General features: G+C 43.4%; 2 protein-coding genes across 2 annotated transcripts; one reads left to right on the forward strand and one right to left on the reverse strand.

The window, feature by feature from the left end:
- The first annotated feature begins 33332 nt into the window (after nucleotides 1-33332).
- LOC125379128 (uncharacterized PPE family protein PPE62-like) lies at nucleotides 33333-34385 on the forward strand. Its single transcript, XM_048395053.1, has one exon. The coding sequence runs from the start codon at nucleotides 33333-33335 to the stop codon at nucleotides 34383-34385; it is 1053 nt and encodes a 350-aa protein (XP_048251010.1).
- A 1845-nt stretch (nucleotides 34386-36230) lies between these two features.
- Nucleotides 36231-52967, reverse strand: LOC125379129 (the record flags this gene model as incomplete). The annotated part of the gene is made up of 7 exons (XM_048395054.1): nucleotides 36231-37666; nucleotides 38320-38462; nucleotides 39520-39582; nucleotides 43663-43740; nucleotides 45504-45553; nucleotides 47053-48059; nucleotides 52851-52967. Coding segments are annotated over 7 exons (1563 nt in total), but the record flags the coding sequence as incomplete, so codon positions are not given.
- Between the last annotated feature and the right edge of the window lie 2390 nt (nucleotides 52968-55357).

Below are 55357 nucleotides of genomic sequence, written 5' to 3' on the forward strand. Positions count from 1 at the left end.
GTCAACAACACACCTGTACGTTCACCTGATCTTGGTTTGTTCTTGTCATGTTTCAAGCAGTGACAAGGACGTACCTTGACTTAACACATTTTCAACATTTGCAAATCATTCCTATCTATACATTTCTCAAGAATAATCGGCGACTAGCCATAACGTCTTAACACACTGTTTGCCAAACGGTTTTGCCAACCTGGCCACCCGATTCGTTAGTCGCCTCTTGCCACAAGCAAAGTCGCCTTTTACCCCAGACTTGGGTTGCTGAAGACCAATTCTATCCTGGATCTTCACGGGTCGGGATCGGAGAGTAGTCACGCTCAGATTGATGGGAGTATAAGCATGGGCACTTTTAAAACTGAAATAAAGATTTCAATATGGGTCTGTGTGTCAGACACGGTAGGCATGGAGAACGATTCTGTCAGGTTAATCAACTCCCAGGAATCATTATGCACCTGGTGTATAAATCTCACACTATAGCACATGGCATTGTTACCATGTGCATTGTGCTTGTTTGGCAAAATCGGTTCGCAAACTCATAAACACACAGGAAGAGCCCCAAACACAGCTATGAGGTTGATCAGGCAACACTGTTTCAAAGTGATGCCTGGCGGTTCCTATACATCGCATATGTTATAATGGGGGCCTCGCTATTAGGACTAAAGTCGGAGATAAGCAGTTGTTATTTCACTTATAATGACACGTTTTTAAGTTTTGTTTTGATTTAGGGAGTTTATAACTGTGGTAAATGGTCTACTTAATTCATGTTCACTTGCAACAGTGAAACAATGTCTCTTATAGTTTCCCGGAGAAACTGCGTAGTCTCTGTGAATTTGATTAGAGGAATGACTGAAGCACTAAGATGATTCATTTAATTATTAAATGTTAATATACCCCGCACCCCACCCACCCCACACAAAATCCAGGGGAGCAACTGGTAGTGAATTGCCACTGTGTTAGCAATGAACAAAAATGATGCGGGCCTCTGAAACACGCCCGCCTTTCATACAGGCTGTGTCAACTGCATGCATGAAACTAATAGACTCATGAAACTCAGAGGCGCGTGGGCGCCAAATAGAGGAAATAGGGCACCTTAGGGCTTACAGTCAGTTTGGTACATTGTGATTGTACGTGGTTTAGTTTGCACATTAGATAATACTCCGGCTTATTAATGGCGTACTTATGATGATTTTTGCAATATTAGATTGATCATTATTAATTATAATGGATTTACTTTATAAAATTAAAATTCATATTCCACGTATTTTCAACACATTTTGGCCATAGAAGGTGATAACATTTGGTAAAATAAGGTCGTTATTAAAGGTATTTAGTTGAATTATAAATCCTATGTCTTTATAGTTTCGCCAAACCTGTATAGTTTGTAATAGGCCTAGAGTTACATTCTTCCTGAGGAGAGTCAATTGTTTCTCATCGTTGTAATGGTGCCGCCTTTAAAAGACAACTGTATGCCACAGTGAACAAACACCTTTCAATTTGTCCTCAGACACTTGAACATATGTCCATACGTGACGTTGTCATCCATAACGAAAACTCATGTGCGCCAAAGGGAGATAACTCTCCTGAGTTCTCGAGCACTAGCTCACTCGAGTAATGGATCTACCTGAATCGTACGATTATCGCGTACCCTATTTCAAACCTATGTATAAATACACTATGAAATAGTTTGATAAAGGAATACATTTGATACATTAAAATCCATGTGAGGAATCGATCTCACACACTTTGCAGAATGTCTGCTCCATAAAAAGTTCAAAATATGCTCCTATTGCGTAGGTGCTATGTATGCGGCTTGCCTTGAAATGGCGTAGAATTGTCTCGTTTGGTGAATTAAGAAGGGCGCAGAATAATAGACACAAAATATTCATGCTTGTAATATATTCTTAGAAGCCATAATGCAATTATTTAGGTAAGTATGTATATGATACACTTATTTCCGTGGGAAAGACCCTTTCAAGCGATACTACTATTGCCTGAGAGCATGTCTTTCCTTGAAATGGCGTAGAATTGTCTCGTTTGGTGAATTACGAAGGACGCGTAATAAAAGACACAAAATATTCATGCTTGGAATATACCCTAAGAAGCCATAATACTATTAGTTAGGTAAGTATGTATATGATACACTTATTTCCGGTGGAGAAAGACCCTTTCAAGCGATACTACCATTGGGCAGGATCACGGCTTGGCTGTAAATGGCGTAGAATTGTCTCGTTTGGTGAATTACGAAGGACGTGTAATAAAAGACACAAAATATTCATGCTTGGAATATATCCTAAGAAGCCATAATACTATTAGTTAGGTAAGATGTATATGATACACTTATTTCCGGTGGAGAAAGACCCTTTCAAGCGATACTACCATTGGGCAGGATCACGGCTTGGCTGTAAATGGCGTAGAATTGTCTCGTTTGGTGAATTACGAAGGACGCGTAATAAAAGACACAAAATATTCATGCTTGGGATATATCCTAAGAAGCCATAGTACTATTAGTTAGGTAAGTATGTATATGATACACTTATTTCCGGTGGAGAAAGACCCTTTCAAGCGATACTACCATTGGGCAGGATCACGGCTTGGCTGTAAATGGCGTAGAATTGTCTCGTTTGGTGAATTACGAAGGACGCGTAATAAAAGACACAAAATATTCATGCTTGGAATATATCCTAAGAAGCCATAATACTATTAGTTAGGTAAGTATGTATATGATACACTTATTTCCGTTGGAGAACGACCCTTTCAAGCGATACTATGATTGGACAGGATCACGGCTTGGCTGTAAATGGCGTAGAATTGTCTCGTTTGGTGAATTACGAAGGACGCGTAATTAAAGACACTAAATATTCATGCTTGGGATATATCCTAAGAAGCCATAATACTATTAGTTAGGTAAGTATGTATATGATACACTTATTTCCGGTGGAGAAAGACCCTTTCAAGCGATACTACCATTGGGAAGGATCACGGCTTGGCTGTAAATGGCGTAGAATTGTCTCGTTTGGTGAATAACGAAGGACGCGTAATAAAAGACACAAAATATTCATGCTTGGAATATATCCTAAGAAGCCATAATACTATTAGTTAGGTAAGTATGTATATGATACACTTATTTCCGGTGGAGAAAGACCCTTTCAAGCGATACTACCATTGGGAAGGATCACGGCTTGGCTGTAAATGGCGTAGAATTGTCTCGTTTGGTGAATTACGAAGGACGCGTAATAAAAGACACAAAATATTCATGCTTGGAATATATCCTAAGAAGCCATAATACTATTAGTTAGGTAAGTATGTATATGATACACTTATTTCCGGTGGAGAAAGACCCTTTCAAGCGATACTACCATTGGGCAGGATCACGGCTTGGCTGTAAATGGCGTAGAATTGTCTCGTTTGGTGAATTACGAAGGACGTGTAATAAAAGACACAAAATATTCATGCTTGGAATATATCCTAAGAAGCCATAATACTATTAGTTAGGTAAGTATGTATATGATACACTTATTTCCGGTGGAGAAAGACCCTTTCAAGCGATACTACCATTGGGAAGGATCACGGCTTGGCTGTAAATGGCGTAGAATTGTCTCGTTTGGTGAATTACGAAGGACGCGTAATAAAAGACACAAAATATTCATGCTTGGAATATATCCTAAGAAGCCATAATACTATTAGTTAGGTAAGTATGTATATGATACACTTATTTCCGGTGGAGAAAGACCCTTTCAAGCGATACTACCATTGGGCAGGATCACGGCTTGGCTGTAAATGGCGTAGAATTGTCTCGTTTGGTGAATTACGAAGGACGTGTAATAAAAGACACAAAATATTCATGCTTGGAATATATCCTAAGAAGCCATAATACTATTAGTTAGGTAAGTATGTATATGATACACTTATTTCCGGTGGAGAAAGACCCTTTCAAGCGATAATACGATAATACGATTCGGCAGGATCACGGCTTGGCTGTAAATGGCGTAGAATTGTCTCGTTTGGTGAATTACGAAGGACGCGTAATAAAAGACACAAAATATTCATGCTTGGAATATATCCTAAGAAGCCATAATACTATTAGTTAGGTAAGTATGTATATGATACACTTATTTCCGGTGGAGAAAGACCCTTTCAAGCGATACTACCATTGGGCAGGATCACGGCTTTCTTACATGTTCATGAATATGTTACAGACAAATGTACTTATGTTAACACTCTCCCTTGATTTCACACACAAAATACTGTTGATTTTACATTGAAATGGGTCGAACTTTCGCAGCTATAGACTCGGAGTGAAACACTAAATAAATCACAATGATTTAAGAATCTCATTTTCAAGGACATAATAATACGCCAGCCAGAAATATTTTACGTCTGTTTCCTAAGATTCACGGAAAGTGTTGAAATAGTTTCGATTTATAAATAAGATAAAACATCTTACGTCATGTAGTGGAGAATTGTGTCTGTTTGTTCCATGACCTTGCACCATCAGTTTGTCATATTGGAAACAGAACTCGTATGTACCTTGAATGCTCCACTGATAATATTTGTGTCATTTTTTGGAACTGGACTAATGTATTAACACACGTATAATGCCATTTAAAGAGTGGTCAAATGTAACATGTTATGTTTGGGGTTAACACTTTCTCAGTAAAGTACATATTCTAGTACTTTTGGGGGCTAAGTTCCATCGGGATCATTTGTTACATACTGTAATGTAGCTCTGATGGTTATCTTGCATTAAAAATCACTAACAAGCTTTTACTTTTGTTATGTAGTTATTTCCAAAAGGAACGCAAGATCAATGAATAATTAACAAATCTCATTGGAACACTAGGAAGCTCGCATCACAACAGCAGCCAAGGGTCGCTACCTTCAGGTCTTCAACACAGAACACTAACTGCAACGTCCACTGCAACACCAATTCTTGGTCTACGTCCCATACGTCCACGGCCATAACCATTAACGAGCAATATCCGAGCCGGAAGGCCCTACCACTGCAAACGCAAAGACGTCGGGGTTTTCTTTCCCTATGTGGTACTTGGAGGGAGAAGCAAAGAAACATTCATTACAACTGATTAATTGGTGAACATCCAGAAAGTGTCCGGCGTTGGTGTTTTTAAGCGTAGGATAGACGAAATAACCCCATGCCTTTTGCAAACAAAAATCACCTGGGAAGTGTACGTAATTTACGGAAGCCTTTTAGGGCCATTTGTTTTTATATTTTTTTCGATACTATCTTGAAATATCAAGATAAAGAAGTTGAAATTTCAAGATATAGAAGTTAAAATTTCAAGATATAAGTTGAAATTTCAAGATAGTAGTAATTTATATCAGGATCCCAGTGAGTATTTTAAACAGCTGTGAAAAACTACATTTTTCTTTTTCTGTTTAGCGTCAATACGTTTTAGTACACATTCTGTTGCCTGTTGAATGTCTGACCACGCCCGCATTCACGTCACGTGACGTTGTATATAATTTCTCTACATTATGAAGAACACTTTTCCATAAAAGTAAAGGTTTTGGTAACACAATTCCATTATTCCTTTAAAAGAAAATTATGGTATTAGTCACAGTCCGGCAAAACGAGTCTGTGAAACATTGGTCTTTTGATTGTAAACATTTCTCAAAACTTACTGGTTTTTATGCCAAGCTGAAATTTGACTTGATACTACTGACAGCTGAGTCACTGCCAAGTTTATAACATGCAAGCTAGATGGGAGATTTCAACCAGTCAGTCCCTGAACCATATTTTATTCCCTTCCGCCCGGCCCTTTCTGCAATGCAACAGCCCGAAATAGAGCAAATTTGGATTTTCCTCACATTCTCAATGAGGCTCCTTTTAAATTTAAATGGAGTTGTTTCTTTTAAAATTATTTATTCTCACAGACGAAGCGTAAGTCTAGCACCATGCAACACGACCTTGAACTTTCTTGAACAAAATGGCGGCCAGGAAGCGATTTTATTAATGATAACCACAATGTTTGGTGTTTTATAAGCAAAATATGATATGTCAAGGGATGCCTTATCAGCCCGTGGATACATAAGGTAGTATCTTTCCTTATTAATACTTTTTAAAAATATTTTGCATATATAGATAAAGTTGTAGCCACGGATATAGCAAGACTTGCATTCGGCTGCACCAACAGGCACTGCTGGGTGCGGCCGAGGCAAGACATGCTCCTTGGTGTCAATTCTCGCTCCTCCCAGGAAATGATGGAGCAATGTTCATTAATAGTATGACCGCTAATTGTAAATGAACAGCATTCTTGTATACACAGATGCGCCGTAAGTGTGTCCAGTGTGAATTTGGGCTGTTTTACCTTTTCTCGCATGATATCTCTCTAGTATTGTCAGCCTAAAGTTTGTTAAAAAGCTCTCTTTCGAAAGTATCGTTTTGTTTAAATGGCAAGCACGCAATCGTTAGGCATTACCTGTGCTTTTTGTTCAGATAATTTAATATATTTGAAGTGGCCACTGACTATGGTATTGAAATTGAATCTAGCATGTTTTGACCGTTAATTACTTTGCCTCAGTTGCGTGGATCAATGTTCATGGTATCAATCACTGGATTGTCTGGTCTAGACTCGATTAGCTGGAATGTTGCTGAGTGCGGCGTAAACAACAAACCAACCAACCAACCAACCAGTACATTTATGTGTAATCTACAGGCCACAGCAAGCAGTAATCTTGATTTTCTGTTTAGAAACACATTTTGACATTTTGAAGATTGAAAAAAATAGTCTAGTAACTTCATAAAAAAAATGGTAAAATATCTTTTAAAAACTTTCAGACTTAATTCCTCAGAGACCACTGGCTGAAATACTTTGCTATGATGTGTAATAAACAATGTGGATAATAACATCATTTTTATTTATTAAACTTTTTTTATGAATTGATTTTTACCTTAATTAAGTTAACTTTTCCAAACCTTGCTACAGGGCTGAGGAAGCTGCAGTGGTATGGTGCTCAAAGCTGTACATGCCAGTTGTTGTTGTTTGTTGTGTAACGCCACATTCAGCAGTATTCCAGCTATATGACAGCATATATGAAAATAATCAGGCTGGACCAGACAATCAGATGATTGAAATCATGACAATCAATTGATCTATGCAAGTAGGATGCAACAACATGCATCAACCAAGTCAGCGAGCCTGACAACCCAATCCGATTAGTCTACGACAAGCATGGATTGCTGAAGATCAATTGTAACCCAGATCTTCACTGATTGTTCATGCCAGTCAAATGTCTTTTTGAAAATTATAAACAACAACACTTTTTCTGAGATTGGGCCTGGCATGGGAAGATGATACCTTTTCATGCCAGTCAAATATAGGAAGTACCTTTCTCATAAGAAATGGCAAAAATCTTTTGCAGGGTTTGAAATTAACAGAAATCCTTGATATTATGAATTGTTCTTTTATATGTTTGAAAATAAGGGGGTCCCGGGGTCCTTCAGGTTTGTTGTTATAGTATTTAATTAAAGGAAGCCACTTAAATTTTGAACTTTTCACATTAGGGCTATGACAAGTACTCTTTGAGTCTCATGCTTAATTTCGAACCCTGTTTTAGGCCTCAGAAGATGTAGTTTCATTTGTTTGACATCTTCCACTCAGCATGCTCAGCTTCATCCGGAGAATTTCATTCAGGATCATGTTTATCATTGTTATCCAGTTTGAATTGAGTAATTTTGTTGCAGCTGAGGACCACTGCCACCAGCTGTTCGTCACACCATCACGACCACCCACAACAGAGAACTGGGCACAGAGTACACAGTCACTAATGTAGTGTCTTTAGGCTAAGCCAGGAGAGACACCATCACCACCACCCACAACAGAGAACTGGGCACAGAGTACACAGTCACTAATGTAGTGTCTTTAGGCTAAGCCAGGAGAGATACCATCACCACCACCCACAACAGAGAACTGGGCACAGAGTACACAGTCGCTAATATAGTGTCTTTAGGCTAAGCCAGGAGAGACACACAAACACAACCGGACACATCGATGTTAGGGACAAGACAAAGTTTTATTATTATGTTGAATAGAGACATGCACCTGACAGCCCCTGTTGAGTAGAAGAGTGCACCTGACAGCCCCTGTTGAGTAGAGACTTGCACCTGACAGCCCCTGTTGAGTAGAAGAGTGCACCTGACAGCCCCTGTTGAGTAGAGACTTGCACCTGACAGCCCCTGTTGAGTAGAGACATGCACCTGACAGCCTCTGTTGAGTAGAGACATGCACCTGACAGCCCCTGTTGAGTAGAGGAGTACACCTGACAGCCCCTGTTGAGTAGAGACAAGCACCTGACAGCCCCTGTTGAGTAGAAGAGTGCACCTGACAACCCCTGTTGAGTAGAAGAGTGCACCTGACAGCCCCTGTTGAGTAGAGACATGCACCTGACAGCCTCTGTTGAGTAGAGACATGCACCTGACAGCCCCTGTTGAGTAGAGGAGTACACCTGACAGCCCCTGTTGAGTAGAGACAAGCACCTGACAGCCCCTGTTGAGTAGAAGAGTGCACCTGACAACCCCTGTTGAGTAGAAGAGTGCACCTGACAGCCCCTGTTGAGTAGAGACTTGCACCTGACAGCCCCTGTTGAGTAGAGACATGCACCTGACAGCCTCTGTTGAGTAGAGACATGCACCTGACAGCCCCTGTTGAGTAGAGGAGTACACCTGACAGCCCCTGTTGAGTAGAGACAAGCACCTGACAGCCCCTGTTGAGTAGAAGAGTGCACCTGACAGCCCCTGTTGAGTAGAAGAGTGCACCTGACAACCCCTGTTGAGTAGAGACTTGCACCTGACAACCCCTGTTGAGTAGAGACATGCACCTGACAGCCTCTGTTGAGTAGAGACTTGCACCTGATAGCCCCTGTTGAGTAGAGACATGCACCTGACAGCCCCTGTTGAGTAGAAGAGTGCACCTGACAGCCCCTGTTGAGTAGAGACATGCACCTGATAGCCCCTGTTGAGTAGAGACATGCACCTGACAGCCCCTCTTGAGTAGAGACATGCACCTGACAGCCTCTGTTGAGTAGAAGAGTACACCTGACAACCCCTGTTGAGTAGAGACATGCACCTGACAGCCCCTGTTGAGTAGAGACAAGCACCTGACAGCCACTGTAGAGTAGAGGAGTACACCTGACAGCCCCTGTTGAGTAGAGACAAGCACCTGACAGCCTCTGTTGAGTAGAAGAGTACACCTGACAGCCCCTGTTAAGTAGAGACAAGCACCTGACAGCCACTGTAGAGTAGAGGAGTACACCTGACAGCCCCTGTTGAGTAGAGACAAGCACCTGACAGCCCCTGTTGAGTAGAGACATGCACCTGACAGCCCCTGTTGAGTAGAGACAAGCACCTGACAGCCTCTGTTGAGTAGAAGAGTACACCTGACAGCCCCTGTTGAGTAGAGACATGCACCTGACAGCCCCTGTTGAGTAGAAGAGTACACCTGACAACCCCTGTTGAGTAGAGACATGCACCTGACAGCCTCTGTTGAGTAGAGACTTGCACCTGACAGCCCCTGTTGAGTAGAGACAAGCACCTGACAGCCCCTGTTGAGTAGAAGAGTGCACCTGACAGCCCCTGTTGAATAGAGACATGCACCTGACAGCCTCTGTTGAGTAGAGACAAGCACCTGACAGCCTCTGTTGAGTAGAGGAGTGCACCTGACAGCCCCTGTTGAATAGAGACATGCACCTGACAGCCTCTGTTGAGTAGAGACATGCACCTGACAGCCTCTGTTGAGTAGAGACAAGCACCTGACAGCCTCTGTTGAGTAGAGGAGTGCACCTGACAGCCCCTGTTGAGTAGAGACAAGCACCTGACAGCCCCTGTTGAGTAGAGACAAGCACCTGACAGCCCCTGTTGAGTAGAGGAGTGCACCTGACAGCCCCTGTTGAGTAGAGACAAGCACCTGACAGCCCCTGTTGAGTAGAGACATGCACCTGACAGCCCCTGTTGAGTAGAGACAAGCACCTGACAGCCCCTGTTGAGTAGAAGAGTGCACCTGACAGCCCCTGTTGAATAGAGACATGCACCTGACAGCCTCTGTTGAGTAGAGACAAGCACCTGACAGCCTCTGTTGAGTAGAGGAGTGCACCTGACAGCCCCTGTTGAGTAGAGACAAGCACCTGACAGCCCCTGTTGAGTAGAGACAAGCACCTGACAGCCCCTGTTGAGTAGAGGAGTGCACCTGACAGCCCCTGTTGAGTAGAGACAAGCACCTGACAGCCCCTGTTGAGTAGAGACATGCACCTGACAGCCCCTGTTGAGTAGAGACAAGCACCTGACAGCCCCTGTTGAGTAGAAGAGTGCACCTGACAGCCCCTGTTGAATAGAGACATGCACCTGACAGCCCCTGTTGAGTAGAGACATGCACCTGACAACCCCTGTTGAGTAGAGACATGCACCTGACAGCCCCTGTTGAGTAGAGACAAGCACCTGACAGCCCCTGTTGAGTAGAGACATGCACCTGACAGCCCCTGTAGAGTAGAGGAGTGCACCTGACAGCCCCTGTTGAGTAGAGACATGCACCTGACAGCCCCTGTTGAGTAAAGACAAGCACCTGACAGCCCCTGTTGAGTAGAGACATGCACCTGACAGCCCCTGTTGAGTAGAGACAAGCACCTGACAGCCCCTGTTTAGTAGAGACAAGCACCTGACAGCCCCTGTTGAGTGGAGACATGCACCCGGCAGCCCCTGTTGAGTAGAGACATGCACCTGATAGCCCCTGTTGAGTAGAGACATGCACCTGACAACCCCTGTTGAGTAGAGACTTGCACCTGACAGCCCCTGTTGAGTAGAAGAGTACACCTGACAACCCCTGTTGAGTAGAGACATGCACCTGATAGCCCCTGTTGAGTAGAGACATGCACCTGACAGCCCCTGTTGAGTAGAGACAAGCACCTGACAGCCCCTGTTGAGTAGAGACAAGCACCTGACAGCCCCTGTTGAGTAGAGACAAGCACCTGACAGCCCCTGTTGAGTAGAGACATGCACCTGACAGCCCCTGTTGAGTAGAGACAAGCACCTGACAGCCCCTGTTGAGCAGAGACATGCACCTGACAGCCCCTGTTGAGTAGAGACATGCACCTGACAGCCCCTGTTGAGTAGAGACAAGCACCTGACAGCCCCTGTTGAGTAGAGACAAGCACCTGACAGCCCCTGTTGAGTGGAGACATGCACCCGGCAGCCCCTGTTGAGTAGAGACTTGCACCTGACAGCCCCTGTTGAGTAGAGACTTGCACCTGACAGCCCCTGTTGAGTAGAGACATGCACCTGACAGCCCCTGTTGAGTAGAGGAGTGCACCTGACAGCCTCTGTTGAGTAGAGGAGTGACAGCAACCATGTCTTGGCAATTAGTACCTACACATGGTCTTTCCTTAACATGAAATACTCCATCACATTTGTCTTGTTCACCTGTTCACTGATCTCACATGCCTTCACCTGTTCACTGATCTCACATGCCTTCTCTAGTTCACCTGTTCACTGATCTTACATGCCTTCACTTGTTTACCTGTTCACTGATCTCACATGCCTTCTCTTGTTCACCTGTTCACTGATCTCACATGCCTTTACTTGTTCACCTGTTCACTGATCTCACATGCCTTCACTTGTTCACCTGTTCACTGATCTCACATGCCTTCTCTTGTTCACCTGTTCACTGATCTCACATGCCTTCACTTGTTCACCTGTTCACTGATCTCACATGTCTTCTCTAGTTCACCTGTTCACATGCCTTCTCTTGTTCACCTGTTCACTGATCTCACATGCCTTCTCTTGTTCATCTGTTCACTGATCTCACATGCCTTCTCTTGTTCACCTGTTCACTGATCTCACATGCCTTTACTTGTTCACCTGTTCACTGATCTCACATGCCTTCACTTGTTCACCTGTTCACTGATCTCACATGCCTTCACTTGTTCACCTGTTCACTGATCTCACATGCCTTCACCTGTTCACTGATCTCACATGCCTTCACTTGTTCACCTGTTCACTGATCTCACATGCCTTCACTTGTTCACCTGTTCACTGATCTCACATGCCTTCACTTGTTCACCTGTTCACTGATCTCACATGCCTTCACTTGTTCACCTGTTCACTGATCTCACATGCCTTCTCTTGTTCACCTGTTCACTGATCTCACATGCCTTCACTTGTTCACCTGTTCACTGATCTCACATGTCTTCTCTAGTTCACCTGTTCACATGCCTTCTCTTGTTCACCTGTTCACTGATCTCACATGCCTTCTCTTGTTCATCTGTTCACTGATCTCACATGCCTTCTCTTGTTCACCTGTTCACTGATCTCACATGCCTTCACTTGTTCACCTGTTCACTGATCTCACATGCCTTCACTTGTTCACCTGTTTACTGATCTCACATGCCTTCTCTTGTTCATCTGTTCACTGATCTCACATGCCTTCTCTTGTTCACCTGTTCACTGATCTCACATGCCTTCACTTGTTCACCTGTTCACTGATCTCACATGCCTTCACTTGTTCACCTGTTCACTGATCTCACATGCCTTCATCTGTTCACTGATCTCACATGCCTTCACTTGTTCACCTGTTCACTGATCTCACATGCCTTCTCTTGTTCACCTGTTCACTGATCTCACATGCCTTCACTTGTTCACCTGTTCACTGATCTCACATGCCTTCACTTGTTCACCTGTTCACTGATCTCACATGCCTTCACCTGTTCACTGATCTCACATGCCTTCACTTGTTCACCTGTTCACTAATCTCACATGCCTTCACCTGTTCACTGATCTCACATGCCTTCACTTGTTCACCTGTTCACTGATCTCACTTGCCTTCACCTGTTCACTGATCTCACATGCCTTCTCTTGTTCACCTGTTCACTGATCTCACATGCCTTCACTTGTTCACCTGTTCACTGATCTCACATGCCTTCACCTGTTTACCTGCTCACTGATCTCACATGCCTTCTCTTGTTCACCTGTTCACTGATCTCACATGCCTTCACTTGCCTTCACCTGTTCACTGATCTCACATGCCTTCTCTTGTTCACCTGTTCACTGATCTCACATGCCTTCTCTTGCAAATATTTTTTTCAGTACTGATAATTTTGTGTATCATGAGGATGTCTTGATTATGCACAGTAAGTGTTGCAGAAAAGTCAGAAGTTGTCCAGGTCTAAACTTCAAATTCTTGTTTCAGTTCCGGTCTGCCTGGTGTCCACGGCCATGCCAAGCCAGGGCAATGGTTGGGTTCGTCTGTTAGAGTCTTAGGGTCAGGGAACCAGGGCAAGGGTGGGTCTCCCCTGTTAGGGTCTTCGGGTTAGGGAGCCAGGGCAAGGGTTGGGCTCCCCTGTTAGGGTCTTAGGGTCAGGGAACAAGGGCAAGGGTGGGGCTCCCCTGTTAGGGTCTTAGGGTTAGGGAGCCAGGGTAAGGGTTGGGCTCCCCTGTTAGGGTCTTAGGGTTAGGGAGCCAGGGCAATGGTTGGGCTCCCCTGTTAGGGTCTTAGGGTTAGGGAGCCAGGGCAAGGGTGGTGCTCCCCTATTAGGGTCTTAAGGTTAGGGGACTAGGGCAAGGGTGGTGCTCCTCTGTTAGGGTCTTAAGGTTAGGGGACCAGGGTAAGGTTGGGGCTCCATGTTTGGGTCTTAGAGTTAGGGAACCAGGGCAATGGTTGGGCTCCCCTGTTAGGGTCTTAGGGTTAGGGAGCCAGGGCAAGGGTGGTGCTCCCCTATTAGGGTCTTAAGGTTAGGGGACTAGGGCAAGGGTGGTGCTCCTCTGTTAGGGTCTTAGGGTTAGGGGACCAGGGCAAGGGTGGTGCTCCCCAGTTAGGGTCTTAAGGTAAGGGGACCAGGGCAAGGGTGGTGCTCCCCAGTTAGGGTCTTAAGGTTAGGGGACCAGGGCAAGGGTGGGGCTCCCCTGTTAGGGTCTTAGGGTTAGGGAGCCAGGGCAATGGTTGGGCTCCCCTGTTAGGGTCTTAAGGTTAGGGGACCTGGGCAAGGGTGGTGCTCCCCTGTTAGGGTCTTAAGGCTAGGGGACCAGGGCAAGGGTGGTGCTCCCCTGTTAGGGTCTTAGGGTTAGGGGACCAGGGCAAGGGTGGGGCTCCCCTATTAGGGTCTTAAGGCTAGGGGACCAGGGCAAGGGTGGTGCTCCCCTGTTAGGGTCTTAGGGTTAGGGGACCAGGGCAAGGGTGGTGCTCCCCTGTTAGGGTCTTAGGGTTAGGGAGCCAGGGCAAGGGTGGTGCTCCCCTATTAGGGTCTTAAGGCTAGGGGACCAGGGCAAGGGTGGTGCTCCCCTGTTAGGGTCTTAGGGTTAGGGGACCAGGGCAAGGGTGGGGCTCCCATGTTAGGGTCTTAGGGTTAGGGAGCCAGGGCAAGGCTGGGGCTCCCCTATTAGGGTCTTAAGGTTAGGGGACCAGGGCAAGGCTGGGGCTCCCCTATAAGGGTCTTAGGGTTAGGGGACCAGGGCAAGGCTGGGGCTCCCCTATTAGGGTCTTAAGGTTAGGGGACCAGGGCAAGGGTGGTGCTCCCCTGTTAGGGTCTTAGGGTTAGGGGACCAGGGCAAGGGTGGGGCTCCCCTATTAGGGTCTTAAGGTTAGGGGACCAGGGCAAGGGTGGTGCTCCCCTGTTTGGGTTTTAGGGTTAGGGAGCCAGGGCAAGGCTGGGGCTCCCCTGTTAGGGTCTTAAGGTTAGGGGACCAGGGCAAGGGTGGTGCTCCCCTGTTAGGGTCTTAGGGTCAGGGGACCAGGGCAAGGTTGGGGCTCCCATGTTTGGGTCTTAGGGTCAGGGGGCAAGGGTGGGGCTCACTTGTTAGGGTCTTAGGGTCAGGGGACCAGGGCAAGGGTGGGGCTCCCATGTTTGGGTCATAGGGTCAGGGGGCAAGGGTGGGGCTCGCCTGTTAGGGTCTTAGGGTTAGGGGATCAGGGCAAGGGTTGGGCTCCCCTGTTTGGGTCTTAGGCTCAGGGGGGAAGGGTGGGGCTCGCCTGTTAGAGTCTTAGGGTTAGGGGACCAGGGCAAGGTTGGGGCTCCCCTGTTAGAGTCTTAGGGTCAGGGGACCAGGGCAAGGTTGGGGCTCCCCTGTTAGAGTCTTAGGGTTAGGGGACCAGGGCAAGGTTGGGGCTCCCCTGTTAGAGTCTTAGGGTTAGGGGACCAGGGCAAGGTTGGGGCTCCCCTGTTAGAGTCTTAGGGTTAGGGGACCAGGGCAAGGTTGGGGCTCCCCTGTTAGGGTCTTAGGCTCAGGGGGGAAGGGTGGGGCTCCCCTGTTAGAGTCTTAGGGTTAGGGGACCAGGGCAAGGTTGGGGCTCCCCTGTTAGAGTCTTAGGGTTAGGGGACCAGGGCAAGGTTGGGGCTCCCCTGTTAGAGTCTTAGGGTTAGGGGACCAGGGCAAGGTTGGGGCTCCCCTGTTAGGGTCTTAGGCTCAGGGGGGAAGGGTGGGGCTCGCCTGTTAGAGTCTTAGGGTTAGGGGACCAGGGCAAGGTTGGGGCTCCCCTGTTAGGGTCTTAGGCTCAGGGGGGAAGGGTGGGGCTCGCCTGTTAGAGTCTTAGGGTCAGGGGACCAGGGCAAGGTTGGGGCTCCCCTGTTAGAGTCTTAGGGTTAGGGGACCAGGGCAAGGTTGGGGCTCCCCTGTTAGAGTCTTAGGGTTAGGGGACCAGGGCAAGGTTGGGGCTCCCCTGTTAGGGTCTTAGGCTCAGGGGGGAAGGGTGGGGCTCGCCTGTTAGGGTCTTAGGCTCAGGGGGGGAAGGGTGGGGCTCGCCTGTTAGGGTCTTAGGCTCAGGGGGGAAGGGTGGGGCTCGCCTGTTAGAGTCTTAGGGTTAGGGAACCAGGGAAGGGTGGTGCTCCCATGTTTGGGTCTTAGGCTCAGGGGGGAAGGGTGGGGCTCGCCTGTTAGGGTCTTAGGCTCAGGGGGGAAGGGTGGGGCTCGCCTGTTAGAGTCTTAGGGTTAGGGAACCAGGGCAAGGATGGGGCTCCCATGTTAGAGTCTTAGGGTCAGGGGACCAGGGCAAGGTTGGGGCTCCCCTGTTAGGGTCTTAGGGTCAGGGGACCAGGGCAAGGTTGGGGCTCCCCTGTTAGGGTCTTTGGGTTAGGGAACCAGGGCAAGGATTGGGCTCCCCTGTTAGAGTCTTAGGGTCAGGGGACCAGGGCAAGGTTGGGGCTCCCCTGTTAGAGTCTTAGGGTTAGGGGACCAGGGCAAGGTTGGGGCTCCCCTGTTAGGGTCTTAGGCTCAGGGGGGCAGGGTGGGGCTCGCCTGTTAGAGTCTTAGGGTTAGGGAACCAGGGCAAGGGTGGGGCTCCCATGTTTGGGTCTTAGGCTCAGGGGGGAAGGGTGGGGCTCGCCTGTTAGGGTCTTAGGCTCAGGGGGGAAGGGTGGGGCTCCCCTGTTAGGGTCTTAGGCTCAGGGGGGAAGGGTGGGGCTCGTCTGTTAGAGTCTTAGGGTTAGGGAACCAGGGCAAGGGTGGGGCTCCCATGTTTGGGTCTTAGGCTCAGGGGGGAAGGGTTGGGCTCGCCTATTAGGGTCTTAGGCTCAGGGGGGAAGGGTGGGGCTCGCCTGTTAGAGTCTTAGGGTTAGGGGACCAGGGCAAGGGTTGGGCCCCCCTGTTAGAGTCTTAGGGTTAGGGAGCCAGGGCAAGGGTTGGGCTCCCCTGTTAGGGTCTTAGGGTTAGGGAGCCAGGGCAAGGTTTGGGCAAGCCTTTATATATAACATAGTGAGGTGTGGTTGGTAGGGGATATAACATGGTGAGTGGGGGATATAACATGGGAGTAGGGGGTATAACATGGGAGTAGGGGGTATAACATGGGGAGGTGTGGTTGGTGGGGATATAACATGGTGAGTGGATGTTAGTGATGGATATAACCTGGGAGGTGTGGTTAGTGGAGGATATAACATGGAGAGTAGAGGATATAACATAGGGAATGGGGAATATAACATGGGGAGTGGGGGATATAACATGGGAGTAGGGGATATAACATGGGAGTGGGGGATATAACATGGGGAGGTGTGGTTGGTGGGGATATAACATGGTGAGTGGATGTTAGTGATGGATATAACCTGGGAGGTGTGGTTAGTGGAGGATATAACATGGAGAGTAGAGGATATAACATAGGGAATGGGGAATATAACATGGTGAGTGGGGGACATAACATGGTGAGTGGGGGATATAACATGGGAGTAGGGGGTATAACATGGGGAGGTGTGGTTGGTGGGGATATAACATAGGTAGGGGAGGGTATAACATGGGGAATGGAGGATATAACATGGGAGTAGGGGTATAACATGGGGAATGGAGGATATAACATGGGGAATGTAGGATATAACATGGGGAGATGTGGTTGGTGGGGATATAACATAGGCAGTGGAGGATATACCATGGGGAGTTGGGGATATAACATAGGTAGTGGAGGATATAACATGGGGAATGAAGGATATAACATGGGGAATGAAGGATATAACATGGGGAGGTGTGGTTGGTGGGGATATAACATAGGCAGAGGAGGATATAACATGGAGAATGGAGGATATAACATGGGAGATGGGGATGGTTGTTGGGGATATACCATGGGGAGTGGGGGATATAACATAGGTAGCGGAGGATATAACAAGGGGAATGGAGGATATAACATGGAAGTGGGGTATAACATGGGGAGGTGTGGTTGTGGGGATATAACATAGGTAGTGGAGGATATAACATGGAGGATATAACATGGGAGTTGGGGTATAACATGGGGAGTGGAGGATATATCATGGTGAGTGGGGGTTATAACATGGGGAGGTGTGGTTGTGGGGATATAACATGGGTAGTGGAGGATATAACATGGAGGATATAACATGGGAGTTGGGGTATAACATGGGGAGTGGAGGATATATCATGGTGAGTGGGGGTTATAACATGGGGAGGTGTGGTTGTGGGGATATAACATAGGTAGTGGAGGATATAACATGGAGAATGGAGGATATAACATGGGGAGTGGAGGATATAACATGGGGGAATGGAGGATATATCATGGTGAGTGGGGGGTATAACATGGGGAGGTGTGGTTAGATGGGGATTGAACATGGGGAGTGAGAAAGTGAATCAATGCATGTATAGATGTGAATCTCTGTTCACAAGGAGGATCGATTGAGTCACCAGAGTGTTTGACTGAATGAATCATTGAGTGAGAGTAAGTGAGTGTCTGTACCTTCGTTAGTTCTTTCTTTTCATGGTCGCTATCTGCCTGTAATAATGCCGATGCAACATTAATTTTTAACTCACTCACTCTTTCTTTTCATGGGTCTATTCACACTAAGGTAGTATTCACTGAATATTTCTGCCAATGAATAAAACAGACCTAAGCATATGGCAGTGCACCATTTTGGAATCTGAACCGATTGTTTACCTGAGTTACAAAAGTCGGATCAAACCAATTTAGTTTTCCTATTTTCTTCTGAATCAATGTACAAATGGCCAGGAGGCCACAGTAAAATGCTGTGGACGTTCATTTGAGTTTCATTCCTTGACAATAAAAGCTTTTAATAAAGAAAGTGAACAAATATGTTTGTTTGTTTGTTTGTTTTAATGCCAAACTTAGCAATATTCCAGCTATATGTCGGCGGTCCGTAAATAATCGCGTCTGGACCAGACAATGTTGTGATTGACATCATGAACATCGATCCACGCTCTGTGATGACATGCATCAACCAAGTCTGAGAGTCTGACTACCGGACCCCATTAGTCACCTCTTACGACACCCTTAGTCGCCTTTTACGGCAAGCATGGGTTGCTGAATCTTAACGAAAACATGCACTCACTCACTCACTCACTCAACGAACATGGTGTGTCAGCAATTTTTCACAAGATCGGTGATTACAAAACATGTTTTCTGTCGGCCTTCCGTATGTTGTATTGTGTACGGGTCGTCTAGTGTCATTACGTGCACCCCAAGAGAGACTAATCTCACACAAAGAGAGGGGAGGGAATGCTTTTGTCTAATAGCTGTTTACAGGTAATTGACACCATCTTTTCACAGATCACAGATACTCTTTCCATCAATCACGGATCATGTAAATTAGTTCATATTTCATAGATATCAGAAACCATCCATTCTTCCTTATTAATCTGATAGTGACTCAAACCTTGTCATCGTCAGGTTTATGTGTTTGCATGTATAAACTAGGACTGTACATCATATTGTGACATGTAAACTTGGTAGCAACTTGTCAGACTATCTCAGGCGTTTCTTGATAGTTTTTGGCTGCTCCAAATTTAATACATCGTTTTCCCATTTTCGATATGAAAATAATTATTCACGTAAAAAGGCTCTTCAAAGACATTTTATAATTGGAAAATTCAGAAAACGGGACTGTGGAGAATAACATCGCAGCTCATTCCTAACGTGAAATATCGATTCACGGCAAATGAAAAAAGCCAATAATAGGTATTCCCTACCCACATAAATGTGCGTGCGTGCAAGCTACTAAACAGACGACCAAGAGAATCCCCACTTCGTTTCCTCCTTCAGGCCACAACAAATAGATCTATATTTTTGGCTTTAATAATTCTTTATCAATGTTATCTTACCTATCTACTGAATGTCAAATGTCGCCTTATTTACCAGTGGGTGCATTGATGTGTGAAAACGACTCAACCTAACAATAAATCAACAAAGTGAATTATTTGTTAATATTTGGGATAAATAGACTGTGGAAGAATTGATTGCCCTTCACTGTAATTACTCGGAACTGGCAGATCAGTACGTGTAGTGTTTTTGAATTTCTTTTCACACACTGTTCATTGATTGCTCTTGAAATAAAAGACAACAATTTAAAGCAAACGACAATGTACGTTGTAGCCCATATCAATATAAAATAGGAGAGCGAATTGAAAAAAGAATTTCCCACGTCATGTTGTATCGCAGCCTATATCAGCGCGGCTGTAAATAATTATTTTATATTTACCTGGTCTATATATTAAATCTCTTCACTTTTCACACAGTCCCATTTGAACATACAAAAATATACTTGTAGCTCAGCTTTCACACCCAACATTTGATTAATTTCAGTGATGTAATTAATCCTCAGTATCAGTTTACCAACTCCAGATCTTTCAGAGAGGAAGCTTCATTTTTCTCTTTCACAAATATGCATCCTTCATACTTCTTATCCTTAAAAAATTACAGTTTTTTTATGAAAATGCCATACTCCTTTAGTTTTGGTATTACTTTTTAGTTTGAGGGTTTGTTTAATTACCTTCATATTTTTGGGTTAGATTATATAAATACATTTTCACATATTAGGGCTACGAGTTTTATAACTTTCCTATATTAGGGCTAGTTTTATCCTATGTAGGCCTGTACCAACACACATATTACCACACAAGGTGCACGCCGGCTAGCAACATGTAGAGCAAGCACTGGTCGGACTCCCTCTTGTCCAATATCCCGCAGTGAGATGTTTTCAAAACATCCGCAGCACACTGTAATGCGCGGACCATTTGATTTCTATTTTGTGGAAAAAAACAAAACAGCCACCATCTGCTTGAAAAAAATATAACTCAGCCTCCATACAAAGTCTCATCAATACCGAGTATTTAGTGAGCAAAGCCATAATCTTTCATAGAGAGAGTGAGTGAGTGAGTTGGGTTTAACGCCCCTTTTAACATTATTCCAGTTATATCGCCTCCTCTCTCCTCTCTCCCATCACCCCATATCCTGGTGTTGTCCATGTCATATTCCACTGGTGTACATATGTCGCACTTCACTCAGAGAGTGAGTGAGTGAGTGAGTTGGGTTTTACGCCGCTTTTAACATTATTCCAGTTATATCGCGGCGTGTGAGTTTAATGTGGGAGGAAAGCCCGAAGTGACGCAGGTCTCAGACGTTTACCACTTCGGTGAGAACCACGAGCACGCGTATGGTGCTGACAAACCTAGAAACATAATCGGGGCGAACCGGGATTCGAACCCACAATCATAGGTTTCTGGCGTGCCCAAGGGACGCAACTCTGCACAGCGAATCGCGGCGCCTTAGACGTCTGGGCCACCCGTTCCCCCAGTAAATGTGATAATGTAGCTTTGTTGTAGACCATCTGTTGTTGCCAGGGAAGTGACTGCTCATGTGTTAGAAGATGTGGTACGTTTACTTCTCTTCCACTGTGGGTGGCACTCGCCCCTTTCCGTAACTTGCAAGAAGACTCGTACAACTATAGATGAATGTTACGTGCGAAAATATGAAAGCAGCGTAAAACCATACTCACTCACTGAGATACCCGTGAAGATCCGTGGTAGAATAGGTTTTCAGCAACCCATGCTTGCCATAAAAGATGACTGTGCTTGTCGTAAGAGGTGACTAACGGGATCGGGGAGTCAGGCTCGCTGACCTGGTTGATGCATGTCATCGATCCCAATTGCGTGGATCGATGGTCATCATATCAATCACTGGATTGTCTGGTCCAGAGCGCAGCATTAAACAACAAACAAACTTAGATGAAAGCCAGTTGCAATATAGCCACAAGAGGGGGCACGAGTTGCTATTCGGCTTGTCCTGGAATAACCCAGTTGTTGCAGCGCCTTAGACTGGGCCACCTGTGTCCCCTCAGTTGTATCAACTGTGTCGATAAAGTATTATCTTCCCGATGCAAGTGAGTTAACTGACTTTAAAATTCCAGTTTCCTGGACTTTTAAAGTCAGTTCACTCTCTTGCCTCGGGAAGATGATAAAGTACAGGATAGAAGCTGGAATTGATGAACGTTGGAAACAATTACCATTGTCCCTAGAGTTGACAGGTATCTCAGCTGATTATCCTTGGTTGCTTATGCTCAAGGTTCCATGACTCAAACTCTAGCCCTAATTCAATATCAGGTAGTATGAGATGGTAATGTGACATTTCGGCATATGCATGAACAACTTATTCATTACAATTAGGAGCCACACTTCGGTGAAGGTTCTAACACCGTTATCAAGCAGGGACATTAACCGTCTGGCGCCACACAAGCAGCTTGGGTAGTATACTCCCCAGGGAGCTGAGAAAGAACATATGAGTGCACACATATCAATTGAGGGGTGTAATGAGCATGTCTTAACGGACTATACCCAATACAAATATCCCTTATTATCCCTATATTATTATGCATAAATAATTTCAATGAAAGAGGTGAGGTGAAATTGGGTTTAACGTTGCGTCCAAGATTATTATACTTATATAGCGATGTGCATGGACGTGTGTGTGTGTGTGTGTGTGTCTGTCTGCTTGTACTAGTCCGGACTGATGCGGATTTATAGTGCTAGCCCACTGAGATACCATGCCGCAGTTTAACATTAATACCCCACTCAGACACAGTATACTGACTCCGAGCCGACCAGTCCTTGTTTTAGCCCCTTAATGCAGAGCGCCAGACAGGGTAACAACAAGTACCATCTTTTAACGTCTTTTGGTATGACGTGGCCGGGGATCGAACCCCGGACCTTCCGCTCTCCGGGCAGACGCTCTACCACTAGACCACGGAGGTGGTCTTCAATAAAAGAAACAAACACAGAATTACTCAACATATTTATTAATAACACTGACAAAATACAAGCATATTTAACATCAAAATATCAGTATGAAATGTAAGCACAACAACAGATTCAATAATTCTCCTGCTTGAAAACAATTAAGTAGATCATGTCATGAAGAGGTCAAATGGATTTTCATGAGTCAATGATCATGTTAGCTAGCACTGGATTACACTTGCATCTTTAAAAAACAATGCTCAACTAAGATGGACACATAATACTGTAAACTAAACAATACTCCTGAAACCCAGGAGTTGCTAATACCATGAACACATCACTACACAAGGATAAAGCTCTAGATGTCTCGTTGTTCATAGGTAAGGCAACCTACTGCGTCTCCTGTACAGGGCTATGTTGTGACATTGTTGTTTGAGTGAGTGAGTGAGTTGGGTTTAACGCAGCTTTTAACAGTATTCCAGTTATATCACGGCGTGTCAGCTTAATGTAGGAGGAAAGCCTGAAGTGATGCAGGTCTCCAACGTTTACCACTTCGGTGAAACCCATGGGTATGGTGCTGACAAACGTAGAAACATAATCCTGGCGAACCAGGATTCGAACCCACAATCATAGGTTTGTGGCGTGCCAAAGGGATGCAACACTGCACAGCAAATTGCGGCACTTTAGACCACTGGGCCACCCGTGCCCCCTTGTTTGAGTGAGTGAGTATGGTTTTACGCCGCTTTTAGCAATATTCAAGCAATATTACCGCAGGGGACACCAGAAACGGGCTTCACAAATCGTACCCAGGTCTTTGGCAAGACAAGTAAATGCTTTAATCACTGGGCCACCCGCCTTTGTTGTTTGAGGCTGCACACTGTAATATTCCACTACAGCAGCATGTATACTCAAAGACAAAAGTTAATGCGACATGCAGTACACAAAGAGGATCGGTCAAACAAATGTACTGCTTTGTATGGAACTATACAACAGACAGTTCAATGTCTAAGGCGATGGTAACGAAACAACAGTCCACATACGGAGCGCTTGTACCATAAACCAAATGAGTCATGTCGGAGGGTTCAGAGGCTAGTTCATATAAAAATCCACGTCACAATAACTTTAGCCTTTGAGTATAAATAATGAAATAGGACCAGACAAACCAGTGATCGATAGCATGAACAACACTATGTTGTCGGGGTATGCTGACATACAATCAACCAAGCCTGCCCGCCCTGATCAAGTTTCCTTGTGGGGTAAGTGTAGGTTGCTGTGGACTAAGTGTGACCTGTATTTCCAATATATGTTCCAATCTTTTACGGTTTCTGGATTGAATACAGGTTGGGTAAACAAATTAAGCAACAAAAATATTTATTGATCACTTCGAGCTATTTGGGAAATGACATTTGTTTTGTATGCTCAAAATGAGAGGATAGAAGAAGTGATGCAATTAATAAATCACATGAGAGAGAGAGAGAGAGGGGGGGGGCAGGGAGAGGGGGCAGGGAGAGAGAGAGAGAGAGAGCGGGGGCAGGGAGAGAGAGAGAGAGGAGGGGAAGAGAGAGAGAGAGGGTCAAGAGAGAGAGAGGGAGGGAGGGAGAGAGAGAGGGGGTCAAGAGAGAGAGGGAGGGAGGGTGAGAGAGAGGAGGGGGGAGAGAGAAAGAGGGAGGGAGGATGCTGCGAAGAATGATCTTCACACCGTGTTCTCTTACCAGGGACTAAATGCATGGCAATCAATCCCTTTGCCCTTTTCTGAGGTTGTAAACAAAACTCTCAGAGTGTTCATTGAAACTTGTCAAGAGTGAGTATTACACGATAGGTCACGTTGGTATCATATTGTATTCTATGCAGGAAGTTACAATCCTAAATGAAAAATGTATAAAGGAACCTAAGGATTGAAACAGTATTCATGATAAGGGCAGCTATAGCCAGCATAGTGTCCCCGAATAGGTATTCTTAAATCATTATATAAAATGAGGCAACTACAAAACATGAAGTGCCAAGTCCATAGATATAAATATTGAAGAAAGTAAAGCATGGGTTCACTGCTAAAATTCTGAATATCCATGCTGAGGTAACTACAGCCAGCATAGTGTCCCTGAATAGGTATTCTTAAGCATTATTCAAAATGAGGCAACCACATAGTACAATACATTGAGTAAGTCCAGAGTCATAAGTACTGAAGAAATTAAGGCATGGATTCAATTACAATATTCTAAAAATATCCATGATGAGGGCAACTACAGCCAGCATAGTGTCCCTGAACAGGTATTCTAAAATACCTAAAATGTCGGCACTACAGGCTCTGACCTGCCCCCAGAAGAAAGCATGAAAATGGAAAACATTCAAATCTCAATACCAAGTACAGAATTAAGGCACAAAATAAGCCAGGCTGGTGGTCTACTGGCAATGTACCAACAAAATACAACCAACCATTGCTTCTGTAAACAAACGTAGTTAGGAGTGAGAGTGGCCCCATCTGTCAACTTCACAGAAGGGAGCTTGGTTTTGCTCTGTCTTGAAATTTTAGAACATCTCGGCATAGTGAGACCAACAATAGGCTTTACACACTGTTACCATTTGGTAATCAAACCCCAGTCATGATAGGCTAATGCATTAACCACTAGGCCACCAACATTGGAATCAACAATCATGACATAATTCAACTAGACACGTATACACATTGAAAAGTGAACAAGATCTCTAAAAACATTAATACTGTACATCAAGGCAACTATGTTTCTCGTAAGACGCGACTAACAGGATCAGGTGGTCAGGCTGACTTAGTTGATCCCAATTGCATGGATTGATGCTCATGATGTCAATCACTGGATTGTCTGATCCAGACTCGATTATTTACAGCCCGCCATCATATAGCTGGAATATTGCTGAGTGCGGCGTTAAACAACAAATAAACAAACAATATTCCTGTGGATTGCTGCAGCCCTATTCTCAAGAAGAATGTCAGTTATTTCAATAACTCACAAATACTGATAGAAATACAAGATCAGTGAATATTGGGTAAAGCCAATACTTAAAGCAACATAAATATTTAAAGAGAAAATGGAATTCACTGGAAATGACACTCAGATGGATGAGCCAAACAAATATATGGAGCTGTAGTTTGACAGGTGTCATTGCATCCTGACACAAGCTTATTCCGTGTACACACAAAACATAACAGTAAAGTTTAATACATACCGTATTCGACGTAATAAGCGCCCACGGCAACATTTGCTAATATACTGGCTAGTGAACAATCCAAATTAGCACCCCTTCCGATTGATCAATGTACGCAAGACTTATTTATTTGCGTATAATACGCACTCGTGTGTTATATGCACCCTTAAAAATGGGCAATTAAATTCTGGAAAAATATATCTGTCGTATATAAACATTTCAGGCTGTCAGCATAAACCACAAAATTTATCTTTTAACTCTTTTTTTCTCACCAAAATAATATTCTAATAAGAGCCCCCTATTTCTACTTTTGAGAGCTCCCTGGGCGCTTATTACGTCGAACACGGTACCAGTAAATATAAATGGTGCAACTTAACACGTAAGTACAGGTCTCCAAGACAAACAAAATTTATAAAATGGTATAAAAATAGATTTCGGACTATCAAAGGAGCCATGTCAAAAGATCATTTCAGAAAATATACCAGAGTACAATTGTATTACATACTGAACTAAAAATAAGTTAGGCATCATGAATATTTTGGGATATTTTTTGTAGTGAAGACTGAGTTTCTCAAAATGTGTATGGCATATAAAAATATTTCAGGATTCTTAACTTTTTTGTTCAGAATATTTTGTACCTGAAGAAAAAAAAGAAAGACAGATAAAATGGCTACAAGACTTTGCTTTTTCAACACAGGAGGAATTTGTTTCGACATGGTCCAGTGTTACTGGTAGGATAGCTACATTGTTGTGACCTTTAGCAGTAAAATTAGAAAACAGGTTTCATACATCGAGACATCGGTAGTTAATCGGTAGTGAATACTGTGTATTTGGGAAAAAACTGACACACAAACAGTTTACAATGAATCGAGGTGGGCGAGTCCAGTACATACACAGGTCCCTGGGGTACCGAGGTGGGCGTGTCGGGTACATACATGGGTCCCTGGGGTACCGAGGTGGGAGTGTCGGGTACATACATGGGTCCCTGGGGTACCGAGGTGGGCGTGTCGGGTACATACATGGGTCCCTGGGGTACCGAGGTGGGAGTGTCGGGTACATACATGGGTCCCTGGGGTACCGAGGTGGGCGTGTCGGGTACATACATGGGTCCCTGGGGTACCGAGGTGGGAGTGTCGTGTACATACACTGTATCCCTGGGGTACCGAGGTGGGAGTGTCGGGTACATACATGGGTCCCTGGGGTACCGAGGTGGGAGTGTCGGGTACATACATGGGTCCCTGGGGTACCGAGGTGGGAGTGTCGTGTACATACACTGTATCCCTGGGGTACCGAGGTGGGCGTGTCGGGTACATACATGGGTCCCTGGGGTACCGAGGTGGGAGTGTCGTGTACATACACTGTATCCCTGGGGTACCGAGGTGGGAGTGTCGGGTACATACATGGGTCCCTGGGGTACCGAGGTGGGAGTGTCGGGTACATACATGGGTCACTGGGGTACCGAGGTGGGAGTGTCGGGTACATACATAGGTCACTGGGGTACCGAGGTGGGAGTGTCGGGTACATACATGGGTCACTGGGGTACCGAGGTGGGAGTGTCGGGTACAGTGATCGCTCGCTATTGCGCTACCAATGGGGTCCAAATAATTGGTGGGCGTTATAGACGATGAGCCGTTTAACCGAGGCCGAGGCGGGGGAGCGCGCTCGGGAAATCTCAAATCATCAATAGGCCTATGTGTTTATCTCACGTCACGTCAAAATAGTATATATTTTTATGGACCTAGATCTACCTGTAATATCATTCATTTATTAAATCTGTCATATTTCACAATGTCTGAAATACGTATTCCATCCTAATTTATCATTTTTTATCAATAAATTAAAAAATTATTCACTATTTCCCGCGATGTTATTGAAAATAAAATTCTCGGACACACATTTCGACAACGGGTCCGCATCGAACATGTCAAAGAGCAAAATAAAGACTATTTTAAGCAAATCTTTAAATATATTATACAAAGTGATAAATAAAATCAACTAAAAGTAATCAAACTTACATCTAAGTTATTATTTCCATCGTTTCTTCCTATCGCGTGTAATGTAAGTCAAATGATATCTCGGCTTTCGTCGCCTTGAATTCTCGGCTCGGACACAACGATTAATGCAAAAATATATGCATGAAAAATCTTTGTCACAGCTCGTAACCTAGCACGATACATTCGCGAAGTTCCATATTTTTAATATATATCGTGATTTCCTGCTTAAAACGTTCAGAATAACACGATTTAACAAAAAATCTTTCGCTAACTTCTGAAATTTATCAAACACGAGCTTGGTATCACAGCTTGATTGGCTGCCTGAGGTCACGTGCTCAAAATTGACCAATCACGAAACTTGTAGCAGATTTCGGCAAGAAAGCGTCATTAGAAACAAATTTTAATCCAATGAAATCGCTTGTTATAACTACGGGGAAAAACAGGCGATGTTACGAAAGCGCGATTACGAAATGAATGACCGCCGTGTTGTGACAGCAACTACATGTGTGTGACAGTTTAGCCTTAAATTGGATTGCCCACTAATTAAGAATATAAACTTCGCTTGTGGTTCTCTTTTATTGCATGCATGCGCTTCTAAGATCAAAGGATGTATAGTGTGAAAAGTTAACTAGTTGAACAATCGTATTTCCGGGACTTGCCGCGGATGTTTTCAAACAGATTATTAGAACTCCATTCAGCGATAAACGGTTGATTATGCAATGAGAAGCGTTATGTGCAAATGAACAACGAACAACAATACAATTATGTCTGTGTAAAACTCTCAGTAATAAAAGTGTACATAAATTTTGGGAGCCATGCGTTACCGCGCGTAATAACCGAAGTAGCGCTTTATCGAAGAGCGCAATAGCGAGCGATCACTGTACATACACTGTATCCCTGAGGTACCGAGGTGGGAGTGTCGGGTACATACATGGGTCACTGGGGTACCGAGGTGGGAGTGTCGGGTACATACATAGGTCACTGGGGTACCGAGGTGGGAGTGTCGGGTACATACATGGGTCCCTGGGGTACCGAGGTGGGAGTGTCGGGTACATACATGGGTCCCTGGGGTACCGAGGTGGGAGTGTCGGGTACATACACTGTATCCCTGGGGTACCGAGGTGGGAGTGTCGGGTACATACATGGGTCCCTGGGGTACAGAGGTGGGAGTGTCGGGTACATACATGGGTCCCTGGGGTACCGAGGTGGGAGTGTCGGGTACATACATGGGTCCCTGGGGTACCGAGGTGGGAGTGTCGGGCACATACATAGGTCACTGGGGTACCGAGGTGGGAGTGTCGGGTACATACATAGGTCACTGGGGTACCGAGGTGGGAGTGTCGGGTACATACATGGGTCCCTGAGGTACCGAGGTGGGAGCGTCGGGTACATACATGGGTCCCTGGGGTACGGAGGTCACTGGTGGGAGTGTCGGGTACATACAAGGGTCCCTGGGGTACGGAGGTCACTGATGGGAGTGTCGGGTACATACATGGGTCCCTGGGGTACCGAGGTGGGAGTGTCGGGTACATACACTGTATCCCTGGGGTCCCGAGTGTGAGTGTTCGAGTACATACATGGGTCCCTGGGGTACCGAGGTGGGAGTGTCGGGTACATACATGGGTCCCTGGGGTACAGAGGTGGGCGTGTATGTACTGGACACGCCCACCTCGGTACCCTGTGGGTGTGTGAGGTACATACACTGGTGGGTTCAATCTGATACCATACTGTCTTGGTTCTACATATTGTCCCGGGGGGTACCGAGGTCGGTGTGTCCAACAAATGGTCAAATCTTTACAGACATGCCTATTTCGCACCATCAGCAGTTCAAAGTCAAATAATTGAAGCAATACAAGTCAATACTGAAGTGGAGGTAAAGTAAAATACCAAAATAAAATCTATCGAAAAAAACATCAAAATCGGGGCACATCTTTGGTGAGCAGCAGCATGACCCCATGATGAACACTTTAAAAAGTAAGGCCTCGTATTATGGAAGGGTGATAAGACCATGAAAGGCGAAACATCATTATCTGAACGTGATTAATATACAGTAAACTACGTTCATAACGAACACGCTTATAACAAACTTATTCTTAAGTCCCCGCCATTTGTTGTACATATGCTGTATATATGCTCATAACGTTATCATGAACTAAAATTAGTGGTCCATTTGAGTTTGTTATAACCATAGTTTACTGTACTACTCAAAAGAAGTTAAAGGACACTCGATTTTTTCCACGACAGATAAACTTTCCCTTTACAATCCAAACAGAAAGCCATAGGGTATGGGGGGCACTTGCTGGAGCAGAGTGAGCACAGTTTAACGCCACATTTAGCAATATTCTAGCAGTATCACGGCAGGGGACACCAGAAATGGGCTTCACACATTGTACCCATGTCAGGAATCGAACCCGGGTCTTCGGCGTGACGAGCGAACGCTTTAACCACTAGGCTACCCGACCGCCCCTGCTGGAACAGAGGGCTTATTACCGTACAGTACATTAAATATGTCACTTAACCATTAATAACCATTAATAACCATTGTTCAGAATCCATTCAAGATAAGAATACTTCGATACACACGTGCAATGATTTGTCATGGAAAATGTTGCCCTTTGAAATGAAAATGAATTTTTGAATGAAATTTTCAAATATTGCAAATGATGAAATTCTGGGTTATAATTGTGATGTGTGAAAAAAAACCAACAGAAATATATCCACAAATAAATGTTCAGTGAGTGAGTGAGTGAGTGAGTGAGTGAGTATGGTTCAGACTGAACCCAGAAACACTCTGCATGAGCAGGCGACTTTTCAACAGTACACTTACAATATTCCACGTAATAAGCGCCCTGCTCTCATAAGCGCCCACGGCGACATTAGCTAATATATTGGCTGGTGAACAATCCCAATTAGCCCCCCTTCCGATTGATCAATGTACACAAGACTTATTTATTCGCGTATAATACGCACTTGTGTGATTATATGCACCCTTAATTATGGGCAATTAAATTCTGGAAAAATATATGTCGTACATAAACACTTCAGACTGTCAGCATAAACCATGAAATTTATCATTCAACTCTGTTTTTTTCCACCAAAATAATATTCTAATAAGAGCCTCCTATTTCTAATTTTGAGAGCGCCCTGGGCGCTTATTACGTCGAATACGGTAGTCCACTTTCAGATGCAAATGACATTCTGGGTGACTCTTTGAAGAAAAATACTAAAAGTTAGCTGACTGTAAAGGTTGATCCTGTTAGTCGCCTTTTACGGCAAGCATGGGTTGCTGAAGACCTATTCTACCCGGGATCTTCACGGGTCTCATATGTATTCACAGGCGATGGAGGAACATAGTGTACATGTGACTTCTTGACGATGATGGAAATGTCAGTATCATATACACCTGACTACCAGGAGTGCTTAATTTCACAAAGGATCACTGCATCATGAAAGCATCCGTATCTACAGTAGGTTTACAAATTCGTCACTTAAAACACTGTATCAAGGGAAGTCTATTTTTAAAAACCATCACCTATCCTGGTGTTCTCCTAAAATAAAATAAAATATTTGACATTAAAGGTTTGGGTATTTTTTAGAAAAAAATGTTTTGGTTTTTCTTTATTTATTGAAATTAGACTGCCTAACCATTGCCGTTATCCAGGGAATTATATTGGGCTGGGACAGGTAACTCAGATACTCGGGTAGGGTGGGTACGGAGAAGGACCCAGAAACCGTGGTTAGTCACGTGATATATTATTTAATGACAAAAATTCCCTTATTCCAGGGTTACACAACAAATCACTAATATTTCTTTCTGACTATGCACATATTCCTTGCACATGTTTGAATAAAGATACAACTTCCATCACCTTCAGTCAGTTACTTGACTCTTCTTTCAATTATGATGATGCGGGCGGTGCTTAAGAACCAAGACCATTTTCTTTAGCCTAACAGATCAAAATAACCTCTGTACTTTGAGGGCTCAGACCGGTACACAAGATCTCGACCATGGGGCAGGTGTCAATGGACTCAAGCCCTACATCATGGACTGCACAAGGGAGATAACTCACATCTTCACTTCTCCACATCATGTGCAGTCATGGAAAAGAATCGGAAAATCATTTCAACAGAGATGATGCTTATCAAACAGAAAAAATGTTGACTGTGTGCGTTATTCTTTTGAAATCGGGAACTCCAGTCAGGGTTGAGTTTTGAGATGCAGCTACCCGGTACCCGTCACAGCACAATTACTTCATGCAACTGGATCTGTCCGGTACAACACTGACACTGCAAATATTGACTGACCAACACAAACATATCAAGGCAGTCAGTATAAACCACATAAATGACAATGAAATTATGACAAAATATGAAAACAATATGCTTCAACTATGATAACAATAAATCAATGACACGTCAATCTGAGACTTACCGATGTCAAGCTAAGACACGATGGCTTCAATCTCAGACACAATGATATCAATCAAAGACACAATGATATCAATCTCAGACACAATGATATCAATCTCAGACACAATATCAATCAAAGACACAATGATATCAATCTCAGACACAATGATATCAAATTAAGACACAATGAAATCGATCTAAGACACAATGAAATCGATCTAAGACACAATGATATCGATCAAAGACACAATGATATCAAATTAAGACGCAATGAAATCGATCTAAGACACAATGATATCCTTCTAAGACACAATGAAGTTGATCTAAGACACAATGAAATTGATCTAAGACACAACGATATCCATCTAAGACACAATGGTATTCAGTCTGAATGATGTAGCAGTATTATGCGACAAATAAGCACCTTTACGCACACATTAATCATTTCTTCACAGTGAAACTTCTAACCAACATTTTTCAAGTAGGTTAACAAAATATTTGGATTTCACAAAACAAGACATCTACTAAAATATTTACCAAATAACTAACAATAAAAAGACTTTCATTCTAATTAATGCTGTTATTCCTCTATTCCTTAGTTCAATAACATTCAGTAGTATCTTCCACAGAACTGGTTTGGAAATGTATCCTCTAATGACAGCTTTCCTGTAACCATCGTAACGCACTGGCAAATATACACACATCTAAATAATTAAAAAAAAGTTGGAAAATTCACATCATCACATTCAACAATAGACCTCCACAAAAAATATCTCTTAGTTACCTCCCCTTTAGCTCTGGAGGTTCTACTCTGAGCATATTTGACTGTGGTTGTGCAGAAAACAGTCTCAGTAGCAGGTATCTAAGAGAAGATAACTCCAGTCTCCTCTTCTCACTGGCCAATAGAGTACTGTTATCATAACTCAGGCATTCTGCCCAAAGTTCCAAAGGGGAGTCACTCAAGAAATACAACAGCACACCAAATCAAATCGTTGGGAACACTTCACCTGAATCAAATTATCACAATCTAAGCACAATGAATTTTAATGATATATAACAAACAATGCACTTGAGTACATCATGTGCACATTAGATCACCCTCAAACTTAGGTCATCAAACTTTTGATACTCAATATCAATGTGATTACAGTGTTCGAAATCAAGTCCAGGGAGCCTTGTCATACAAAACACTAACATTCAAACGTAAAAGATTTTGGGGGTGCCCTGCATTCAAATAAATCAGGGATGGAAATTAACAAAGAACATCTCCTATCCCGAAGTGATCACATTCAGCAATTGCCCCCAAAATGTCTGAAATTCTTAGGATTCGTAGTCCTGATAATGGCTTCGACATTTACCATGCCTCCAACACGGGTACCGCTAACTTCCATCTCCGCAAGACACATGTACCAAGGAAGAAGAGCTCCAACACGGGTACCGCTAACTTCCATCTCCGCAACACACATGTACCAAGGAAGAAGAGCTCCAACACGGGTACCGCTAACTTCCATCTCTGCAAGACACATGTACCAAGGAAGAAGAGCTCCAACACGGGTACCACTAACTTCCATCTCCGCAACACACACGTACCAAGGAAGAAGAGCTCCAACACGGGTACCGCTAACTTCCATCTCCGCAACACACATGTACCAAGGAAGAAGAGCTCCAACACGGGTACCGCTAACTTCCATCTCCGCAACACACATGTACCAAGGAAGAAGAGCTCCAACACGGGTACCGCTAACTTCCATCTCCGCAACACACATGTACCAAGGAAGAAGAGCTCCAACACGGGTACCGCTAACTTCCATCTCCGCAATACACATGTACTAAGGAAGAAGAGCTCCAACACGGGTACCGCTAACTTCCATCTCCGCAACACACATGTACCAAGGAAGAAGAGCTCCAACACAGGTACCGCTAACTTCCATCTCCGCAACACACATGTACCAAGGAAGAAGACCTCCAACACGGGTACCGCTAACTTCCATCTCCGCAACACACATGTACCAAGGAAGAAGAGCTCCAACACGGGTACCGCTAACTTCCATCTCCGCAACACACATGTACCGAGGAAGAAGAGCTCCAACACGGGTACCGCTAACTTCCATCTCCGCAACACACATGTACCAAGGAAGAAGACCTCCAACACGGGTACCGCTAACTTCCATCTCCGCAAGACACATGTACCAAGGAAGAAGACCTCCAACACGGGTACCGCTAACTTCCATCTCCACAACACACATGTACCAAGGAAGAAGACCTCCAACACGGGTACCGCTAACTTCCATCTCCGCAACACACATGTACCAAGGAAGAAGACCTCAAGGGCCGACGGTCCCCTTAATTCCCAACACTGAATAATGATGTGAGTTGTATCTACCTTAAGACCAATGATTGCTATACCTTGAAAGTCTATTGCACGATTAAGTACATGTAAAAACAGTACAAATAAAGCACTTTCTGTTACCACTGGTTACCACATTCTATTGTGACTCATACATGACAATAAAGAGTAAAGTGTTCCAGTGTATCCAAGCACCATTGACCATTTCTCGGGCTACATCTCGTTAAAAGTTACAGATTTTCAACACGCTGGAGTATTGGAGTATTTAGCATCAACTGGTCCAGTTCGTCTGAATGTAGGCTCATATGACAATAGTCATGAGACATTCCTGTGACGTCTGGTATTATGTGATCAGCCACTGAGAAATAGACTCCAGAGTAGTGCACTAGGCATCATATCCAAACTAAGGCATCACAGTTAAAGAACGGATACAGATGCTTAAAGAGCATCTTGTGCAGACCCAGTAAGTTGGACTAAGTCTTTAAGGCCATGTGTAAGTCTAAACTGCTGGGTAAAAGAAAGTACCAGTATACAGCCATGTTTGATAGTGGCTAAATATGAGTGAGCGAGTGAGTGAGTGAGTGAGAGAGTGAGTGAGTGAGTGAGTTGGGTTTAACGCCGCTTTTAACAGTATTCCAGTTATATCACGACGTGTCAGCTTAATGTGGGAGGAAAGCCAAAAGTGATGCAGGTCTCAGACGTTTACCACTTCGGTGAAACCCACGAGCACGGGTATGGTCCTGACAAACCTAGACACATAATCAGGGCGAACCGGGATTCGAACCCACAATCATAGGTTTCTGGCGTGCCCACGGAACACAGTTCTGCACAGCGACTGGGCCCCCCTGCTAAATATGAAACAAACAAGATGGTTATTCGATGATGATGCATTTGATGCAGATATCATAGTTGTGTCCTGGACCTCAGTTTGCAGTGTTTCGGTGACTGTTTCAGCCTAGTGAGGTTTTGATGTCTCTAAATTGTAGGTCAAATCCCATTTTCATGTGTACACTTTCTTTTGCCCAGCAGTTTATTAACTCAAACTTTATAATGAAGATGAATCTGGCAGTTTAGGATGACTGAGTTACAAAGAAATACTGTTTCAAAACTGACACTGACTACATCCAGACTGGAAATGTTTATAAGACCACGATGGAAACTCCCCTTTAAGTAACAGACACTTAAGGAATAACTAGCTATCAGAGGTACGAAGTACTTTCAGAATTAGTTATGGAATGACAGGTAACCAGACATTCTGGAGGAACTACCTTGAGGCTTCAGTCAACATCACAATAATGATGGCAGTGTTCAAAATTAAGAATGAAAGTCAAAAGGTCCTCGTCATAACCCTAATGTTAACAGTTAGATATCTAGGGGTAGGAGTGGAACGATATATCAAACTATCGATATATAGCAATACAATCACAAGATTGAAACATAATCAGGGCTAAACGGGATTCAAACCCACAATCATAGGTTTCCGGCGTGCCCAAGGGACGCAACTCTGCACAGCGAATCGCGGCGCCTTAGACGACTGGGCCACCCGTGCCCCCGTATTGTAATGAAGGCCTGAGAGAAGTGATCTGTCAAAACTTACAGCTGTTGCCAATTGTTTCTCTGATGTTCACACAAGCGGGGTAAAGGGATTGTATATATTCTTTTAGAAGTGATTTTCTGACACATTGCTCAAACATCCTAAGATTTTTTTTTAACTTTACTGGTGTTAAACTTAGAGTGTTTATAAGATTTCTATTTTTTCAAATACAAAGTTATCAAAAACTTAACTATTTTTTCAATTCAAACATATCAATATTGCCAACTTTAAATTCATGTGCAGCCACTTTTTTTCATGTTCCCGTGATTTAGCTCGAAACAAAAACCTTTGAGAGAACAATTCTATATCATTATCAAATTTAAAAAAAAGTTCTTTAGAACATTTTGGATGACAATCAGTCAATGTTCTGTAAAATAAACCAATCTTATAAACTCTATTCAAACAACAGTAAAATTTCCAGCCAGCCGGCATTGCCAACGGACACCATCTTGAGAGGGCAGAATGCCTATTACGTACAACCTAGGTCTGTCTTAAAGCTCCTTGTTGAGAACCCAGTTGGCAAAACAGCAATCTTTAAAACCAAATAAGTTACATTTGTCTTCTAGCAAGGGTGCGGTATTATCCGTAAATTAAGGTTTATTCTTTCCACGATACGTATCACAATATCATTTTATTATGTTTGATATATAGGGTGATTTCTAATAGCGATTATAATCATGTGTTTGTCATGTATTTTTTACTAAATACCTTCGCTGTCCTGCAGCATGCATCAGGTGCCCCAAGATGTCTGTGTATTTATTGACTGAGTAAACATCATGTTGTACCAGCACCTGTTCCATTTATGAACTTTAATTTACACCTTAATGTATCAGAATGCTTCTGAATTCAAAATTTAGAGTTAAACAATATCTTGTGAAACGTATCGCAATACGGCCTTGTGCATAGGAAAATATTGTGATACACTTTTAAACTTCCCATCCCTATCCCATCCCATCCCTATCTTCTAGCATATTTCAAAACTGAACCGCTGAGATCTCCTGATGCACCAGCTATCAGGATGTTACCCTAGATCCCGGTTGCCACTTTCCCTGGATAAATTACAACACACAAATCTCTGTTAAAAAATTCGACCCTTACTATCCAATGACATTATAAGGCAGTGCTTTCAATGCAGAACGGTAAAGGGAAAAGAGGGTATTCCTCATCTTCGAAGCGCAATCATAAGAAACTTAGAGTCCAGTCAATTTCTGTTTTCAAATGGTTGCTGATGTGTTATATGGACAGTGGCCCGCCCATCTAACCTATCAAAGGCCAGATCTATAATCATCCCTGCCCTTGCAATATTAAAATCAGATATTGAAAAAAAAAGCCACACCACAATTCGTATCTACAGTGAAAATACAAATTCAGCAACATTCATCAAGCATTCATAATTAGCCTATTGTGACAGTAACCATGGTAACAAGCAGCAAAACAATTTCAATAATCGATGAGTATTTATCGAGCCTGCTTTGTGCATTAGCAAGAAGCATCAATGACTGAGCTTTGATTGAAGATTATCTGTGATGTATTTTTGTATCTGTGACCTTTTGCTCTCTGACCCCTGTGACCTTTGGTCTTCTGACCTCTGCGACCTAACCACAACCACAGTGAAACTGCTTTGTTGAGTCTTTGACGTCGTCATAGCGACAACCAGCACACACAGTATGGAACCATTTGTCACAGTCATCACACTGGACCTGAAAAGTAAAACATAAACAATAAAAACAGTGAGCTGAAATAATGATATTTTATGCTACTTCAAACAGTATTGAAATTATGTCACAGTGAGTCAGCTTTGTGCAGGAGGAAAGCCTTCAAAGTGTTGTTTGTTTGTTGTTTAACGCTGGATTCAGCAATATTCCAGCTAGATGGCGTCAGTCCGTAAATAATCGAGTCAGGAACAGACAATCTAGTGATTGACATCATGAGCATCGATCCACTCAATTGGGACACAATGACATGTATCAACCAAGTCAGCATGCCTGATCACCTGATCCTGTTAGTCGCCTCTTACGAGAAGCATTGTCGCCTTTAATGGCAAGCATGGGTTGCTGAAGACCTTTCCTACCCCGGATCTTCGCGGGCAGCAAAGTGTAGCAACTCATAGGTGTTTGCTTGAGGTCACGAGTGAGTGAGTGAGTGAGTGAGTGAGTGAGTGAGTGAGTGAATATGGTTTTACGCCCCTTTTAGCAATAATCCAGCAATATCACGGCGGGGGACATCAGAAATATGCTTCACACATTGTACCCAAGGGACCCCCCACCCTTTTGTAAGTGAAAGTATAACCCTGTACTCCCTGTTTTGACAGCCCACTTGGTCCTGAGATACCAAGGAGTGACGGACCACCTACCCATTGCACCCTGCGGTCTCTGGGCTTGCTGCAGTCAGGGGCTGCACAGGTCTCTTCCTCATACCACTCCACGCCATCCTCCAGTTTCTCATCATCTGTCAGTCTCACCCGCGTCCTCTTGGTGCGTGGCGCGAAACGCCTTGCTGGAAAGACAAGGCCGATAAATCTGTAAGCACTGTCAGATCTACATCAAACTGAATGCTGTGGGAATAGAGATAGGAATAACAGTATCAAACCAATGACACATAAAGATGGTTACAGGGATTTTTACTATGATGTACAGGTAAGTGGGGAATAAAGCACTTTATCATCAAAAACTGGCTCCCAAAGGAGATATCCCTTGGGTGAGATCAAGCGATATCTACATTGAATCAGACAATCCAGTGATTGACATCACGAGCATCGATCCACACAATTGGGATACGATGACATGCATCAACCAAGACAGCGAGTCTGACCACCCGATCCCGTTAGCCGCCTCTTACGACAAGCATAGTTGCCTTTATGACAAGCATGGATTGCTGAAGATATGTTCTGCCCCGAATCTACCCGGGTTTAGGGAACACGACAAAATCAGTAAAACAAGAAAATAGACTGGTCTGGTTTATAATCTTTTTGTGATAATCATTCATCAACACTTTCACCATCGTTCACAGGTCATCCATCTCCAGAGAACACATACGGGAAGTAGCCGCTGGTCTCGACCAACAAACCAAGCCATGGCCTGGTTCCTCCTGGAGGGAAACCCTGTCACACCAATCGGCACTCAGATTACATCGCACAAACGGCAATATTTCTAACGCAACATGTGATACAGTGTGGCATCCATCTACTCCCCATGTTGCTTCAAGCAATGGTTGGGTTCGCCCAAAAGTCATGCACGTTCATTGAGCACAATCGACTTGCACTAGTTACCACACAGCAAAGCTGCCGTATGTATTCACGGTGTATGAAGTGAGTGAGTGAGTTTGGTTTTACACCGCTTTTAGCAATATTCCAGCAATATCATGGCGGGGGACACCAGAAATGGGCTTCACACATTGTACCCATGTCAGAAATTGAACCCGGGTCTTCGGCATGACGAGGGAACGCTTAAACCACTAGGCTACCCGACAGCCCCCGGTGTATGAAGGAACATACAGCGTACACAAACTAGTGAAGTATTGACGATGATCAAGTTTGTGCCCGATGCATCCATACCTTTCCTCCTCTTGTTGGGGTTGGAGCCTGGCTGACCGCTGGTCCTGGTGTCTGATGATTTGCCTGAAACAGGAGAACACATTACACCACAGGAACATCACAGGAATATCACAGGAACATCACAGGAATATCACAGGAACATCACAGGAATATCAGTCAGTGAGGCAGACATGTCCCTGATCAAACTGTCCACTCTCCTACAAGAGTTCCATGCGGCCAGCGACATGAGACAATGTCACATCTTACACACTCCATTCAAAATATTGCATATGTTTTCTGTTTACACATATAGATAAAGATGTCATCGAATATTGAATTTTCATTGAGACAATATCCCAAAGCGTGAAAAACAATTTCCATTTTCGTATTTATCCTTTCTATCAATTGGTTGTACGGCTCCATGCACTGGTATCAAAGCCCCACGGAGAGCTAGCTATACGGCCAATTTGATGATTAAAGATATCTTGTTATGCACCTCGGTGTTGCAGTTGCAGTTGCAGTAGCACATCTTTAAAATTGTGAAGCGCACCAAAATGCTTTTTTATTTTTTTAAATTTCAGGATAAGTTTGTGTGTTTACAAATCAAGAGATGTCATGATCATCACGGCGCCGGAGTGCACAGACTGTTATCAATGTTCTGCATGTATTTTGTGAATATGGCAACGTGACCTGTATCAGGCCAGACACCGAAAGCTGGATAAATAGTCAACAAACATGAAAACATAAATGTTCTTCTATTCTTTTTATCAAAACATAATGATCCTATCAACATCACTAGTATTGTAACAAAAACAATTATCTTCAACTTTAAAGTTTACAAACATCAGTCCAGTTTATAGTGAGTGAGTATGGTTTTACGCCGCTTTTAGCAATATTCCAGCAATATCACGACAGGGGACACCAGAATGGGCTTCACACATTGTACCCACGTCGGGAATCAAACCCGGGTCTTCGGTGTGACGAGCGAACGCTTTAACCACTGGGCTACCCGACCGCCCCTGTCCAGCTTATAAAGGAGTTTACTCAATTCTATAATTTAATAAAGTACACTGTCAATATAATAAAGTACACTGTCAACGTCACCTGTAAAAGAGATAACTTTTAAACTAAGCAGACCTTTCGCCAATTCTAAATATAAAATATTCATAACAGGTACTAAATATCATGAATATAGCCTTGGAAAGTGTAGCCTTGCTGGTATGGCCAACTCAAATGAAGGCAGTATTTTGTTCCGATTATGAACATGCTTTAGGACAAGCTCTCTGATTGGTTGTTCAGAGGATCACATAGCCAATTGCACAACATATTGTAAAAAGTCATGGCAGACTCTCTATCCACTGGATCAAGGAGACGGTCACAAACACATTTACCAGTCTCTCTTAATATAAGAATTTTTGTTTTGTAAAAACATCTTAATTTCTATACAGTATGTCATAAAATGATACATCATGTTATTTTAGGGAGGCACAGACATAACGGAGGATAGTATTTGGTTTTACAATATTTGATGTGTTATTGGAACTATAAATGGAAATTGTAAAACAAATAATAAATAAATACAAAAACACACAAAAAAATCCCTATCTATTGTACCTACATACCCTAATTTTAAAACTGCTATTATCAGAACCACAAAATTTCTTCCGTGTGGCCTAAATAGCAAAAGACACGAGTTGACAACCTGGTCTTTGTGCGTACAAAGTTTCATGAAAGAAACAGATGGATGGACAGACAGACAGGCTGCTTACTATATCCCCCCCATATTACATACTAGGGATATAATACACATATATCATGTATATATCACTAACCCTACTCCTGTCAAGTTCCCAGCAATTTTCATTCTCTTTCTGGAGTGTAAATAATAAATGGTAACGACATTGCATTGCAAAGTCTCTGAATTCCCCAAAACACTAAAATATTTTTTGCATGCATAAAACAGTCAACGGAAACATCATATCAGAATAATCAATAATGGAAATGAGGACATGAAATCCTTTGACATTTTACAACAGAGACAGGACTGAACAGAAAGCTTCACAAATGCATATTTTCGCTCACTTCAATAATCTCAAATAACTGTTTTAAATACAATAACCCCATATTGTTAAACATGTGATGATATAAATCCTCGCATTCAACTTTGATCTTTGAAATAAGCAGTGCAAAACTGGATTTGAACACACAATTATGCCTGAGGTGAGGTGAGGTGAAATTGGGTTTAATGTCGCGTCCAAGATTATTGCACTTACATAGCGATGTGCATGTACGTGTGTGTGTTTGTGTGGTTGCTTGTACTAGTCTGGACTGATGCTGATTTATAGTGCTAGCTCACTGAGATACCATGCCGCAGTTTACCATGAATACCCCACTCAGACACAGTATACTGACTCCAAGCCGACCAGTCCTTGTTTTAGCCCCTAAATGCCGAGCACCAGACAGGGTAACAACAAGTATCATCTTTTAACGTCTTTTGGTATGATGCGGTCGGGGATCGAACCCCGGACCTTCCGCTCTCCGGGCAGATGCTCTACCATTAGACCCAATTATGCCTGAGGGACATGGCCTAAGATGACTGGCCCCCACTCACACGTACTTTTGTAAGGGCATACCCACGACAGACCTCAGAAACCTATATTCAGCCCTAAATCTGTGTGTACTATGTGGATTAACACAGCACTCTGCAATAAAACAGATCGGATGAGAGACATTGTTTGTTTTTTGTTTAACGCCACATTCAGGTGGAGTCAGCAATATTCAGGCTATGTGACGGCAGTCTGCAAATAGTCGAGTCTGGAACAGACAATCCAGTGATTGACATCATGAGCATCGATCCACGCAATTGGGATACGATAACATGCCTCATCCGTCCAATCCCATAAGTCGCCCCTTATGACAAGAATAGTTGCCTGTTACGGCAAGCATGGGTTGCTGAAGACCTATTCTACCCCGGATCTTCACGGGTCTGTAAATAATCGACTCAGGACCAGGCAATCAATGATTGATACGAGCGATGACCCACAATGCCGGTGGATGATGACGTGTTTTTATTGTTTGTTTGTTTGTTGTTTAACGAGGCACTCAGCAATATTCCAGCTATATGACGGCAGTCTGTAAATAATCAAGTCTGGACCAGACAGTCCAGTAAGTAATATCATAAGCATCGATCCACGCCATTGGGATACGATGACATGCATCAACCAAGTCACTGAGCCCGATCACTGCCTCTTGCAGACAGCATATATCATTATTCCAGCTACCCGGTATATGACAGTGGCCTGTAAATAATAGAGTCTGGACCAGACAATCCTGTGATTGTGATATTGTGACCAACAAGCCATGCCATGAGTCAATCCATTTGGTTGCCTCTTATAGTCTGGAAGGTAATTTAAGGTACAGATGTTTACTACAATATCTGGCCCTGTGACGCAGGGGTAGCATTATGCAGATGGCTGTTACAATGAATGCTGGTTCCACCCGTGACGAACAAGTCTGGTTGTTGATGAAATATAGTGATAGCTAAATAGACAGATTTTTTATTCATGCACCGATTATCTTTAAATGTAATATCCAGTTATGGATGACTGTTTAATAATCTCATACCAACTTTGACTGAAATAGGTCCATTAGTTTTTCAGATATTGTAGTAAACATCGGTACCTTAAATTACCTTCCAGACTTATACAATCAGCATAAGTTGCTGGGGACCTGGTCAAGCCTATATCAGTGTATATGACATGGCCAATATTAAGGAAGAGGATTTCTTCTTCAGTTTTATTTGATTGCATTGAGTGTGATCCTAAAATACCTCTGACAGTAATTAAGCAAATCTGAACTCTTTAATAAAATTATTCTGTGTGTTAAATGAAACATTGCATGCAAAACAGTTAACAAGGGTAAGGTCAACACAGTTAACAAGGGTAAGGTCATCAAAGTTAACATGGTCAAGGTCATCAAAGTTAACATGGTCAAGGTCAACAAAGTTAACATGCTAAGGTCAACAAAATTACCAGGGTCAAGGTCAACAAAGTTAACAGGGTCAAGGTCAACAAAGTTAACAAGGTCAAGGTCAACAAAGTTAACAGGGTCAAGGTCAACAAAGTTAACAGGGTCAAGGTCAACAAAGTTACCAAGGTCAAGTACCGGTCTTATTATCGTCTGCACTGAGTGACCCCAACAAACTGGACACTTGCACATGGAGAAACTGGAGACATCGCTCTCCTTCAAGGAACAGAAATGTTATGACAAACAGCAAGGGAGAAAATTATGGATGCTTTCAGCAACACCATGACAGGGAATTATTTCCTTATAACTATGTGGGAATCAAACCCTGATCTTCCATGATGTCAAGCAAACACCTCACCATAATTAGTCCTGTTTTAATTAATCGATTAAGTTGCTAAGCTTACATGTCAAGCAAACATGAAGCAGGGAGTTGACATTTTTAAATCAAAATAAACATGTGATGGTGTTTTCATGCGTACATGTACACAGATATGCAGGTTATCATTCTTATGTGGAGTTCTGCACCTGGCAAAATCTAATCTCGCCACTTGACAATACACTTCGTCAGATCCAAAGATGAGATCAACATTTGACGAGAAAGACAAATATCCTACATACCGTACTCGACGTAATAAGCGCCCAGGGTGCTCCCAAAATTAGAAATAGCGGGCTCTTACTGGAATATTATTCTGGTGAAAAAAAACCAGTTGAACATGTTGAAAGATCGTAAATTTTGTGCTTTATGCTGACAGCGTTAAATATTTATATACGACAGATATATTTTTCCAGAATTTAATTGCACATAATTAGGGGTGCATATAACACAGAAGTGCGTATTATAATACGCGAATAAATAAGTCTTGTGTACATTGATGAATCAAGGGGGTGCTAATTATAGGATTGTTCCCTGGCCAATATACATGATATATTAGCAAATATGGCCATGGGCACTTTTTTGAACGGGACGCTGATTACGTCTAATACGTATCTTCAGGAGTCTTGAAGATTTCAGGGTAACAAGGCTTCCCTGTATTAACTATGGTGGTGTGTTCCTAGGCCAAAAGAAAAAATGTTTCCCTCCTCCTCTCTCCCCCTCCCCCATCACCCCATATCCTGGTGTTGTCCATGTCAAATTCCACTGGTGTACATATGTCGCACTTCACTCAGAGAGTGAGTGAGTTGGGTTTTACGCCGCTTTTAACAGTATTCCAGTTATATCACGGCGTGTCAGCTTAATGTGGGAGGAAAACCCCAAGTGATGCAGGTCTCAGATGTTTACCACTTCGGTGAAACGCACGAGCACGGGTATGGTGCTGACAAACCTAGAAACATAATCGGGGCGAACCGGGATTCGAACCCACAATCATAGGTTTCTGGCGTGCCCAAGGGACGCAACTCTGCACAGCGAATTGCGGCGCCTTAGACGACTGGGCCACCCGTGCCCCCCCTTCACTCAGAGATGTCAAGTGAGGTGAGGTGAGGTGGGGTTAAATGTCGCATCCAAGATCATTGCACTTTTATAGCGACGTACACGACACGTGTGTGCGTGCGTCTGCTTGTACTACCCTGAACTGATGCCGATTTATAGTGCTATCCAGCGGTAGAAACTAACATTTTTGGTCCACTTGTCTTTATAATGATAATATATAGCAAAACCCTTAAAAATGGCAAATTTCTACTTGTCCTTATGATACCTTAACTATTAGACAGTTCGACTAGTGCCAATTTCTAACTCTGCTATCTCACCAAGATACCATGCCACACCTTAACATGAATATCCCACTCAGACACAGCATACTGACTCCTACCGGCCCTTTAATGCCGAACAGGTACCATCTTTTAACGTCTTTTGGTTTGACACGGCCGGGGATTAAACCCTCATTGAACATGGGGGTTTATTACAGCAAATATGGTACCTGCATGACTTGGATGAGCTGAAATAGGAAGCACACACATATTGAGGGAGCGGTCATACTTACTATCACTGTCCTCACTGAACATAGAGTTGGTTTCACCGTCGTGGTCCTTCCTGCAATGGAAGAGAGGTGCCTGGTCAAATTTAATTATGGACATCCAAAATATCCCCTTACACTTGCCCTGGATTCCTAGGGACTGATCATATGGCTCCAGTGAGTACCATATACACGATATAACTTGTCAATTAATCATCAAATGACCATGATATTTGTTTGAAATTGAGAGGGTCCATGGGTCCATGAGGACTGTTCCAATAGTATTTGAATCGGGGGACCCCTAAATCTTCATCTTTTAGCATGAGCGAGCGAGTTGGGTTTAATGTCACTTGGAACAATATTTTCACTTATATCACAAGGTGTCAACTTGATGTGGGAGTAATGCCCAATGTGAGTGAGTAAGTGAGTTGGGTTTAATGTCACTTGGAACAATATTTCACTTATATCACAAGGTGTCAACTTGATGTGGGAGTAATGCCCAATGTGAGTGAGTAAGTGAGTTGGGTTTAATGTCACTTGGAACAATATTTCACTTATATCACAAGGTGTCAACTTGATGTGGGAGTAATGCCCAATGTGAGTGAGTAAGTGAGTTGGGTTTAATGTCACTTGGAACAATATTTCACTTATATCACAAGGTGTCAACTTGATGTGGGAGTAATGCCCAATGTGAGTGAGTAAGCGAGTTGGGTTTAATGTCACTTGGAACAATATTTCACTTATATCACAAGGTGTCAACTTGATGTGGGAGTAATGCCCAATGTGAGTGAGTAAGCGAGTTGGGTTTAATGTCACTTGGAACAATATTTCACTTATATCACAAGGTGTTAACTTGATGTGGGAGTAATGCCCAATGTGAGTGAGTAAGTGAGTTGGGTTTAATGTCACTTGGAACAATATTTCACTTATATCACAAGGTGTCAGCTTGATGTGGGAGTAATGCCCAATGTGAGTGAGTAAGTGAGTTGGGTTTAATGTCACTTGGAACAATATTTCACTTATATCACAAGGTGTCAACTTGATGTGGGAGTAATGCCCAATGTGAGTGAGTAAGTGAGTTGGGTTTAATGTCGCATGGAACAATATTTCACTTATATCACAAGGTGTCAGCTTGATGTGGGAGTAATGCCCAATGTGAGTGAGTAAGTGAGTTGGGTTTAATGTCACTTGGAACAATATTTCACTTATATCACAATGTGTCAGCTTGATGTGGGAGTAATGCCCAATGTGAGTGAGTAAGTGAGTTGGGTTTAATGTCACTTGGAACAATATTTCACTTATATCACAAGGTGTCAGCTTGATGTGGGAGTAATGCCCAATGTGAGTGAATAAGTGAGTTTTGGGCAATATTCCAGCAATATCACGGCGGGGGACACCAGAAATGGGCTTGTACCCATATCAGGAATCAAACTCGGGTCTTCGGCGAGACCTGTATACATGGTATACAGATACCTGTATTACAATATATTGCAAAACGAGTATGTTGCCAATGCACAATGGTGACATAACACCCTGGACTAGAGAGGATGATCCGTTGGGTGTCATAGCTACTTACCTGAAGTTAGAGTTCTGTACAGCATCAGTGAAAAACGATTGTCCAAAGGCAAGAGTCTCATTGTTTGTGAGGGTGTCACATGACCCATCTTGTTGGTGAATGACTGGATTATGAGATTGGTCGTAGGACTCGCCCATGGGACTAGGTGCGGAGCTATCTTTCATGGCGTCATCGTTACTGTCGGACATAATACTCCAGATATTCCGACCCCCCTTGCCATCCCCATCACACTCATCGTAACTACTGGAACTCTTAGCACTGTTCGGTCGGGAATTGCACTTCCGTTTTGTATTCGCTGGCCCTTTCATTTCACTCATTTCCAAACTTGCATCGCCCTGTTTACAAGGCGACACATCCTCAGTTCTTGCGACAGGCACGTCTGAGCCATTTTCATCTTCACTTTTGTTAAAGTCACAGTGGTCACTTAAATTTGATTTGGTTTGGAATGTCTCGCGTTCCCCTTGAACGTCTTTGACAAAAGCCTTAGGACTGTCCACCTCTTCATCTTGACTAGATGCTTCTCCTGAATTCCCATTGGTTAACACAGGACTTTTGCATTGATTTGATTGGTCGACTTCACTTACGTTACCACAGTTACCCTCAGAACATTCAGTGTGACTTTCGGCTGAATCTGCTGCTCCAAGAATCTCCACTTCTTCCATGAAATCTGGCACTTCGGGTGTTGACGCACTTTTCTGCACATGACACACTTTGGGGATTGGACAATCAGTACTTACATTTTTCAATCTACCACTTTCTAAATCGTTTTCTTCCCCTCTTGTGACAGGTATGGTTGGGCTGGCTGGCAGTGTGTGTTCCTGAATGGTGGGAGATCTACACGTTCGTAAAGCACCCTGTTTGTCCAACGTGTCACAACACTCGCTGCGGTCGTACTCCGGCGAGGAGGGCAGTTTGCGGGTGCCACAACACGTCCTGGTTTGGTGGTACTCCACACTGTCCAGGCCCTGGTGCTTGGGCAGCTCATGGCGCTTCTGGAACTTCTCAAACTACAAACAGGTCAAGATCAGGTGAGTGAGTGAGTGAGTTGGCTTTAACGCCGCTTTTAACAGTATTCCAGTTATATCGTGGCGTGTTAGCTTAATGTGGGAGGAAAGCCCGAAGTGATGCAGGTCTCAGACGTTTACCACTTCGGTGAAACCCACGAGCACGGGTATGGTGCTGACAAACCTAGAAACATAATCGGGCGAACCGGGATTCGAACCCACAATCATAGGTTTCTGGCATGCCCAAGGGACGCAACTCTGCACAGCAAATCGCGGCGCCTTAGACGACTGGGCAACCCGTGCCCCCCAAGATCGGGTGAGAGTGTGTGAGTATGGTTTTACGCCGCTTTTAGCAATATTCCAGCAATTTCACGGCAGGGGACACAAGAAATGGGCTTCACACATTGTACCCATGTTGGGATTTGATCCCGGGTCTTCGGCGTGACGATCGAACGCTCTAACCACTAGGCTACCCGACTGCCCCAGATCGGGTGTGAGACATTGTTTGAATGTTGTTTAACGCCACACTCAGACGAAGTTAGCAATATTCCAGCTAATATGGTGGTGGTCGGTAAATAATCAAATCTGGACCAGACAATCCGGTGATTGACATCATAAGCACTGCGATATGATGACATGCATCAACCAAGTCAGCGAGTCCTGTTAGTCGCCTCTTCCATCAAGCAAGGATGGATGAATGTAACATCTACAAATAGGTCAAGGTTGGATGAGAGACAAGGATGGATGAATGTAACATGTCTACAAATAGGTCACAGTTGGATGAGAGACAAGGATGAATGAATGTAACATCTACAAATAGGTCAAGGTTGGATGAGAGACAAGGATGGATGAATGTAACATGTCTACAAATAGGTCACAGTTGGATGAGAGACAAGGATGGATGAATGTCACATCTACAAATAGGTCAAGGTTGGATGAGAGACAAGGATGGATGAATGTAACATCTACAAATAGGTCAAGGTTGGATGAGAGACAAGGATGGATGAATGTAACATATCTACAAATAGGTCAAGGTTTGATGAGAGACAAGGATGGATGAATGTAACATCTACAAATAGGTCAACGTTGGATGAGAGACAAGGATGGATGAATGTAACATCTACAAAATAGGTCAAGGTTGGATGAGAGACAAGGATGGATGAATGTAACATCTACAAATAGGTCAAGGTTGGATGAGAAACAAGGAAGAATGAATGATGACATGGACCCCGTAACTTTCAGGATTAATTATAACACTACAATGATGACATATTACAAGTTATAGCGTCAAAACCTATAAAATACTGGTCTCGTTCTCAGACAATTATAAGTAACCTTTAGGAAAGCTATGAATCAATCATAACATCATAAAACAGGAAATTTTAAAGATCTTAATCATGTGCTGTCAACCTTCAACTGAATACTGGTGTCAGATCTCTGATCGGCTGACATAAAATAAGCATTATTCTGTATCTATACTTCTGGTTTTAACTATCTGTACATTAGAGTGAGTGAGTCAGGTTTAACACCGCTTTTAGCAATATCCCAGCAATATCACGGCGAGGGACACCAGAAATGGGCTTCACACATTGTACCCATGTCAGGAATTGAACCCAGGCCCTTGGCATGATGAGTGAGTGAGTGAGTATTGTTTTACGCCGCTTTTAGCAATATTCCAGCAATATCACGGCAGGTGACACCAGAAATGGGCTTCACACATTGTACCTATGTCGGGAATTGAACCCAGGCCCTTGGCATGATGAGTGAGTGAGTGAGTATGGTTTTACGCCGCTTTTAGCAATATTCCATTAATATCACGGCGGGGGACACCAGAAATGGGCTTCACACATTATACCCATGTCGGGAATCGAACCCGGTCTTCGGCGTGACGAGCGAACGCTTTAACCACTAGGCTACCCGACCGCCCCCTTGGCATGATGAGCGAACGCTTTAACCACCAGGCTACCCCACCGCCCCCTTGGTATGACAAGCGAACGCTTTAACCACTAGGCTACCCGACCGCCCCCTTGGCATGACAAGCGAACGCTTTAACCACCAGGCTACCCCACCGCCCCCCTCTTTATATCAGGAGATAGGTCGTGGTCAACATTTCAGTTTTACAGCAAGAAGTCCACTGTTCTCATGGTTAAGTTAACCATATTTTCTTGAGTATAGTGCGCAGCCAAGAATAATGCGCATCCCCCTCTAGCGGATTCAGTAGTTTGGAGAAAAAAAATTCAAATATTATGCGCAGAAAAAATTATACTGCACCCCTTCAGCGAATTCCGGTAAACGAACGGGTGATGAGAAACTTGGTAAGTACAAATTTGAAATTAGAGATAAACAAGTATTTGTCACAGAAGTGACGAAATATCCCCGGCCTGTATATACACCATAGTTCCAAATATTAAGACAATCCTGCGATTAGTTCTTGAGATATCGCGGCAACACCGTTTTCCAACTCCAAAAGCAGATTTACCTGCTGTGACCTTGAAAATGGGCTCAAGGTCACCAAAACAGACTGGTGTCTGCGGAGTCTGTATATACACCATAGTTCCAAATATGAAAACAATCCAGTGTTTAGTTCTTGAGATATCGCGGCAACTCTGTTTTCAAACTCCAAAAGCAGATTTGCCTGCTGTGACCTTGAAAATGGGGTCAAGGTCACCAAAACAGACTGGTGTCTGCGGTGTCTGTATATACACCATAGTTCCAAACATGAAGACAATCCTGCGATTAGTTCTTGAGATATCGCGGCAACACCGTTTTCCAACTCCAAAAGCAGATTTACCTGCTGTGACCTTAAAAATGGGCTCAAGGTCACCAAAACCGACTGGTGTCTGCGGAGTCCATATATACACCCTAGTACCAAATAGGAAGACAATCCAGAGATTAGTTCTTGAGATATCGCGGCAACACCGTTTTCCAACTCCAAAAGCAGATATGCCTGCTGTGAACTTGAAAATGGGGTCAAGGTCACCAAAACCGACTGGTGTCTGCGGAGTCTGTATATACACCATAGTTCCAAATATGAAGACAATCCAGTGTTTAGTTCTTGAGATATCGCGGCAACAAACAGGTGGGACGTACGGACGGACGGACGTACGGACGGACGTACGGACGTACGGACGGTCGTGAATACTATATCCCCCGCTTCGCGCTTTCGCGCGGCAGGGGATAAAAAATCACCAGACATGTTGATTTACCGTTTAAATTGTATTTTTTGTTCTGCTAGGCATTGTTTTACGTCAAGGGATTAAGATTACCTTGTGTATTTTCTCGTAAACTAAGCCGGAAACAACAATCAGCTGTACACACGGTTTCTTGGAATCTACCGGTGATCCGGTCAAGATACACCCAATGATATAACTTTACAGGATGCAGGTTTTTTTTAAAAAAGAGTGTGCACTATACTCAAGAAAATATGGTATATGTTGCTGTTGTCCGCAAAAATAACGTGAGGCGAGGTAAGGTGAGCCGAGGTGAGCCAAGGTGAGGTGAGGTGAGCCGAAGTGAGGTAAGGTGAGGTGAGCCAAGGTGAGCCGAGGTGAGGTGGGCCAAGGTGAGCCAAGGTGAGGTGAACCAAAGTGAGGTAAAGTGAGGTGAGGTGAAAGGGGTCATGTTCAAGATAATGCACTCAGGACAGACACATTTAGTTTCATGTTTTGAACAGAGAGTGTGAGTATAGTTTTACGCCACTTTCAGCAATAATCCAGCAATATCACAGCGAGGAACACAAGAAATGGGCTTCACACATTGTACCCTTGTCAGGAACTGAACCCAGGTCTCTGGCGTGACGAGTGAACACTTTAACCACTAGGCTATCCGACTGACCTATTGACCTCCAGACAGGGCAAGCATACCCTAAACCAGGGCAATATTTTAGCATCTCCTTTTAAAATTTATAAAGTTTAATGTTTTCAGGTACCATCACCATTGCTGTAACTAAACTTTATATATGACCCGTGAAGATTCCGGGGTAGAATAGGTCTTCAGCAACCCATGCTTGCCATAAAAGGTGACTTTGCTTGTCGTAAAAGGCGGTTAACGGGATCGGGTGGTCAGGCTAGCTGACTTGGTTGATGCATGTCATCGATCCCAATGGCGGGGATCGATGCTCATGATGTCAATCACTGAATTGTCTGCTCCAGACTCGATTATATACAGACTGCCGTCATGTAGCTGGAATATTGCTGAGTGCGGCGTTAAACAACAAACCAACCAACCAACTAAACTTTATGCACCCCTCATGGTATTACTGTACGATAAACAATGACCTCAAGTTGTTTTTTTATCGTATTTAACATATTAACATTATTTACAACCTCCCTAAGGGTGTTAATAAAATGGACAGGCTTTAAAAATATTAACCCCTATTGATATAATGATGACTCCCTGAATACAATCCCAAATCAGAAAGGTTGGACAAGTCCATTTTATGAAACTGGGGGTTGTGTCATTTCCTGAATATTCTAACAAATCACACATAAATTTTTCTCCTATTACATAGAGCTGTATCTCACCCACTTGTGGATGCGATCGTTCGGCCATTGTGTTTTTCTGCATTGCACAGCCCAGCTATATCTAAGGGACCAATTACTACTCTCTAAAAAATAATGTCATCCAATTTATGACGTCCTCAAGTCGCAGGTGTGTGCTCGAATCTCCATACATGATGTAATAAAAGAACAATGTTATTATCGTGAAACACACCAAGCCTCCTTCTTCATTGTCCTTTGTGATTTATCGCGTAGCTATTTTATATCTTCTGATACACTAGAATGTTCTACTCACAATAAACTGGAACTCGGAGTGAAGCTGGCGAGAGTACTGGCCCGGCTCGATCTTGTAACCATTTGTGTGTCCGAAAGTGATCTTGTCACCCTCGGTAAGAATACTTGATCCCTTGATCTGTGAAACAGAAACATGGAAAACCAACTGTTTTACGACTGATTGAACACCATCTGTTTCAGGTCCTGCCTTTAATGGTTTGACATGCCAGACATCCTGACGCCATTGTGTGAGTGTGAGTTGGGTTTAACACCGCTTTTAACAGTATTCCAGTTACATCTCTGCGTATCAGCTTAATGTGGGAGGAAAGCCCGAAGTGATGCAGGTCTCAGACGTTTACAACTTCGGTGAAACCCACGAGCACAGGCATGGTGCTGACAAACCTAGAAACATAATCGGGGCGAACTGGGATTCGAACCAACAATCATAGGTTTCTGGCGTGCCCAAGGGACGCAACTCTGCACAGCGAATCGTGGTGCCTTAGACGACTGGGCCACCCATGCCCCCCTTGACATCATTGACGAGTGAGTACGGTTTTACGATGCCGTCACCCATATTGCTGGTAGAGAAAAGGTCATCATCAACCCTTGCTTGCCGTAAAAGGCGACTATGCTTGTCATAAGAGGCGACCAACGGGATTGGGTGGTCAGGCTCGCTGACTTGGTGGGCGCATGTCATCGTGTCCCAATTGCGTAGATCGATGCTCATGATGTCAATCACCGGATTGTCTGGTCTAGGCTTGATTATTTAGACAGCCGTCATATAGCTGGCATATTGGTGACTGCGGCGTTAAACAACTACAGAGCTCCAGATAAGCTGCGTATCTGCATAAAATACGCATCAGAAATGCAGAAATACGCAGTAAAATAAAATCCAAGCGTATCAAATAGGCAATGATCATTTCAGATATGCTACAAAAATAAAACTTGTGCGTATCATCAAAATATTGTGAAGTAACCCTGCATATTCGTTTAGCAAATCAGCAACTTATTTTGAAATTATAAACGGGCATTCCGTCAACCTTGCCAAACTCCATGATGACAGTTACACCACGATCATTTGCCATCACACTTTCTTGTGGAAGTATCATGGTATTTTTGAGTCCTATAAAGCTCTCGAACCCACACGACACCTGTTTGCAGGGACTAAATGAATAGTGTTTTTAAATATTTAACTTAAATACCCACATGTGTAAAAACTAGTGGGTAACAGAAATTTGAATACCCAGATAGAATTACTGATACCCAATGATCTTAAAATGCATGGGTAAAATACCCACAACACCAAAAGCTTATCTGGAGCTCTGCAACTAACAAGCAAGCAAACACCGACAACATATAGCAGTACCACCCAAAATGTTAGAAATTCTACCATGTCTACAAGATTATGTAGATACCTTAAACATTAGCTTAACGGGAACGGGCTAGTGCTAATTTCCGTTAGGGCTGCAACGACACAGGAAGGTCATGCTACGATACGCATCTCGATATTCTGATCACGATACGATACGTACCTCGATACGCAGTGATATAAAAACAAGACTTAAAGCATGTCAAGATTGAACCTTTCATGATTTTGGAACAGTCAGCATTATTTTATAATAACAAGACTACTGAAGATGTTAAGCTTCAAAGTGGAACTTTCTCTAACTTTCCTTCAAAACAATTCAAAGTTCAAACACCAGAAAATAATTATTGTATTTCACCAGTGATACAACTTTAAAGAATTTGTATGCAATGGTCCAAGAAATTGTAACTGAAATTATTGTTTTATCAGGAATAATATATTCCAATATCTTGTTATTTTAGTTGCAGCTTTTACAAAATATATTTAATATAATTATAACCCTAAGCTAGGCAGCTGATTGCTATTGCCAGTTATTATTTTTCACATGGAACCAGTTTGACAAGTCACCATCAAGGTTCCCGCGCACGTGATCGCGAGAACTACGTGTTGACATAGAATCGTCAAACTATAACAAATATGAATTTTAACGAGTCAAAGTATGGCATTTATGATATATGTATCCATTCTCTGTCAACTAAAGTTTGTTTCAAGGAGTCAATAGTGGTAATCCGACCATGGTTGCTGTTAATAACGGTGAGCAGTGCCATCTTCCTAATTGAAACAATATTAAAAGGTATTTTTTAATAAAATTAATGAAATAAGTTACAAACATAAGTCCAGATATACAAAGAACACTTTTTATAGCCAGACTGTGTAATTTCATGATTAATTTGCGTACTTCAGTATGGATTTGTTGACATGGTATACCCAACACAATGAGCACAACTTATTGACAGCCAAAGAAAGAAAAATAAACCATAATTACTATGCACATGTAAATGTTAATGCCCTGATATCATAGAAATAAAATACAAAATGAATTTCATGTAAATTTTTAAGTAAGGTAGATCTATGTGATTTTTCGTGGGAGGGAGACGTGGTTATGTGACATTGGCAGGCCTTTACAGCAGCAATGGAATAAAGACAAAGAACTTGGTCAATGA

The sequence above is a fragment of the Haliotis rufescens genome, unplaced genomic scaffold (assembly GCF_023055435.1).
Source record: "Haliotis rufescens isolate VD_foot unplaced genomic scaffold, xgHalRufe1.0.p SCAF_139, whole genome shotgun sequence".
NCBI classification, from domain to species: domain Eukaryota; kingdom Metazoa; phylum Mollusca; class Gastropoda; order Lepetellida; family Haliotidae; genus Haliotis; species Haliotis rufescens.

Excerpts from the sequence above, each read along its gene's own strand:
- LOC125379128 (XM_048395053.1), top strand. The coding sequence starts at position 33,333 with ATGTCTGAAATTCTTAGGATTCGTAGTCCTGATAATGGCTTCGACATT.